At 39.2% G+C, this 72,089-nt stretch overlaps 2 protein-coding genes across 2 annotated transcripts; both read right to left on the bottom strand.

Moving 5' to 3' along the window:
* Positions 1–22,851: 22,851 nt before the first annotated feature.
* LOC109215049 (rab3 GTPase-activating protein catalytic subunit) lies at positions 22,852–31,622 on the bottom strand. The gene is made up of 14 exons (XM_019379061.1): positions 31,326–31,622; positions 31,152–31,216; positions 30,348–30,542; positions 29,518–29,615; positions 29,027–29,220; positions 28,713–28,894; positions 26,951–27,289; positions 26,798–26,862; positions 26,275–26,323; positions 26,005–26,161; positions 24,843–24,927; positions 24,687–24,756; positions 23,904–24,044; positions 22,852–23,304 (listed from the first exon to the last, which is right to left on the bottom strand). The coding sequence occupies exons 1-14, from the start codon at positions 31,432–31,434 to the stop codon at positions 23,008–23,010; spliced, it is 2,046 nt and encodes a 681-aa protein (XP_019234606.1). The 5' UTR covers positions 31,435–31,622; the 3' UTR covers positions 22,852–23,007.
* Positions 31,623–47,617: 15,995 nt separating this feature from the next.
* LOC109215045 (GDSL esterase/lipase At5g55050-like) lies at positions 47,618–50,747 on the bottom strand. Its single transcript, XM_019379058.1, has 5 exons — positions 50,486–50,747; positions 49,774–49,931; positions 49,077–49,307; positions 48,176–48,434; positions 47,618–47,876 (listed from the first exon to the last, which is right to left on the bottom strand). Exons 1-5 carry the CDS (start codon positions 50,745–50,747, stop codon positions 47,689–47,691), a joined length of 1,098 nt encoding a protein of 365 aa, XP_019234603.1. The 3' UTR covers positions 47,618–47,688.
* Between the last annotated feature and the right edge of the window lie 21,342 nt (positions 50,748–72,089).

Below are 72,089 nucleotides of genomic sequence, written 5' to 3' on the forward strand. Positions count from 1 at the left end.
AGGCTCCAAAACTAGCCAATAGTTATGCAAATCCATTAGTATATGCTCAATTACTCATTACAATCCAATTTATAATAATTCCTAACCTCGATCGGAAAGTTGACAAAACGCCCTCGGGCCCACGTGCCCGGATTTCCAAAAATTTTTGAAGAATAAGTTTACCCATAGCCTCACGAACTCAAATATATAATTTTCTCTTAATTCCATACCTAAAATGTGGTCAAATTCCAAGAATATAAATTTCTAGGTCTTTCTACCAAAATCCCAAATTTCTACCAATTTACATGCTAAAATCCATACATAATCAGTGTATTTAACTCAAGATAGGTGGGATTAACTTACCTTATCGTTGATGATGAAAATCCCCTCTTGAAACCCTCCAAGAATCGCCCAAGCCAAGAAAATATGAGAGAAAATGGCCAAATCCCGATTTTTAAAACACTCTCTCCCTCCAGCACTTTCCGCACCGCGGTCACTTGACCGCTTCTGCGGTTCCGCAGGTGCGAGACCAAGAGCCGCTTCTGAGGTCTTCCACCAGTTTCCCCAGCCAGCTTCTGCGCTTCTATTTCCGCAGATGCGGTCCCGCTTCTGCGGCAAAACGACCGCATCTGCGGTCCCAGCTCTCTTTTGCCAATTCCGCATCTGCGACTATTGGGCCGCTTCTGCTGCTCCGCACCTGCGGCCCAATTCTCGCAGGTGCGGTTATACCAGCAACTTCAGCCTTCCAAAAATTCTATTTTCGATCCGTTAACCACCCAGAATCCTCCCGAGGACCCCGGGACCCCAACCAGTCATACCAACCAGTCATACCAACCAGTACCAAAACACATTACGGACTTGCTCGAGGCCTCAAATCATATCAAACAACGCTAAAACCATGAATCGACCTCCAATCGAAGCTTTATGAACTCTAGAATTTCAAACTTCTACTTTCGATGTTTAAACCTATCAAATCACGTCCGATTGACCTCAAATTTTGCACACAAGTTATATTCGACATTACGGACCTACTCCAATTTTCGGAATCGGATTCTGACCCCGATATCAAAAAGTCCACCTCCGGTCAAACTTCTCAAAAAACTTCAAATTTCTATCTTCAACCAAATGACTCCAAAATGACCCACGGGCATCCAAATTCACCTCCGATCGCGCTCCCAACTCCAGAATCACCATACGGAGCTACTCCCAGACTCGGAATCCCAAACGGACATCAATAACACTGAAATGCACTTCAACCCAAACTTATGAAATTTCTTTCAAAATGCTAACTTCCAAATTAGGCGCCAAGACGCTCCCGGGTCATCCAAAACCCGATCCGGGCATACACCCAAGTCCGAAATTATCATACGAACCTGATGGAACCTTCAGATCCCGATTCTGATGTCGTTTACTCTGAAATCCAATCCTAGTCAATTTTCTCAACATAAAGCTTCCGAAATGAGAATTTCCTCTCCAAGTCAACTTCGAACTTCCCGAAATTTAATTCCGACCACGCGTACAAGTCGTAATACCTGAAATGGAGCTGCTCATGGCCTCAAACTGCTAAACGGCGCGCTAGAGCTCAAACCAACTTGTCGGGTCGTTACATCCTGTCACGACCCAAAATCCACTAAGGGTCGTGATGGCGCCGGACACCTCTGTCGGGCAAGCCAACTAAATTATCAATTAACTTCTATTTTAATACCTTTGAAGATATAGGATTTTTCCTTCCATATTTCATAATTAAAACAATCTCTACTTCAATTCAAATTAAGCAACAACTATTAGTACACATCTTTCGAAAACCATCCCAGAACCCGGTGTCACAAGTGCGTGAGCATCTATTGATAATGAAAATAAAATACAATATCTGTACGAAATAAAGTGGACAGGGAGTAAATATAAAAATGTTGAAAGGAACTACACTAGCTGCGGGCCGCCTCGAACAATGCAGCTCACCTAGTCCCCAAATCATCCGCGCTGCTACGCCTAGTAGGCTGCTAGAGGTATATATACATGTGCAACAAAAATGCACAGAAGTGTAGTATGAGTACGTAATCAACGGGTACTCAATGAGTATCCTGCCTAATCTCCAAGAAGTAGAGACGAGATGGTCAACTTCGACACTCACTAAGGTCAATTAACGATATTCTAGAAATGTGAGGAAAATCATGGATTTATATAGTAGTTTTACTTCGCGAAGCCAGAAAACAGGTAAACACCTTTAACAAATAATCAAGGGCTTTCAAGGTTTATTCTTTATTATCTTATCAGTTTATATCAAGCCACGAAGGGTAAATTTCACGTTTAAAAATCCTCAAGCGACAAATAACATGCGCAAATCACACCGAGGCGATAACCCGATCCAACAGGAATGTAAACTGTGCACTGCCGAGGGTCGAACGGCCCGAACCATAGATGCATCTATTTAATCTGCCGAGGCGTTCGGCCCGTTCCATAAATAAACACATACCTTGCTCGCGAATCATGCATGCGACGCAGGTACACATAAAATACATGCTCAAGTAGCCAATTAAGAGTTTATCGGGGAATAATTATCCAAATAATACAAATTCTCCTTTAACAACTTTTAACAAATGAAGTTTAGTCCTTTTAGAAATTTACTTACTAATTCAATGTGCTTTAAGCAATTCAGGCTATCCATGGGTTCACAATTAATCCAAGTATAACATGTTTTTGGGTCCTATCTACCCGGACAATAGCATAATAGTAGCTACGCACGGACTCTCGTCACCTCGTGCGTACGTAGCCCCCGTAAATAGGAGCACATAATCAATTATTTTACCTATGGGGACAATTCCCTCTTACAAGGTTAGAAAGGAGACTCACCTCGCTCCGAAGACTCATACCCGGCATTCTACATTCCTCCGAAGACTTGCACCAACGCACAACGCTCCAAAACTAGCCAATGATTATACAAATCCATTAATATATGCTCAATTAAACTTTATAACCCCATTTGTAACAATTCCTAACCCCGAACGAAAAGTGGTCCAAAACGCCCTCGGGCCCACGTGCCCAAAATCCGAAAGTTTTCGAAGATATACTCTACCCATAGCTTCACTAGCTCAAATATATAATTTACTCCTAATTTCATGCTCAAATTCGTGGTAAAATCCAATTTATCAAGTTTCTAGGTTTTCTTCCAAAAATCCCAATTTTACCATAATTTTTATGTCTAATTTCATGATATAATCTTGTATTTAACTTGGAAATGAGTGGGAATAACTTACCTTAACATAGGTGACGAAATCCTTCTTTGAAGCTCTCCAAAAATCGCCCCAAGCCATGAAAATTATGAGAGAAATGGCCAAATCCCGATTTAAAATAACCTTCTGCCTCCTGGGATTTCTGCTTCTGCGGAATTATTTCCGCCTATGCGGTTCCGCTTTTGCGGTCAAAGATGCCGCTTCTGCGGTCCTGGGCTCCAACCCAATCTCCGCTTCTGCGGACGGCCCACCGCTTATGCGGTTCCGCTTTTGCGGATCTTGGGCCGCTTCTGCGGTCCTGGGCTGCTCCACCTCCAGCCGCTTCTGCGGCTTCTTCTTCGCTTTTGCGGGGCCGCTTCTGCAGTCCCAAATCCGCAGAAGCGGAAATACCAGAAGCAGCAGCCCCAACCCCTTCTTCAAACTCCGGACTCGATCCGTTAACCATCCGGAATCCACCCGAGCCCCCGGGACCTCAACCAAACCTACCAACCAATCCCAAAACACGTTATGGACTTACTCGAGGCCTCAAATCACATCAAACAACGCTAAAATCATGAATTACACCCCGATTCAAGCTTTGTGAACTTTAGAACTCCAAACTCCTATTTCCAACGTTTAGATCTATCAAATCATGTCCGATTGACTCAAATTTTGCACACAAGTCATATTCGACATTACGGACCTACTCCAACTTTCGGAATCGGATTCCGACCCCAACATCAAAAAGTCCACTTCCGGTCAAACTTCTCAAAAACCTTCAAATTTCTATGTTTAGCCAAATGGCTCCAAAATAACCTACGGACCTCCGAATTCACTTCCGATTACGCTCCCAACTCCAGAATCACCATACGGAGCTATTCACAGACTCGGAATCCCAAACGGACATCGATAACAATGAAATGCACTTCAAGCCAAACTTATGAAATTTCTTCAAAAATGCTAACTTCCACAATAGGCGCCAAAACGCTCCCGGGTTATCCAAAATCCGATCCGGGCATACGCCCAAGTCCGAAATTATCATACGAACCTGCTGGAACCTTTAGATCCCGATTCCGAGGTCGTTTACTTAAAATTCCAATCCTAGTTCATTATTTCAACTTTAAGCTTCCAAAATAAGAATTCTCCTTCTAAATTAACTCTGGACTTCCCGAAATTCGATTCCGACCACACGTACAAGTCACAATACCTGATATGAAGCTGCTCATGGCCTCAGACTGCTGAATGGCGCGCTAGGGCTCAAAACGACAGATCGGGTCGTTACATTCTCTCCCACTTAAACATACGTTCGTCCTCGAACGTGTTGAGAACTACACTGAAGTAGTCTGAAATCACTGTTTAGCACCTCACGCACCTTCCCGTGCTACCACAACTTAGTTGAGCACATTAGCTCGAGAATTTCAGAAGATATTCCCTTTTATTCAAGCAGATACGCCTTAAAGCCCAATTCCAACATCCGGAATTCTATGCCAGGCCTGTTTCCAACATACGATCACCGTATCAATCACTACGCGCTGTACTCAAACATGACTGCATAACTTTGCTGGATTCTTACTTTGCAACACTTAATCAACAGGACCACAATAATATTTTCTGATCCACTTAGCCAAAATTTTACGAATCAGATGCTCCCATTGCACCTCATGACACACGCAAGTCTTACTCTAACTCTTACAATACCGCCACGACAGATGAGATGTGCCAAAATTCATAATCAACTGCCGAGTCAACCAATCATTGAGTCTATACTTCTGACAAGAAACATTACCACATTCTGAACTAAATAATGATCTTTGCTCTTTAATATACTTCATATAATCGGATTGCACTGATCCTAAGTCCCATAATCTCGTCTCACAAAATACGAACTGCTCAGGAAATAAGCCACTCCGAATGCGATCAAAAGTCTCATATGACGCCACAGTGTGCCAATGGGCCACCATTTAGAATGCGACACAAAAAGGAAAATGAACTCTGAAGGGAATTTTTAATTACCCCGCTCGCGAATCATACATGCGACGCGGGTGCACAACTAATATGAGCTTCCTTCAGAAAATAGGAAACAGAACACAATAAACAAATATGGGGAACTGTACTGAACATCACGTTGTTGCGGCACGCAACTCGATCCGAACAACATAACCATGGCGGCGTGCCACCCGATCCAAATAACATACCCATGGCGGCGTGCCAACCGATCCACACATAGAACTCGCATAAGGTGATATATATCGAGCTAAATTGCCCATTACAACAAGATATCGAATTCGGTCACAAGCACGCTAAGTGCATAATACCATCCCTAGGGGGACATATAGCGCCATAAGCTACGAAACTCAAGCACAACTGAGGTGCGATATATAATCTTAATCTCAAGAGCCATTTTGCTCATAATACGACATTTCCACGCGGATCCTCAACACATACACAATTTCTCAGGCCGTCTCACAACTCACACGGCGCAATGCATCACTACATGAAATATCTGACAACGAGATAACACCCTGGCTACTCCATAAGGAGCGCGTTACTGAAATAAACACAACTGGCCTGACATAGAGCCCATATTCACATTTAAACCCATCCACCGACCTCAAGTTGATCCTGATCACATCAACTAAGCCAATAACCTTTCAAAGGTCCATACTAATTTCCCTCTTCTCATAACATACAAGAACAACCATCATAACCGGAGCAAACCTCCTCAGTTCATAACCCAATAAACAAAGTGCCCTCCAGGCATAAATTCTCAAAGTAATGATATTACCCCAATTCCTCATACTTGGTTTAAATCTTTAGTCACACAAGTGACTACATGTCACACTGGTACAATCTTCCCGTAGGACACGTTCCCATAATCTTCCTAAATAAATAACGGGTCCTCACATCTAACCCATCGGCCGCAATAATGCTAAAAAGCGATCAAGAATCCTTAACCAGGATGCAAAGCCTCTTTCACAACACATCGATCTCAGGTGACGCTGAATACAATACCAATTTACTTTAGACATTCCACCCTTTTCTTGCTCATCCGAGCTCGTGACATCCTTACCAACAGCAAACTGCAACCTCGATCCACACTGCGAATTTCCATGCTACTCACTGCACCCAACGTGCCAACATACGATAGAAAACGGTTTTCATCGTAACTCCGAAATCGTTAATATTTTAACACTTCATCATATAAGAACTTTTCACCTAACTCACTTCAGGAGAATCATAGCAACACACAGGTAAATTCCCATAACCGTAGGATATGCAAACTCTAAGTAGTGGTCCAAGCCACCATAGCCCTTCCGGAATCCGCTTCCACTTAATAACCCATAATGGAAGGATGCTTCTGAATAACATCAATTACGGCGGCTGACAAGCCTCACACGTACCGCCACAAATCATACGCATAACTTGATCATGCTGAATGAACTGACCACTGACCCCAATATGCCAATTCAACTATGGCTAATCAATCTGCCTCCTTCCAGTTTATCCTTGATTGCCCTGGAAATACTACTAACTCCATTCAACCCATGACATACTCCCTCTACACTCACCCTGAGTGGCCTTGAGTCACGAGACCATGCTGTCTCAAATCCCACGAACTATCTCATATCTCTCAAATGCTACATCACAAGTTAAAATATCATAGAACATTCTGGGCACCTTCCCATATGCTGTTACAAATCTTGATCCTTAACTGTACCCATAGGCTTGAAATCATTGGGCACCACACTTTATCCCTTGGGATCTACTAGGACCGTTGCTGAGAGCCACCCGCTCTGACTTGGTCCCGAATGTAATCAACTTCGTAAATCTTATAACGCGTGAACACCCTCTCGACGAGGTACCCGGCGGAATCACTTCCCTTGAAACCCGCATTTATACAAGGCATACTCCTGAATCTTTCCCCAAGTCTGAGCATGAGCCAATAAGGCCAACCATAGCATGCATTTCGACAATTCAATAGCTCGAATTACCCCATATGTTCCTTTCCCGTAGCTGAAATAACCCATCAATATGCTAATCACCGGAAACCTCACGAGCAGTTAACTCTGCAACCCCATCATAAGCGGTGGGACTCTCCCACTTAGCTTGAAGCCATCATACCACAAATCTGGAATTCACCCGTCCTCTTTATTTCTTATTGACATATCCTCGCGCAATCAACCGCCAAAGCTCTCGAAATCTTTCTGTAAAACCCCTTCTTATATTCTAACTCATCAACATATTTGCACAACCGATCTCTTCGCTGTATAACCAATAGAATTCTTTGCAGAAGCCTAGCCAAACACGCGACCGCTACCCTGCTCACAGGAAATAACCCACCTGTGGAAATCACTCCACGCCATTTTCCAATGCTGCTGCACGGGATACAAGCACTATGACATCAATAACCCATCCTGAGTCCAAGCCCGCTCTCTAGCTGTACCAGTCCATTTACCCCTTGTGGACCTCAATTAAATGTGCGGCAACACCTTTCCAATTCCGAGTTATGCTGCATCCTTCTTCATTTCAAGCAGCTCCTTTCCGTCATACCAAATCTCCTACCACATAGCACCCATGCTTCGAATTAAACCTACAGACTTTAATTGCCCGTCGCTAAAATCCCAGATCATTCCAAACTATCCTTAGGCGCGTAGTCATCCTACTACTAAGCCCTATACAGCTCCGCCACTCTCCCACTTTGGGCAAACTCGCTCCTTTAATCAACTGCTCGACCTACGCTTCTTATACCTGGCCCTATAGAAGTTCAAAACTCCGCCTGACACTTCCCACATGTTTTCTCATCTTTTGCTGCTCAGTTGTTGCCTTAATAAAATGTATCTTCCTGGAACTTGAATCCACCATTTGTTACTAACTTTTAAACCTTTGCGACGGTCATCTTTATCGAACCGCCAATACTAGAAATTATGATTCGACCCTAAACCACCGCACCACGCGATATCTGACAGTTGTATCTCCAATAGTATTTCACAATATCCTGCCATAAAGGCGAATCGTAGCAGATTACAACATCGACGAACTTAGTACGTTCCATTAGGGCCACGACACCCCATCATAGAAGAAAGCTCCCCCACGCTTGCAATTACCAAGTCTCATTACTTCCACCAGCCCACATCTGACCATCCTTAGTCCGACTGCCTTTCCCTTGCCGGGAATAAAATACTGAATCCCTTGATTACACACTGAGTAAACCTCCCTTCGAGTCATTCACTGCCCCAACACGTGGGCAATCATTCTACCATCACACCAATACAGCGGAACAATCGCTCATAAGCATCGCGGCAACCTGTGCCTAGCCTCACGGCCCTTAGAAGTTCTGTTACTGAGCTGAACACTAGAATATCCTTCCATAAGGCGACTATAATAGTCCAATCAACTGCACTGGGAAAACCATCCCGCACCATATTTGTAGTGCCATTACAATCCTTCAATTTTCGATTTATAACAAGCACTCGCGTAAGAGTGAGTGGAAAGAACTCAAAGTCATAAGCCCCAAGGAATTTAACCGCACGATAAGGAAATCAAGAAGGGAAGTACTCCTAACAGCCCTGTAGCCTCCCGAGGATAAGTACAGACGTCTCCGTACCGATCCGCGAGACTCTACTAGACTTGCTCATGACTCGTGAGACCGACGGGAACCTAGTTCTCTGATACCATGTTGTCACGACCCAAAATCCACTAAGGGTCGTGGTGGCGCCGGACACCTCTGTCGGGCAAGCCAACTAAATTATCAATTAACTTCTTTTTAATACCTTTGAAAATCTAGGATTTTTCCTTCCATTTTTCATAATTAAAACAATCTCTACTTCAATTCAAATTAAGCAATAACTATTAGTACACATCTTTCGAAAACCATCCCAGAACCCGGTGTCACAAGTGCATGAGCGTCTATTGATAATAAAAATAAAATACAATATCTGTCCGAAATACAGTGGACAGGGAGTAACTATAAAAATGCTGAAAGGAACTACACTAGCTGCGCGTCGTCTCGAACAATGCAGATCACCTAGTCCCAAAATCATCCGCGCTGCTACGCCCAGTAGGCCGCTAGAGGTATATATACCTGTGCAAGAAAAATGCACAGAAGTGTAGTATGAGTACGTAATCAACGTGTACTCAATGAGTATCCCGCCTAATCTCGAAGAAGTAGAGACGAGAAGGCCAACTTCGACACTCACTAGAGGTCAATTAACAATATTCTAAAAATGTGAGGAAAATCATGGATTTATATAGTAGTTTTAATTCGCGAAGCCAGAAAACAGGTAAACACCTTTAACAAATAATCAAGGGCTTTCAAGGTTTATTCTTTATTATCTTATCAGTTTATATCAAGCCACGAAGGGTAAATTTCACGTTTAAAAATCCTCAAGCGACAAATAACATGCGCAAATCACACCGAGGCGATGACCCGATCCAACAGGAAAGTAAACTGTGCACTGCCGAGGGTCGAACGGCCCGAACCATAGATGCATCTATTTAATCTGCCGAGGCGTTCGGCCCGTTCCATAAATAAACACATACCCTGCTCGCGAATCATGCATGCGACGCAGGTACACATAAAATACATGCTCAAGTAGCCAATTAGGAATTTATCGGGGAATAATTATCCAAATAATATCAATTCTCCTTTAACAACCTTTAAGAAATGAAGTTTAGTCCTTTTAGAAATTTACTTACTAATTCAATGTGATTTAAGCAATTCAGGCTATCCATGGGTTCACAATCAATCCAAGTATAACATGCTTTTGGGTCCTATCTACCCGGACAATAGCATAATAGTAGCTACGCACGGACTCCCGTCACCTCGTGCGTACGTAGCCCCCACATATAGGAGCACATAATCAATTATTTTACCTAGGGGGACAATTCCCTCTTACAAGGCTAGAAAGGAGACTCACCTCGCTCCGAAGACTCATAACCGGCATTCTACATCCTTCCGACGGCTTGAACCGACGCACAATGCACCAAAACTAGCCAATTGCCGACAAACTAATGAGAACATACTCAAATACTTGTTAACAATTCAAATTATACAAATTCCCAACTCCGCTTAGTGAAATGACCAAAATGCCCTCGGGCCCACGTGCCCGGATTTCGAATTTTCTCGAAGATATACGGAACCCATAACTTCAATATCTCAAATATATAATTTACTCCTAATTCCATGCTCAAATTCGTGGTGAAAATCCAATTTATCAAGTTTTATAGGTTTTCTTTCAAAACCACAATTTTCCCACAGTTTTTCATGTTTAATTCCATGGTATAATCTTGTATTAACTTGGAAATGAGTAGGAGTAACTTACCTTAACGTTGATGATGAAAATCCCCTCTTGAAGCTCTCCAAAATCGCCCACACCAAGTGGAAAATGGGAGAGAAATTACCATCTCCCGATTTAAAAGATCACACTGCCAGCGATTTCCGCTTCTGCAGAATTATTTCCGCCTATGCGGTTGTCAAAAATGCCGCTTCTGCGGTCCTGGGCTCCAGCCCAATTTCCGCTTCTGCGGATGGCCCACCGCATATGCGGTTCCGCTTTTGCGGATCTTGGGCCGCTTCTGCGGTCCTGGGCTGCTCCACCACCAGCCGCTTCTGCGGCTTCTTCTTCGCTTTTGCGGGGCCGCTTCTGCCGTCCTAAATCGCAGAAGCGGAAATACCAGAAGCAGCAGCCCCAGCCCCTTCTTCAAACTCCGGACTCGATCAGTTAACCATCCGGAATCCACCCGAGCCCCCGGGACCTCAACCAATCCTACCAACCAATCCCAAAACACGTTACGGACTTGCTCGAGGCCTCAAATCACATCAAACAACGCTAAAATCATGAATTACACCCCGATTCAAGCTTTGTGAACTTTAGAACTCCAAACTCCTATTTCTGGCGTTTAGACCTATCAAATCATGCTCGATTGACCTCAAATTTTGCACACAAGTCATATTCGACATTACGGACCTACTCCAACTTTCAGAATCGGATTCCGACCCCGATATCAAAAAGTCCACTTCCGGTCAAACTTCTCAAAAACCTCCAAATTCCTATCTTTAGCCAAATTGCTCCAAAATAACCTACGGACCTCCGAATTCACTTCCGATCACGCTCCCAACTCCAGAATCACCATACGGAGCTATTCATAGACTCGGAATCCCAAACGGACATCGATAACACTGAAATGCACTTCAAGCCAAACTTATGAAATTTCTTCAAAAATGCTAACTTCCACAATAGGCGCCAAAACGCTCCCGGGTTATCCAAAACCCGATCCGGGCATACGCCCAAGTTCGAAATCATCATACGAACCTGCTGGAACCTTCAGATCCTGATTCCGAGGTCGTTTACTGAAAATTCCAATCCTAGTTCATTATTTCAACTTTAAGCTTCCAAAATAAGAATTCTCCTTCTAAATTAACTCTGGACTTCCTGAAATTCGATTCCGACCACACGTACAAGTCACAATACCTGAAATGAAGCTACTCATGGCCTCAGACTGCTGAATGGCGCGCTAGGGCTCAAAACGACCGGTCGGGTCGTTACATATCCTCTCCCACTTAAACATACGTTCGTCCTCGAACGTGCTAGGAACGATGCTGGGGTTGTCCGGAATCACTATTTAACACCTCGAGCACCTACCCGTGCTGCCACAACTCAACTGGGCGCCCTAGCTCGGTCAATCTAAAGATATCTTTTTTCACTTAAGCAAAATAAGCCTTAGAGCCCAATTCCATCATCCGGAATTCTCTGCCAGGCCTGTTCTAACATACGCTCACCGTATCAATAACTATACGCAGCACAAAACATGACTGCATATCTTAGCTGAATTCACACCTTGCACCACTTTACTCACAGGACCACAATAGCATTCTCTGATCGAATAAATTGAAATTCCACGAATCTGATGCTCCCATTGCACCTCATGACCTACATAGGTCTTGCTTTAACTCTTATAGTACCGCTACGACAGAAGAGATGCGTAGAAGTTCATAACCAATTGCCGAACCAACAAATCATTGGGGCTATACTCCTGTCGAGAACCGTCACCTCATCTTGAACCAAATAATGGCCTTGGCTCGTTAATGTACTTCATATAATCCGATCGCACTGATCCTAGATCCAGTAACCTTATCTTACTCTGTACGAACTGCTCAGGCAGCAAGTCACCCCTGACATGACCAAAAGTCTCATATGATGCCACAACGTGCCAATAGGCTACCAACTCAAACACGATACATAAGGAAAATGAACTCCTGAAGGGACTACTCAAATCACGCGACTAATATGAACCTTCCCCAGAAATGGAGAAACAAAACGCATAGAATAGAATATAAGGGACTGTAATTACCATCACACTGTTGCGGTGTGCAATCCGATCCGCACATAAAACTCACATAAGGAGATACACGTCGAGCTGAATTGCTTATTACGACAAGATACTGAATATCGGTCACAGGCACGCTAAATGCATAATACCATCCCTGAGGGGACATATGGCGCCATAAGCCAACAAACTCAAGCACAACTGAGGTGCGATATATGTTCTAAAACTAAAGAGCCGTACTGCTCACCTAACACCATCGCTACGCGGAACCTCAACGCATAAGAAATTACCAAGCCGTTTCGCAACTCACACGGCACAATATAGCATTACATGAAATAGCCGACAATGAATATAACACCCTGACCGCCCTTCCATAAGGGGCGCATTACTGAAATGGACACATCTGGCCTGATATAGAGTCCATATTCACATTTAAACCCCTCCGCGGACCTCAAGCTGGTTCTGATCGCATTGAACTAGGCTAATGACCTTTCAAAGGTCCATAAATACTCCTCGTTTTCCTCATAGCACACAAGAACAACCATCATAACCGGAGTAATCCTCCACAGTCCACAACCCAATAAACCGAGTGCCCTCCAGGTATCCATTCTCAAATTAGCGATATTACCACAATCTTCCTACTTGGTTTAACTCTTCAACCCATCAAGTGACTACATGCCACACTTATACAACCTTCCCGCGACAGATAACAGGTCTGTACATCCAGACCACCAACCGCACTAACGCTAAGGAGCGACCAAGAATCCTTAACCAGGATGCAAAGCCTTTTTCACAAAACACCGATCTCAGGTGACGCGGAAGACAATACCAGCTTACTTTAAACATCGAAACTACTTCCCTGCTCATCCGAGCTCGTGACATCTCTGTCAACACCGAACTGCAACCTTGATCCTTTCTTCGAATTCCATACCCCTCGCTGCACCCAACATGCCATCACACGATAGAACACGAGCTTTCATCATAGATCCGTAACCACAAATGGATTAACACTTCATCAAATAAAACTCCACACTTATCTCACTTCAGGAGAACCATAGCAACACACAGGTGAATTCTCATAACCGTAGAATATGCAGATCTCTGAGTAGTGCTCTAAGCTACCACAGCCCTTCCCGAGTCCCCCTACGCATAGCAGGCCATGGCAGTGGAATACTTCTGAATAACATCAATTACGGCGGCCGACAAGCCTAACACGTGCCGCCACAATTCACTTGCATACTCAATCGCGCTAAAGGAACTGATCACTACCACCAATATGCCAATTCAACTATGGATAATCAATATATCTTCTTCCAATTTATCCTTGATTGCCTTAGAAATAATAATACTCCATCCAACACATAGCATGCTCCATCCGCACTCATCCCGAGTGACCCTGAATCACGAGACCATGCCATCTCAAACCCCACGAACCATTTCATACCTCCCAAAGGCTACACTGCAAGTCAAAACATCATAGAACATTCTGTGGCCCTTCTCATAAGCTGCTACCAAGCTTGATTCTTAACCGTACGTACAGGCTCGAAATCACTAGGCACTACGCTTCGCCCTTTTGAACCCACTAGGACCGTTGCTGAAAGCCACCCGCTCTGACTTGGCCTCGAACGTAATCAATTCCATAAAACTCCTAGCACATGAATACCTCCTCGACGAAGCACCCGGCAGAATCACCTCCCTGGAAATCCGCATCCATACACGGCATAAATCCTAAATTCTTCCCCAAGTCTGAACATGAGCCAATAAGGCCAACCATAGAACACCTTTAACAATTCCTTTGCTAAATATACCACTTATGTTCCTTTTTTGTAGCTGAAATAACCCCTCAATATGCTACTAATCAGAAATCTCGCAAGAAGTTAACCAGGCAATCCTTAATCATAGGCGGTGGGACTCTCCCACTTAGCCTGAAGCCATTTGTAACACAAATTCTGGAATTCACCGGGATCCCTTATCTCTTGTTGACATAACCTTGTGCAATCAACCGCCAAAAATTCTCGGAATCTTTCTGTAAAACCCCTTGTTATACTCTGAATCATCAATCACATTCACACAACCGATCTCTTTGCTGTATAGCCAATAGAACCCTTTGCAGAAGCCTCGCCAACCATGCGACTGCCGTCCTGCTCACTGGAGATATCCCGCCTGTGGAATCTACGTGCCGACGTCTTCCAATGCTGCTACATGGGGTGCAATCACCATGACATCAATGGCCCCTCCTGAGCCCAAGCTCACTCTCCAGATGTACAAGTCCATTCACCCTTCGTGAACATCAACTAGTTGCGCGGCAACATCCCTTCAACTCAAAGTTAGGTTGTATCCTCCTTCATGACAAGCAGCTCCTTTCCGTTATATCAAATCTCCTGCCGCATAATAGCCCATACTTCAAATTAATCTGTAGGCCCAAATCACCAATCGCAAAAATTCCCAAATCATCCCAAACTCTCCCACTTTGGCGAAACCCATCTCTTTAGTCGACTACTCGACCTTTGCTTCTTATGCCTGGCCTTCTAGAAATTTTAACCACCGCCTAACACTCCCCACATGTCCTTCATCATCCTTTGCTGCTCAGTTGTTGCCTAAAATAAAATCTATCTTCATGGCACTTGAACCCACAATTGCTGCTAACTTTAAACATTTCCGAAGATCATCTTCCTCGAAACGTCGACATTAGAAACACTAATTCAATCCGGAACTACCGCACCCCATGATATCTGACAGCCGCATCCTCAATACTATTTCACAATATCTACCCCAAAGGCGAATTGTAGAAGATCATAACACCGGCAAACTTAGTACCTTCAAAAGGGACAAATACACCTCATCATAGAAGAAAACTCTACCACGCTCGCAAATACCAAATCTCATTACTCCATCAACCCAAATCGGCACATTCTTAGTCCAATTGTCTTTCCTCTGCCAGAAGTACAATACCGAATCTCTGAATTATGCCTTCAAGTCATTCTCGGCCCCGACACGTAGGCAAACATCCTACCATCATATCAATACTACGAAATAATCGTTCATAGCATCATGGCAACTTGTGCCTAGCCTCAGAGCTCTTAGAAGCACCGCTATTGAGCCGAAATGACAGAATATCCTTCCACAAGGTGACGATAATAGCTCAGGCAACTATGCGGGGAGAAACACCCCGCACTGCATCGGTGGTACCATTACAATTCTTCAATCCTCGATTCATAACAAGCGGTTCGCGCCGCAGAAGATTGAATAGGAAGGAATTAAAGGCGTAGCCTCCAGGGATCAAATCGCACGATGGGAAATCAAGAAGGGAAGTACTCCTAAGAGTCCTACAGCCTCCCGAGGATAAGCACAGACGTCTCCGTACCGATCCGCGAGACTCTACTAGACTTGCTCATGACTCGTGAGACCCTAGGAACCTAGTGCTCTGATACCATGTTGTCACGACCTAAATTCCACTAAAGGTCGTGATAGCGTCGGACACCACTGTCAGACAAGCCAACCCAAAATACTTAATTAAATTCTCATTTTTATACTCTTGAAAACTATGACTTTTCTTCAATTTTACCAATTTAAGAAGATAATTGCTTCAAGTCAAATTAAATAATAAGCAATTAATACAAAATGCTTCATAACCATCCCAGAACTCGGTGTCACAAGTGCATGAGCAATTTCTAAGAAAGATCGAATAGAGTACAACAGCTGTCCGGAGTGCAATTGGACGGAAAATAAATAGAATCCTGAGAGAGACTATACTAGCTGCGGGCCGCCTCGAGGAAATACAGCTCACCTAGTCTCCGTGTCTAACCATTCTGCTACTCCCACTAGGCCACTAGAGGTGCTTGTGCCTGTGCAACAAAAATGCACAGAAGTGTAGTATGAGTACAAAAACAACGTGTACTCAGTAAGTATCCCGCCTAATCTCGAAGAAGTAGAGACAAGATGGCAACTTCGACACTTACTAAAGGTCCAGTAATAATATCATTAATGCGATGACTCACGGATTTATTAAGAACAACAGTAGATTCAAGTAAATTACTAAACAGGAAGAAGTTCCTCTTTATTAAAAGTCTCTGGATTCATAATCCATTAATTAACAATTATCTCAAGTCGGGAGAGCAGATATTAGTATCAACAAATATCAAAGCAAGCAATACAAGCATGCGCAACTCATGCCGAGGTCGTACGGCCCGATCCAACATAAATGTAAAATGTGCACTACCGAGGGTCGAACGGCGCGAACCATAGATGCATCTATTACCCCGCTCGTGAATCATACATGCGACGCGGTCAAATTTAAATAAACAACCACCCTGCTCGCGAATCATACATGCGATGCAGGTACACATAGAAATACATGCTCAAACAGCAAATTAAGGATTTATCGGGGAATATTTATCCAAATAAAAGCCGATTCTCTTTTAATGATTTAAGAAAAATGAAGTTTAATCCTCTTAGAAATTCATTTACCAACTCGATAAGATTTAAGAAATTCAACTGTCAATAAGATTATAGATATTCCAAGTATAGCATGCTTTTGGGTCCTAGACTGCCCGGACTTACACAAATTAGTAGCTACGCACGGACTCTCGTCACCTCGTGCATACGTAGCCCCCACAAATAGGAGCACATAACCAATTATTTCACCTATGGGGACAATTCCCTCTTACAAGGTTAGAAAGGAGACTTATCTCACTCCGAAGATCCATAACCGGCCTTCCACGCCCTTCCGAAAACTCAAATTGATGCACAACGCTCCAAAACTAGCCAATAGTTATGCAAATCCATTAATATATGCTCAATTACTCATTATAATCCAATTTATAAGAATTCCTAACCCCGATCGAAAAGTTGACAAAAACGCCCTCGGGCCCACGTGCCCGGATTTCCAAAAAAATTTGAAGAATAAGTTTACCCATAGCCTCACGAACTCAAATATATAATTTTCTCTTAATTCCATACCCAAAATCGTGGTCAAATTCCAAGAATATAAATTTCTAGGTCTTTCCACCAAAATCCCAAATTTCTACCAATTTACATGCTAAGATCCATACATAATCAATGTATTTAACTCAAGATAGGTGGGATTAACTTACCTTATCGTTGATGATAAAAATCCCCTCTTGAAACCCTCCAAGAATCGCCAAGCCAAGAAAATATGAGAGAAAATGGCCAAATCCCGATTTTTAAAACACTCTCTGCCTCCAGCACTTTTCGCACCTGCGGTCACTTAACCGCTTCTGCGGTTCCGCAGGTGCGAGATCAAGAGTCGCTTCTGCGGTCTTTCTCCAGTTGCCCCAGCCCGCTTCTGCGCTTCTATTTCCGCAGATGCGGTCCCGCTTCTGCGGCAAAACGACCGCATCTGCGGTCCCAGCTCTCTTTTGCCAATTCTGCATCTGCAACTATTGGGCCGCTTCTGCGGCTCCGCACCTGCGGCCCAATTCTCGCAGGTGCGGTTATACCAGCAACCAGCAACTTCAGCCTTCCAAAAATTCCATTTTCGATCTGTTAACCACCCGGAATCCACCCGAGGCCCCCGGGACCCCAACCAATCATACTAACCAGTCCCAAAACACATTACGGACTTGTTCGAGGCCTTAAATCATATCAAACAACGCTAAAACCACGAATCGACCTCCAATCCAAGCTTTATGAACTTTAGAATTTCAAACTTCTACTTTCGATGTTTAAACCTATCAAATCACGTCCGATTAACCTCAAATTTTGCACACAAGTCATTCGATATTATGGACCTACTCCAACTTTCGGAATCGGATTCCGACCCCGATATCAAAAAGTCCACCTCCGATCAAACTTCTCAAAAACCTTCAAATTTCTATCTTCAGCCAAATGACTCCAAAATGACCCACGGGCATCCGAATTTACCTCCAATCGCGCTCCCAACTCTAGAATCACCATACGGAGCTACTCCCAGACTCGGAATCCCAAACGGGCATCAATAACACTGAAATGCACTTCAACCCAAACTTATGAAATTTCTTTCAGAATGCTAACTTCCAAATTAGGCGCCAAAACGCTCCCGGATCATCCAAAACCCGATCCGGGCATACGCCCAAGTCCGAAATCATCATACGAACCTGCTGGAACCTTTAGATCCCGATTCCGATGTCGTTTACTCTGAAATCCAATCCTAGTCAATTTTCTCAACTTAAAGCTTCCGAAATGAGAATTTCCTCTCCAAGTCAACTCCGAACTTCCCGAAATTTAATTCCGACCACGCGTACAAGTCGTAATACCTGAAATGGAGCTGTTCATGGCCTCAAACTGTTGAACGGCGCACTAGAGCTCAAAACGACCGGTCGGGTCGTTACATTAGGTTGGAAATTTTGAGCAAATATCAATAAAGATGAAGAACAATGCTGGTTTTCCAGATTTTTAAGTTATGTCTCTCTTTTTGCCTTTAGGTTACGGGTCTTAACTTGGGCGGGTCAGTACTGGGTGGATTTTTTTAAATTGGTGGTGGGTCGTTTAATGAGGAGATGACACGTGGCACCTCCGTCTAACTAAGGGCAGATTTGTTAGGATAGTAAGACGGCAGGGACTTTTATGGTCCAATAGTATAACGGCGGATAATTTTAAATAATTTATCATAGTAGAGGGACATATCAGACCCTTTTCCGTTCATTTAATAATAAAAAACATTGAGTGGTTGAGTCATTGACTTGGTTACGACAAAAAATACGTGGACAGATTCAAAATTACCTTTAAATATTGTTGATTCCTTTACCTACTCACGAATAATTGGTCGTCTGAGACTGAGCTGGCCGAGGAAGGTGCTGACCAGAAAGGCGCAGCCAGCAAGATCAGCAGTCAGCACCTTTACGTAAAATAAGTACTGCAAATCAACCCTATAACCCGTTAATTATAAGGGTGGGGCGGGTTTTTAAAATAAATGGGTCAAAAATTACCTAGTTGACAAATTATTTTTGGGGGTCCCATGCCACATAGGATATTTGTTAGAGTTAGGGACAAATTTATATGCTTTACTAATGGTGGGTATGATTTTGGACGGAAAGTAAAAACGAGTAGTAAGGTGACTAATTTTCAATAGTATAGATACAATTTTGGCCTTTTCCCCTTAGAAAAATAATGAGAAGTAATTGTAGACACCATTACCATCCGAGCTCCATCGTCACTGCCGAAAAAGAGCCGTCCGAATATCATCCGAAGAAAGGCCATTCACCAGAAAAACAGAGGCGGCAGTGATCCCCTCACAAAATTCTCCTATCTTCACGTCCATTCAACCAACAATTCTCCATTGCCACCATACACGTATTCCCCCATTTTCGATGAAGAAATACCACTAAAATCACCAATGATACACCCAAAAATATCCCACTGATCCATGAATGAGTCATGAATTATTTCATCTGACCATCTTCAAAATCATCCCAATTTTTTGATTAATAGAGTACCCTAAGAAAAGAAATGGGGATATATTATCCCAGCAAATGTTTGGATATATCAAATCAAATTGGTCTAAGCTCCGTAATTTTAAATCTCCAAGACCCATCTTCTGTGATGTATGTAAAATTTTGGAATTAATTTTTTGTATGATTGTGTGGGTTTTCAGCTATTAATTAGATCTATTGGTGCTTTAAGAATTGACAAAAAAATTAAAATAACGTGACAAAATAAGAAGAAACGAGGAAAGAAAAGAAAAAAGGGAACAGAGAGGAGGGGAATTGGGGGACGAAGAATAGTAGAAGGTGAGAAAGGGGGAAGGAAAGGAGAGGCGAGCAGTTTCTGGGGTATTGTTCGGTTTTAGGGGCTGGATCGGGTGCAATGGGGGATGAACGGGTAAGGGATCCAAATGGGTAAATGGTTAGGTTGTGTAAGATTATGTCACGTGTCTTTCTAAAAGGGTCCGTTAGTGATATGGGCAAAAATATTAAAATGGGTAACGGTAGGGATTAATAGTGAAGGAAAGTATAATGGAGGGTACTAATAACTAATTATCGATAGTAGAGGGACAGAAATGACCCTTTTCCGTATATTATAACATTGATGCATAAACTAATAGATTTTCCTAAATGTTCAGTCCTTATTATGAGGTAATTTTTTTTACTTATTATGAGCTCAAGTCTATATTCAAAAAAAAATTTATTCAATATTCTATGCACTTTTATTGATAGACGCAAAATTCACGTGCAACGCACGTATACTAAACTAGTAAATACTAAACAAATTAACAAAACTAATATAAATCTTAGAAAAATAGTATCAACGTTAACGCCAATAAGTTTTATCTATTTTTCATTGCATTAATGAATTTTAACAAGAAAACGTTAAGAAAGTGGCTGCCGTTAACATACAACTGACTGAAGCTAAAGTTAGGGCAAGTCAAATTTAAAGAAAATCCCTGAAATTGTGACGACACTGCAGTAATGCTTTTTTATGTACTAGATTGCCAACTTTGTGGTGCAAGGGATCATCTTAAAGGATCTTCAAAACAATAGTATCGCCAAAGATTAGAACGCTGATGAAAAAAAGAAAATCTATGAAGGTAAGCGAGAGAAAAGGACTTACAGATTAAAGAGTTTTTTTATGATTGACAAGTTTTTCTGTTAAATACACTGGAATTTTTACCTTTCTTGAATGTAAAAGCTATTTAATCTTAATGATACCAATTGGGATCTTAATAGCTCAGTTGGTTGCTAAGCTATGCGCGGATCGGTTTGGATCAGATTTGGGAACTTTCGTATATACTTAGGCTTTAGGATATTGCAAAATATAATCCAAATCTCATTCCAATAAGCTTGGATTAGATCAGATTTTTTGAGTTTGATTTCGAATTAATCGATTTGGATAATTTGAATTTTCGGTTTTGAACCCGTAAGTTGAGTTGCTTTTTTTTTTTTGTTTACAAAATGAATATTTAAATTGCCTTAATAGTTTCTCATTCCCATCGTAATCATCCAAACAAAGTGTTCATGAAAGCAATGAAATCATTACTAAGGAATTGCAACAGAAGCATTAATAAGACCCTAAAATTAATATGTCCAACATAGTAAAACCATGCCAAACAGAAAATATGCTAGCAGTGACATCAATTTTTTTTTTATTAAATAGTCGTCATCTTGAAAATTAATAAGTCCAAGCATATTGGACGCAGTAATTAAGTATTGGATATATGGGCTAATATCTAATGGGTAACCGGGTAGGGCTATATAAGATATAAGAGTTTCGGATTTCGGATGTTCAAAAATTTGAAGTTCCAAAACTGAAATCCAATTCGAAATTCGAAAATTTTAAAAGTTAAATCCGACATCCAATCCACATTTGAAAATTGAAACTAAATATAAACTCGGTTTGAATTTCGATTCGGATTCGGGTTTATCCAAACTATGCACACCCCTAGTTGATTGTCTATCTGAACTTTTCCTTTGTTGGTGAAGATTCGATTCCCCACAGCATCCCTATATAACAGTCATTCACTATAAAAGCCAAATTTTCTCAGAACCGATTTTTTAAGTTATATTTTACTTCTCTATAATAGCTTTTTACCTATAACAACAACAACCAAATTTATAGCAGAACGCTCTTTGTAAAATTACCTCTCTATAACAGCCACATAGAATCATTAAGATTCCTAATAATAATTTTAAAAATACGCACACAATCTTTTCCATTAAACAAAGTTTCTATCTTGCATAAGACATAAGATTTGCAGATTCGCACATGATATCTTTTATTGATTCCAAAAAATATTAAGATAGAAATTTTAACTGTTAATCGCTTAGATTGTCTTCAAGGGAAAGTTACTAGATACCTCTTTGCTGAAAATTTGGACACGAATCTTTGCCAATTGAAGCATTATATTGCTAGTAAGAGAATGAAATCTACAAAACAAGCTACAATTACAAAAGTTCTTCCATCAATCTTGAAAAAATTTATTTTCCTAGTTAGCTTTAAAATGTCTGTATTAGAGTTTAAATCTTTATGCGTTTAGTTATGAATTTATTAATAATGTATTAGCTTTCTTCAATATTTAACTAGTGAAATATGCATATCTTTTGAGATTTTAAATTTGAATAATATTTTTATTTTTTATATGTAACATTAAAAAAGAAAAATAATTGATTTCGGGGTAAGTTTTATCTATAACAGCCAAAAAAATTTAAATGTCAAATGCTGGTATAGGTGTATAACAACCACTCACTATAAAAGCCAAAAAATATCGAAACAAATGACGCTGTTATAGAGAGGGTTGACTGTAATTTCCTTTCCAATTACCCTTTCCTTTACCCCCTATATATATATAAATTGAAAAAAAAAACTTAATGATACAAAGGGAGTTGTTTCAAACACTTGTTAGTCACAGAAAATACCTCCAACAGAATCTTAGATAAATTTTTCCATTAACCGTTTCGTCACAAGAGTCAGCTGAAACTCACAATGTTGGATATCATCGGGTTTGTATGCCTAAACTAGTAACATGAATTTACAGTTGGAGAATGAACAAAAACATTTCTTATACAATTGTCCAGTCATTTTCAACGGGAGTAACAGGTTTATCAGCTGGAGATGAACTGCCGGGCTTCGGAGGTTTCTTTGAAAATATCGATGAGAATGGTTGCCGTAATGGACTCTCCTCCTGGTTCTTCTGGCCTTGGGGTGATAGTTTATCCTTGTTACCAAAAATGAGACTAAGCCTTTTAAATCGACTTTTTAGTTCATTGGCAGGTGCAGCTGTAGGTTCTTCAGGTTGAAATGTGATCCTTATGACTTCATCTGGACCAAGTACCATTGACTCTACAGTTTCGTAGACCTAGTAAAAAAAAATGTAATTCTTCATGGCATAACTTATTAATGTAACAATCAGACATTAATCCGTGATTATATAATCTATGTAACAGCATCCTGAATTATAAAGCCAATAAAATTGCAGAAAGAAATGTCTAACAAGCAACAGAACCCTGCTTCCCCTCCCCCGGAGTGGGACCGGCAACCAGGATTATAGGAAATCAATAGGTTTAAAAGGATTCCTAAAAAACTTTGCATCCCTCAAAAGTTGCTTGTCCTTTTTTGGTTAATAACTGAGGAATTCCAAGGGCCATTTGGTGCATGGTTCGAGACCTGATCAAATTCTTTTTAAGATGTGATATGCTCTACTGTTCTCCACTTAAAACACCAAGTTCTCATCCGCGATAGTGTTCATGACGTGTGCCGAATCCACACATCATGCACTGTGCTCTTATCATAGAACCAAACCCCTAGGGGCGTAGTTACTAATCTTCTACAAGACAATCCATGAGAGGATGTCAAATACACAAGCGCATCTCAGCAGCAAGAGTTGTGCTTGTATCCAACACCATGGGACACAGTCAGCAAGCTTATTCACCTCCATCAAGTCAGATTAAGACGTACCTGGCATAACTCATCAACTTTCTCAACCCAGCTGCTGCTTTGACAGGTGACAATGACGTACTCTTTACAATCACAGAACAGCTTTGATAAATTTGAGTTGTTGGAAAGGGTGGCCTCAGCAGTTACAAATCCTGATCCCAACTGAAATTTAAATAGAAAATAACATAAGACTATCAAGCCTTTGTGATTTGGAAGCTGAAAATATCATAGCCAAGCCAGAATAACACTTTATTTGCTATGTAAAGGAAATATGAGAGGGAGGGGGACATGATGACAGGAAATTTTTGACTTGGAAGGTTCCAAAGCATCACTAAATGAACTGCAATTTATAACTATATAATCGTTCTGGCTACTAAAAGTAGATGGAATATAGGAAAAGAAAGTGTGTCTCGCACAAATTACATCAACTTTTTCCTCTTGATGGAAAATGGATGCACAAAATGGAAAATTCTGAACAGTATATTTGAGTTTCTAAGATGAAATTTCCACGAGACAGACTGATATAAATTCAAATCTATGTTCAAAACAAAAGATACCAAGTCTTGAAACAATAATAGAAAATCCGTGCTCAACATGGACTGAAATACTACACAAGAGAGTGTCTGCTAGTCCCCAAAAAAATGATATTGGCATCCATTTGATTCTGGGGTTATTCATTCTGATTTCTGTTACCAATGACAGGCTGAACTCCTTCCTCTTGAGAGTTTGAGGAATGAGAGTAACAGAAGAAGACAGATAAATATTAAGACCAGACACATTTCATACATGCATAAGAGGACTTACAAGAGATATAAATAGCTGCTTGAAAAGCTCATGGGGTGAAATGTCCTCTAAATTATCCAGAATACTTTCCCTACAGAAAGCATCATAGAGTTCCTTTCAGAAAATCAAAACAAATTGTTTAGATCTTCTACGCTAACCTGGAACTTAAAAACTTACACAGCCAAATCCTCATCAAAGAGAGGAGTTTGTCTAACAGCTGGCACTGGCTTTGCAGTTTCCCATAGTTCGCGCCACAAGTTGCCTAAAAACATCAATCCATAGAACTTGTCAGACAGAGTTTTGCACACTTCCTGTTCTGCTTGGAGTATGCTCAAAGACGGTTTGTACATTATCAACAATCATAATGCAAACAATGAGAAGTCATAAAAGGACATCTAAACTTAGTGCAGGTACCACTTTCACCAACAAGTTTAAATGATTCTTCTATAACTTGCTTAGCATTATTAGTAAGTGAATAGACCCCTCTTCACACCTAGAACTGCTGGACATACACAAGAATCTTTCAACCAGGACCTACCTGACTTGCTAGTCTACTTGAATGGACAAGGGGAGAATACTATCATTTTGGAAGGTTTTGGCCTGCCTCCCGGAAACCGACAAAAGTCACAAATCCCGATCACCCATTTCAAACGAGTCAAAATATACAAGTTTCATCCAAATCCGACTTCAAATTGGGGTTCAAATCCTCATTTATGCTAAATAATGTGAGATTGTTCCTTTGTATCCACAACAGGTGCACTAGTATTTTAGCAGCTTCCTTAATTAATAATAGCCTATGCCCTACTGCAGATACAACTAAAAGCAAATAATAACCTTGTTTCAGTTTCTACTTTCTCCATTCATCTATTTCCATGAATCAATCAATCATTGGACTCCAGTAGAAAATAACATCAAATTTATCATAAAGCTTTAAGCAAAACCAATAAGTGGCATTTCAAGGATAAGATATCCACCATCAAACCTCGAAATAACTGTCATGATCCTGTTGCTTGTGCTAGCAAAATCTCTAAATAAAGCAATCCATTGAGGGAGCACTGTTATTCGAAAACAAGTAAGCTCACCTCCTAATACACTGAGCATATGAAACCTGAAGACTGATTAACAATGGCTGCTACCAGATAGAGATAGATGACCACTTTTTCTTCAGCAGCTCAAATAGAGGGTAAATTTACATCCTACTGGCTAAAGCAGACACTAAAACCAGCAAGTCTCATGAATGACAAAGAAAAGTATTTGAAGTACGACAATTGAAATGTGATTTCAGAAAACAAGAGAAGGGGGGATTGTGGTATGAAATTTGAGTTAATTAGAGTAGAACCTTCTTTCTGCATTCGAGTACTCAGTTGGCCTCTTCCAGACAATGAGTCATTAGCATCAAGGGTTTCATTGATTTCATCATTTGTATCACATTCCATCCAATCAGGAGGAGAATGCCATCTTATGAAATCTTCTAATATACACCCAGGATTTGCTGCCTAACAGAGTTCAGGAAATTTGCATGTTAATTTCAATCAGACACTGCCAAATTGCCAGCTTGAGAAGGTACTTGAGAAAAATCTAATTACAGCTTGTGTTACAGAAACTTCACCTTGAAAGCCTGCATATCAGACAGGAGTTGAGAGCACCCGGCTCCAAGACTGATAATAGAAGAAACAAGCAATTCAGATGAAAAGATCAAGATCATCCTACTTGTGCTAAAAGTTGGAGTTTTAGAGGAATTTGGGCAAGCATTGAACAATAAAAGGTATGAAAGAAAGAAAATGATAAGGAACAAAAAAATCACACAATCATACTTTTTAGATATAGAGAAAACTCGAAAGTTCCTCAATGTATTTGTAATAGCTAGCAAATAAGAAAATACAAGACAGTTTGAACTAAGTTCATGATTAGTGACATTCTTTTTGTTTCGATAAATTGATGATTAGTGACCACTTATCCAACAAAAGAAGACCTGCAACTACTGAGTCATTCCTAAGCAAGTTTTAATGCAAGCAACATACAGATAAAGTAAACATTTTTGAAGAACAAGTGCTAAACTGCTAATATTAATGATTGGCCTCCATTCATTAACACATGCCGGTTTATCTTAAAACAGCCTTAAGGCATATTACCTCCCTGTTCGGAGCACCAGCTCCTCTGTTTCTTTGATTAGATCTTCTGTTAGCAAAGGTTCTTCCTACATATATAGTCATGGTCATAAGCAATTAATAATTGAAGAGGAAACTATCCAATTATTATCTTAAGATCTGCTCCTGTCCACAAACCTGCATCACTGGCGTATATATAGGTTCACCCGTTTCCAACATTGTCAAATCAGATCGCGTGTCCACTCCTAACCGAAGAATTAATTCTCCCGTGCTAACTTTAGCGTACAAGACGGGAGTTGCAGGAAGAGTGCCCTCAGAAACAAGAACATCAGCATTTGAACCTGCTAGCCTCAAAACCGAATCCAATGATTCAGTGGCTGCAATGCGTCGATTTTTTCTGGAAATGCAACGGTTAATAACCTGGAACTGTTGATATAGAAGACACGAATTTAGGTTCGGAATTTGATCTGGAGGAATGCCAGGGATATATTGTCCTTCAGACCACAGCCTCCTCAACTACATGCAAAAAGGATTGAAGATACCGTACTCAGTTAGACCGTTTACAGAAGATTCATAACACATCAACTAAACTAGGAAAATGATCTAAAGAATAACTTGAGGTCTAAATAGTAAAGAAGATGATATTCTGTTAAAATCTCCACTATCTTACAATAAACTGAATGTGAGATTATTATCTACCCGTGTAGATATAACACATTAGTGCAGCTTAAACGAATGTGGACAGTGAGCTAATGCACTAGTGGACACTGCAAAATCTGGAAAAGGTTTTCCATAGACTCCATAAAATGGTAATGAGAGTAAGTGAGCTCTTTCACTCTTAACAAACAAAAAAAACGGAAAAGAAGAGGGGAAAATAGAGAAATGGGAAGAGAAGAGAAGAGTATGAAGAGATTCAATTTGCAAAAACTTTCAAACAAGGATATAGACTTGTCACTTATGTCAGTGTATAACTATATGAGAATGCAAATGAAATTCACATTGATTTGTACTCTTAACTATTAAAGCTATATCAGCTTCGGGTGGAATATTTTGCAAATTTTCTAGCAACCAAGTCAAAGACCATTAAATAAGGATAAAAAGCAGAATCTGAATTGACTATTTTTTATTGTTCTAAAACAATTCTGCTTCAAGAAATATGACTCCTAATTTTGTGTCTTCTCACAAGTCTTATCCAAATGCACTTAGTTTTTTTCCTGGAGTAAATGAATAAAAGCATTTGAAAGAGGTCGAAGGCCTTTCTGGTGGGTTTGGACCCTACCATTCTACAGATTGCCGTCTTAGCATTTTAAAACTGGAGTGGACCAGAGAGGTCAACCGGTTGGGATTTCAAATAAGCCTTTGTGCAATCCTAGTTATAAGTAGGGAACTGCTAGGTAAAAAATGGTTATCAGTTACTAAAACAAACGACCTCCACCACCATCCTCACCATTAAGAAAATAAAATAAGCATAAAGTGAAATTAATTCAAGACACACTACTTCTAACCATGGTAAACATGCTTAAATATACATACAGAAAAGAGAGAGAGATATATGATGCATTACAGTACCCAATTGAAGCATTAGAACGTGAACATCTAGTCCCTACTAGCCTTGCTGGTTCAAGGATCATTGCAGATGAATAAACTTTGACTTTTGGCAAGTTTACTACACTCAAGAGAACCAACTAGTATAGCATTAAGATATAGCTGCAGTTATCTATCAGGGGTGTAAAGTGACACTTCTATATTATTCTTCAGAAACTCCTTAACAGCAGGGCAGATAGCTCAATGCATATTCATATAAGAAAAAGCTGATGTGCGATGTAATCAATGACAACAAGCAGAGGTAAGTGATAGAGAAATCTGCTATGACAACATGAATCCCTAACATAGCTGCTTAGAAAACTGAATGTGAACTATTTTCATAGAGTCTACTTACTTCAGCAACAATTTTGCACCATAATAATGCCATTTTCCGCAGTGATTTCATACGTCCAATTACTTCAGCAAGCTTAACAATAAAACTTTCAGGAGGAGCTCCATGAATATCCTTGGGCAAAGATGAAGCATTTGCGGATGTTTCAGTATCAGAATAAACCTTGCTTCCAGGAAAATGTCCTTCTACAAGCATCTTGCAGATATTGCAGTTGAAGTGAAAATCACAGAGGGTAATCCAAATGGCTAGAGATAGAAATTACTAATATATTTACTACAAAGATATTCCACCACATAATTGAGGAAACTGGCATCTACCTGCGTCTAGCAATGAATTGATACGAGACAAGACTTTGTCATCAGCACCAAATTCGCCGGAAAACTTGTCTTCTTTTTCACGTAGCACTAAAGACTTCACTGCAGACAAGCTTAAGCTAGCCCTCTCCATGATGGGTGAAGAACCTCTGGACGAAGCTAGGAAGTCTTTCATTGTAATACACCTCTTTCCAGCCCTAGGGAAGAAGACAATAGGGGAAAATAGGAAAAAAAAAAAGGAAATTATTGCATCATCAATTTTAAGAAAAAAGCAACCATATACATAAGCGATTAACATTCTTTTTTAGTTCACAGACTAGGAGTTTATTAAATACTTCAAGGATATGCAAGAGAATTCACTTGCATGATGGAACTGAAAAATGTAAAATCAAACATTTCACATAAGTGCCAATTAGATGTGAAAATTCAGAGAGAACCCCAACTAAAATTGAAGTGATAGAAATTTCCAGATTTAAAGATAGACAATATCTTACTCCACAGCTACAGCTAGTTGCTTCATGACAGCTGCTGGAGGAATAACGTCACTGTCCCCAAGGTTTGACTCTTCCATCGTCGAACCTGATTCAGAGTCCTTAAGAAAATAAAGGAACACATAATATTAGAAAAAAAACAAAATTAAAAAGTCCATATTTCAGCTAAAGGAGACATAACAATGACATATCCCGTTATTCTATTGAAAAAGGAATCTTAATGATTCACTCGTCGGGATGGCGGGTCAGTGTAGAATAATAGAATCTCTTATTAGCTTATGAAGGAAGGAAGGAAGTGTAGCTTTGAAAGCAGCAAGGAGGCATTAGGGGAAACCTAGATTCTTTCCTTTGATAGAACTTCAAAAGTTGCAGATGAAGCTTTGCTCTCCAACTAAGCATTTCCTATAGGAGAGAACTATATGCACATTTACATAATTCATCAACTCTAATAATGAAGAAAATTTGATTCGAACATACAAAAGAAACATCTAGTCTATGTTTAAAGTTTTAAAAAGGCCCAGTAAGTAGATGATACCCAAGTATAGTATAGGTTTGACAACAGCATCAACTTTTGACTTACAAAAAGAATAAGCTTTAGCCTTAAAATAGCACCAATAAGGTTTCTGCAAGTATATGTCACCAATAAATAAGCACATTTCTGAAACAATGACAAACGCGGATAGAGTCGCTAACAAACAACTACCATGGCATGTCAAAAGGTAGAATTTATATGAGAAATAACCAGCGTAAAAGAAAAGCAGCTCAAGGAATAACGAAGACAAAACCTGTGTACATTAAGAACCTTGCGCTGTAGAACAAGTGAGATAGCTCACCTTTGAATTAGGTAATTCCCTCTCACTCATGAAGCAAATATTTTCATCAAAAATTGCATACGCCATTCGTGGACTTTCAGCTTTGTCAGTAGTACCCTCAGTTCCTTTTTTGCCTATTCTTATGTTCTTAAACCTCTCATGCCAGTCCTGCTTTGCCTTTATTGGTGGCGGTCTCCGCCATGAAGTCTTCCCTTCCTGGAAATTAGGCATCCTTAAGATTACTTATAACAGCTCAATATATTCTTAGATGTATCCAATGAAACAAACAGCTAAAATTCCAGTTAAAGAAATATAGAACATAACAGTATGAGCTGCATTAAGAAATTAAAGATATCGACACCAAGTTGTGCTACTATATTCCTTGTGGAAAAGAGAAACAGTGAAAATTGAAGCATTTGAAATTAGCCAGTTAAATCCGCCTATATTAGCTTCTAGGGGCAGCTTAAAAATAGGTTAAATATAATAGATCTTTTAATATGGAACTGAAGCGAGCAGTATTGAGGAATCATATAGCCGCCTCCAACTAATTGCATATCAAGGCATAGTTGATTGATTAACATTGAAATTAGCCAGTTGACCTGTAATTTTTTTGAACTTCTAATTGATAAAGTGAGTAATGAATTAAAAACAAGGTTAAAATCGACATTTGAACATTCTCTTTTTTCTCTCCTTATCATGTTCTTCATCAAGCAAAACATGAATCATACAATTTGAGGGAAAAAACCTCCCGATCATATGAATTCAACAGAAAAATATTGAAAAATCAGAATGATGATAATTAGAATAATCGAAGATAAAATTTACCTTCGACACGTCCTTATCCTCTGGAATCTCACTTGTTGACGTCGCCGGCGATTGGTTGTCGGAATCTGTTCAAATTTGAATATCGGACAGAGCAACAAAAAAAATTAAAACAGTAATGAAAAAGCATTTGTCATAGTAATTGAAAAAAGAAAAGGAGAAATGAGATGGATGAACCTGGATCGTTGATGAGATCAGATTTTTTAATGTCAGTGAAAACTTTCTCCGCTTTAGCCGCGGCAGAATGGAAGGCAGTTTTTGCTCTGGATACGAACGACGCATCCATTTCCTACGCCGAGTTTGTAGCAGCGGATTGGGAGAGAAATTGGATGGACTTATGGAGCAAAACAAATTCAACCAATGGATGGACTAGACTCTAGACAGACGGCCTTCGTCAAATTTCCAGCATTTGTTTACATGTAGATTTGATGCTCATCATTTTGAGCTAAAATAATATAAATAACTAATTATGCTACTATCATGTCTCCTATTGATAATTACACGGGCGTACCGCTCTACATTAAATTATATTCGATAAGGTAAGTATTAACTTTTACGTAGTTAATAAAATTCCAAGGAACCTAGTCAAACCTCCTTCCTTTCGTCCAACTACGAAAAGTAATTCTTTTGATTAATGACGGATGATAATACAAAAAATTATCTTTGACTATTAATTAATTAGTAGATAAATTTTATGAGCAACATTGGACATCAGAAAATACAATTTAGTGTGATAGAGTAGTTCTCTATAAGAAATGTCTAGGTTTAATATTTGGAGCGAAGACACACATGACTTCAGATCAAAAATTTCAATGTGTTATTATACTAATAACCTTAGGGTGTGGGTGTGAGGCCACCTAGCAAGGACTCCCGCCTCATCTTTATAACATCATCAACGTTTATTAACCACATCACTCAAAGGAATTATACTACAGTTGATCTAACTCTAAACACACATGAAAGTTAGTTTCTTCACATATATAAAAATGGAATTTAAAAAAAAGGAAAACAACAAAGTAAAAGAGATGAGGCTGAAAACAAAAGACCAAATAAAGAGAAGACAAAGGGAATTAACAACAATAGAAAGACAGTAGCAGCAAGGGTAGTGGTCGAAGAATAATATGGGAAGGCAGCTCAGCTACCCTTTCCTCTTAGCAAATCGGTGATCGCTAAGTCAACCAACGCACACTATGTACTCTTTGTGATCTTTTTTTTGGCTAACGTGTTCGTGTCGTTTTCGCCCTTTTGCAGTTTAACGTATTTTCTATTATGGGTATTACACTAACTTAAGCCTTGGAGTAGGCTCCGATTCGTTGGAGCCCATCCTTAGTGTCGTGTTCTATTTTACAAGGGAAAGGGATGCATTGGAGATCCTGGTGCCATATTACCAATTTTTTATACCCGTGCTACCGGTCTAAACATCCCTTTTAGTTGTGTTTGGTCCCACGTCACTAAAAGGGGAGTACTATATTGTATACGGATCAAATCGGGGCAACATACACCCCAATTTCTTGGTGGGACAAGCGAAGCAAGGATACGATTACACGGGGTCAGAATCAAAGTTGAGAATTTCTTGCACCAAGGCCCGAATAAAATGCTCACAATCGGACTTGATTAAACGACGTACCCCGGGGCCAGGACGGGTTCTGAGACTTCGAGAAACGCAGGAACGATTGTATACGACTAACAAAGGGCTGTGATATCCGCATACAATCGGATATCACGGCGTGAATCTCGCCCGATGTCGGTAATGGATCAGTAATTAATGAAAAAAGAAGATTTTTACCTTTTTTTAGACTTGTACTAGGGGTAAAACTCTCCTACTATATAAAGGGGAAGCTCTTGTTTGAGTGGATATATGTAACACGCATACCAAGACAATACAAAATTATTTCTATGCTTTCTAGCTACTAAAAAGTCTTTACTTTATTTTTGTTCTTTGTTCTTGATTGGCTTCGAACTCAAGACCCAACCGGGGGCAGTAACTATTGCCCAATCCAAGTTCACGTTAGACCATAACATTACGACTGTTTTGATTATTGATCGTATCTTTAACTCGTTTATCTAACGTTCTTGATTATTTGTGTTGAATCAATCCACATATCTTTAAAATCGCGTATAGTCAATTGTTATCCATTTTTAAGGGTAAATAGTTTGGCACCCACCGTGGGGCTAAGGATAATAGTGGTGGTTTGATAAAAAATTTCATAACACACTTCCTTTTTACACTTGTTCTTTAAGATTTCAATTTCAGGTCAGCTTAAAAATGTTAAATACTCAGTCTGCTCATTTGAATGTTGAGGCTAAGTCCGGCCATCACGGGCGAAAACAACCTGGTGCCTAGCAATGAGGTGCCCCATGCTGATCCCACGAGTCCCAGCTGCCGATCCAATCGACGCCAATTCACAGGTTGCTATCGACGCCCACCTGCCAACTGACCCCGAAAACAACGTTCATGGAGGCCCTCGACCAACAGTTCAAGAAACGCCCGAAGGCGAAGGTGACAGTTTAAGCCTATAATCTTCGAAATATTGCAGGCTCAACAAGCGACGGTACTAGAGCTACAGAACCAAGGCCATCCTCCCGGTAGGGTCGAGCCCGAACGGTCCCGGGAAAACACCCAAAGAAACAAGCAGACCACCGAAAGGTCGGTGAAGCTCCGGGGCCAACCCCGAGATAATGAAAATGCTTGAAGCATTGACAAAGTGAAATCAGGTGAGAAGAAAATTGAGGCCAACGACAAAAAGATGGAGACATATAATTCTAGGGTCGATCAAATCTCGGGAGCACCCCCGATATTAAAAGGATTTAGATTCCAAGATATTTATCCAAAAGCATTTCCCTCTGAGTGCTGCACCGAAGCCGATCCCGAAGAGGTTTCGTATGTTCGATATTCCAAAGTACAACGGAACCACAGATCCGAACGAGCATGTGACCTCATATACATGCGCCATCAAGGGGAACGACTTGGAAGATGATGAAATCGGGTCGGTGTATCTAAAGAAGTTCGGGGAAACTCTATCAAAATGAGCAATGATATAGTACCACAACTTACTCCTAAAATCTATTGATTCATTTGCTATGCTTGCAGATGCCTTTGTAAAGGCTCTACTGGGGCCATCAAGGTAGAGACCAGAAAATCGGACCTTTTAAAGGTTAACAAAGAGACAACGAGATGCTCAGGGAGTTCGTGTCAAGGTTTCAAATGAAACGGATGGATCTGTCTCCGGTTGCAGAGGATTGGGCTGTTCAGGCATTCATTCAAGGACTTAACCTCGAAGTTCCTTGGCTTTGCAGCAGCTAAAACAAAATTTAGTAGAATACCCGGTGGTAACTTGGTCAGACGTCCACAGCAAGTACCAGTCAAAAATTAGATCCCAGGACGACCAACTCGAAACCCCTTCTGGGTTTGTGTATCCTTCTAGGACCGACGACAGATCTAAGAGATTCGTCGATCACGAACCAAGATCGATTAGAGACCGGTACCAACCATACAACGGAGATCGAAGGGGAAACGAGTTCGGGCGTCACTCTACGAGGAATGAAAAGAGAAGCGATCGAGGGCCCAATTGCCGAGGTATGATGAGAAAACATGGTTTCGACAAGCAATTCGGGGCCAGGGAAGTGCCAAGATGGTCGGAATATAACTTCAACATCGATGCTACCAGCATCGTATCATCCATCGGGCGCATAAAGGACACCAAGTGGCCTCGACCATTGCAGTCCAACCCTACCCAGAGAGATCCTAACTTGATGTGTAAGTATCATGGCACTCATGGCCACAAGACCGAGGATTGCCGGAAATTGAGGGAAGAAGTTGCCCGGTTGTTTGATAATGGGCACCTACGAGAATTTCTAAGTGATCGAGCCAAAAATCACTTCAGGAACAGGGACACTAACAAACAGACCGAACAAAGAGAAACCTCAACATATCATCAACATGATCATTGGAGGGGTCGATTCCCCTCAAGGGCCAATTATAAAACACTCTAAAGTATCAATCACGAGGGAAAAATGCACCCGAGATTCGTTCGGCAATGAAGATGCCGAAGGCATCGTACAGCCTCATAATGATGCACAGGTAATATCCGTATTTACTAATAAATCTCGTGTTAAACGTTTGTTGATTGATCCAGGTAGCTAGGCCAACATCATCAAATCGAGGGACGTAGAGCAATTGGGTTACAAGATCAAATAGTGCCAACAGTCCGGGTGCTGAACGGATTTAACACGGCATGCGAAACCACCAAAAGGGAGATAACCCTACCAGTGAACACTGTTGGGATCATCCAAGAAACAAAGTTATATGTGATCGAAGGGGACATGAGATATAACGCTTTATTCGAAAGACCATGGGTTCAAAATATGAGGGGGGTACCTTCGACCTTACACCAGGCATTGAAGTTCCCTACACCAGGAGGAATCAAGACAGTATACAGAGAATAGCCGGCTGCAAAGGAGATATTCGCAGTCGACGAAGTACTCCCGATGCTCACCATCTCGACTTTAAGGAACATGGAGCCAACCAAAAAGGTTGAAGTTAAATAGCAACCACCAATGTCGGTCCCGGTCGGACCGGAGGAACGAAGAGCTGACGAGGAGGATAATTATGAAATTCCGAGATCATTGGACGAAGAATTGGAGCAAGTCACACTGATCAAACACCTGACAGATCAAAAGGTATACCCGGGCACGGGGTTAACCCCCGAGCTCAGGAAAGAACTCATTAATTTTCTTAAAGCTAACATAGTTCATTTCGCTTAGTCCCATCTTGACATGATACAGATCCCCCCGGAGGTAACCACTCATAAGCTGAGTTTGGACCCGAAGTTCCACCCGGTTAAATAGAAAAGGAGACCTCAGTCCGAGGTCAAGCATACATTCATCAAGGACGAGGTATCTAAACTTCTTAAAATAGGGCCTATTCGGGAAATTAAGTACCCGAAGCTAAGAATGTGTGTAGAGTACAAAGAATTGAACAAGGCATGCCCTAAGGATTCTTTTCCTTTACCTAACATTGATCGGATGATCAACACAACGGCTGGGCACGGGACACTCAGCTTTCTAGATGTCTATTCCGGGTACAACCAAATTTCGGACGGACCCGGGCGACCAAGAAAGACTTCTTTTATCACTAAATTAGGCACCTATTGTTATAATGTAATTCCATTCGGATTAAAGAACGTCGGTGCCACTTATCAACGCCTAGTAAATCGGATGTTCGAAGAACATATAGGAAAATCATGGAAGTTTATATTGACGACATGTTAGTTAAGTTCCTGCGAGCAGAGGACCATTTGAAACATTTGCACGAAACCTTCGACATATTGAAGAAATACAATATGCATCTGAACCCAGAGAAGTGCACATTCCGGGTCGGATCGGGACAATTCCTCGGGTTCATGGTATCCAATCGAGGAATCGAGATCAATCCCGACAAAATTAAAGCAATAGAAGACATCACTGTGGTGGACAATATCAAGGCCGTTCAGAGGACGACCGGGTGTATAGACGCTCTGGGCCGGTTCATATCGAGGTCCTCGGACGAAAGCCATCATTTCTTCTCACTGTTGAAAAAGAAGAATAATTTTTTCTGGACCCTGAAATGCCAACAAGCTTTGGAAGAGCTCAAACGGTACCTATCAAGTCCGCCTTAATGCACATTCCGAAGGCAGACGAACACGTGTACCTTTACTTGGCTGTTTCCGAGGTGGCGGTAAGTGGAGTATTAGTTCGAGAAGAGGAAGGCACGCAATTTCCTATTTACTATGTCAGTAGAACTCTAGGCGACGTCGAAACAAGGCATCCTCACCTGGAAAAATTGGCGCTCGCTTTGCTAAGCGCCTCCAGAAAGTTAAAACCATACTTTCAATGCCACACCATATGTGTTACCTACTGAGGAACAACATGCACAAACCCGAGCTCTCAGGCCGGTTGGCCAAATAGGCCATCGAAATTAGCGGATACGATAACGAGTATCGACCCCAAACCGCCATAAAATCTCAATTTTTGGTAGACTTCGTGGCCGACTTTACGCTGGCCTTAATACCCAAAGTCAAAAGGGAATTACTATTGACCTCAGTGACTATGGGAATTTGGACCCTTCTATGGACGGTGCCTCAAATGCAAAGGGGTCCAGGCTCAGCATCGTGCTAAAACCACCTACAGGGAATGTAGTTAGGCAGTCTATTAGAATTGTGAAATTGACCAACAATGAGGCAGAGTATGAGGCCATAATTGCAGGTCTAGAATTGTCTAAAAGCCTTGGGGACAAGGTGATCGAAACTAAGTGCGAGTCGCTCCTCGTGGTAAATCAAGTCAGTGGAACGTTCGAAGTGAAAGAGGAATGGATGCGAAGGTACCTAGACAAATTACAGGTAATGCTGCATAAATTCAGGGAAGGGACCTTGCAGCACATGCCCCAAGATCAGAATAGTGAGGCCGATGCTCTGGTTAACTTGGGGACATCGGTCGATGTCGGTGAGTTCAGCTCGGGAGCAGTAGTATTACTCATGAAATCGATAATAGAAGAAGGCCACGCTAAAGTAAACTCAACGAGTTTAACTTGGGATTGGAGGAACAAGTACATAGATTACTTGAAGAGTGGAAAATTGCCCTCGGATCCCAAATAATCGAGAGCTCTGCGTACCAAGGCTGCCAAATTTAGCTTGGTCGAAGGGACATTGTTCGGGAGAACGTTCGACGGTCCACTATCCAAGTGCTTGGGACCGGGAGATACCGAATATGCCTTGGAGAAGTTCACGAAGGCACTTGCGGGAATCACTCAAGGGCAGAATATTTGGTCCGAAAATTAATTAGGGTCGGCTATTACTGGACCGAAATGGAGTAGGATGCGAATGACTTCGTACGAAAATGCGATGAATGCCAGAGACACGCACCAATGATCCATCAACTAGAAGAGCTACTCCACTCAGTCTTGTCCCCGTGGCCTTTTATGAAATGGGGAATGGACATCGTTTATCCCCTGTCTTAGGCACCCGGTAAGGCTCAATTCATACTATTCATGACCGATTTTTTTTAAATGGGTCGAAGCTCAAGCATTCGAGAAAGTCCGGGGAAAAGAAGTCATTGACTTCATTTGGGACCACATAATATGTCACTTCGGGATACCGGCCGAGATCATTTGCGATAATGGAAAATAATTCATCGGCAACAAGGTAAATAAATTCTTCGAAGATCACAAGATAAAGATTATACTATCAACACCTTACCACCCTAGTGGGAATGGACAGGCGTAATCAACAAACAAGACCATACTTCCAAACTTGAAAAAGAGGTTGACTGATGCCAAAGGAAAATGGAAGGAAATCCTGCCCAAAGTCCTGTGGGCATACCGTACGACCTCGAAGTCTAGTACTGGGCCATCCCGTTGTCATTGGTCTACGGGGACAAAGCCTTAATACTAGTCAAAGTGGGAGAACCGAGCCTAAGGTTCCAATATGCGATAGAAGGGTCAAACAACGAGACCATGATCACGAGTCTAGAACTATTAGATGAAGAGCGAAAGGCTACCCTAGCCCGGTTGGTCGCCCAGAAACAACGAATAGAAAGATACTACAACCGAAGAGCTAACCTCCGACACTTTAAGATCGGGGACTTGGTGTTGAGAAAAGTAACATTAAACACGCGGAACCCAAAGTTGGGACCGAATTGGGAAGGACCGTATCGAGTCGTCGGAATTACCAACAAAGGTTCCTACAAACTCGAAGCAGGAAATGGTATGCAACTACCGAACAACTAGAACGTGACGCACTTGAAGCGGTACTACTGCTAAGGTACGAACTCAATTATTTTTTAATCATGTTATGAATCGGACTAACATTTGCAGGTAAACGACCAAGAATGGATATGGGTGTTAGGTTTGAAAGCACGTATTGCACTCTTTTTCCCTTGAACTATTTTTGTCCCAAAATGGGTTTTTCAGCAAGGTTTATAATGAGGAAACAATAAAACGCGCTAACTTAGATTCAAAGGTCGGTCTCAAACCGGAGTCAATGGGCGTTCACTTCACATCAACAATATCTGAGCCCTCTCAAGCTCGACCTTAAATGCTGAGGGCCATTAACCAGGGATTAAGGTTTTTAGCAAGGAAAAACATAGCAAGGAAAATAAACCTTGTATATAAGAAGCTAAGGTTTGGTGGTTAAGATTCATTATAAGGTCCAAACGATCGTATGAATCGTGCCCATATAGTCCACTTTAGTCATGATATAAGCTTTTACGCACTTTCGATTATATACTTTACACACTGAAATGAAAGGAAGTTCAGCCTTGCTATTACACATTTTCTTACCTCTTAAATTCAGGATCCTAAGAGCCCGCGGGCTACCCCTACTCGGGGACTATCGAGCCTAAGGGCTACCCATACTCGGAGATTGCCACTCAAAGAAAGTACGGACAACCTGGGCTAATGAATCTTGGAGGCACCAAACCTATTAGGCGGTGCCTAAACACAAAAGGCTATGGCTACCCTAAAAATAGCTCGGAGACGTCCGAAGCTCGTAAGAAGAAAATAAGGCCTTTACAAAAACTCGAAACCTGCAAAAAGGTTACCCTCGGTAAAAGTATTATCTAAAATCGTTTGAGCATCTTGAAAGCTTCTGGTCATATCGAGGTCTCAAAACTTCGAGCAAAGCTCCTTCGCTTCGGCTTCGAGTTTCTTCGCTTCCTCGATCTCGGCCAATAAGTCGAATCCTCGGGCATGTATCTCCTCGAGGGTCTCCCTTCGGAACAGCCGCTTCATGTATTCAGCTTTTATCTTTAAGCGGATCTCGGCTGCCTCCATATCGGCCTTGTACTGGACCACCATTTCTTCATCATCAATAGAGGTTATGTCCAACTTGGATTTCAGTGCCTCATATTCTCTACCAAGGACATCCCGCTCTACGACAGCTGAGCTCAGTTGTGCTCGAAGACCGTTATTCAGCTGAGACCATTTTCCAGCTTTGTCTTTCGCCACTCGGAGTTGGTTCTCCACCGATGCCAGCTCCACCTTCGCAACTTCCTTCTCTGAGGCCAGTCGGGCCATCCTGCCCTTCCACACATTGGTCTGGGCCTTGACCTCGTCCATCTCGACCTGCAGTTGGTCGATTAGATCCATCTTCTGTTGAATCTGCAAAGTCGTATTGTTAGTCATCACGACTAGCTGCTCGTTCTTATCTTCAAAGACCTTTACCTATTCAACCAGGTCGGCATGAACTTGTTTCAGGGTCGAGGTTTCCTTCTAAGTTTTTTCCAGCTCAGCCTGGAGAATCGGGAGGTCAAACTTACGGACCTGCTCTTTGAGCTCAAACTCGAGCTGGTTGGTTTCCAAGCAATACCTTCGTGGTAAAGCACTAAAGCCTGTAAAGCAATGGAACTAAGTAAGAGACATCAAAGGAAAACTTAAATGATTCAAGGAGAGTTTGAAGGTGTTAGATCCTTACCTGGTTCAGCGCCTGTTGTGCTTCATTGAAGAGACTTAACGTGGCCATCTCATTCACCTTTGTTTGGTCCTCCTCGGTCACCAAGCATCGGAGGTAGCTGGCTACGCCTACCGGAGTGGACATGACTCGGACATCTTTCTGAACTGTAAGAACAACCGTCCTCTTGCGCTCGGGGTCCATACTCTGTGCGGGAAATTGCTTCACCAATTTCAGGCTCGAACTCGGCGCGCCAACTCCTGAGGGAACGTCTTCTTCGGGACCTCCAGGTGACCCAGCCCGCATAAATCTTCCAACATGGACATATCCATACCATCGAAGAAGGAATAGAGAGGGTCTTCTGCACCTTGTGCTCTTTCACTTGATTTTTCTTTTCCTGCTTGGGCCTCTTCGAGCATGGATTCGGTATAGGAGGATGTCTCGACAGTATCGATCACACCGGTCACCTCCTTCAGGACAGGAATAGTTTCTTAAGAGGTCGCAGCCTCCATCTCCACTTCGACCTCTCGAACCGGAAGGGGGTCGGCCTCATGGCCCCTCTCCCCAATCGTCGCCTGCTCCACGGCAAGGGTCAATCCGTGAGCGACAAAGATGTCATCTTCTTCGGACTCATCTTTGAGCTGATAAAGGAAGTCAGGGTCCGATACCCTTGACTTGGTATTCTTCTTGGGCTTGCAAGCCCGGGTGGCCGCCCTTTTTTTTATCTTCACCTTGGGATTCGAGGAACTCGAGGACTTTCTCTTCTTCTTCTCCTTTGCGGCAGCCCCGGGCTGTCCCGAGATGGAGGGCTTAGCATGCAACGACAGATCTTCGTCCTTATCAAGCGGCCTAAGTTCAGTGGCCTTAGGCAGACCTACCAAAAAAAAAGTTAACACCATGTAAGTTAAAAGTTAGAGGATAACAATTTTGGGAAGGAAACTCACCATGAGAACGGGCCTCCCATCTGCCTTTTAAGAGCTTGTGCCATGCGCGCTCGGAATAAGGCATCTGCTTACAAATCTCCTCGATCCACTCTTTGAATTGAGGGATTGCATGTGGAACTCGAGCAACGCTGCACGACCACAAGCGCAAGCTATGAAAAAAAGGAAATAGAAGGGGAGGAATACCCAAGAGAGACAATACATACGGGATGTGTTCCACTCCTCGGGGAACGGAAGAAACTCGGGGGGAATTAGGTCTTCGATCTTTACCCAGACAAACCGCCCTTGCCAACCTCAGTCTCGATCCTTGTCAATGCTCGAGAAAAGAGCCTTGCTTGCTTGGCGGGTGAGCTTTATTAGTCTCCCTCGAAAGATTCCGGGGATGTATAAATGGAGTAGGTGATCGAGGGTGAACCAGCGAGACTCGGTGTTGTTCACAAAGTAACGCAACAGGATCAGGATCCTCCAAAAAGATAGGTGAATTTGCCCGAGACACACCTCGTATCTCTTGTAGAAAGAAAGAATTATCGGATCCATGGGGGCGAGCGTAAAGGGGTAAGTGTAAGCAGTCAGATACTCCTTCACGTGAGTGGTTATATCATCGTCAGGCCCCGGGATGACCACGTCTTTACCCTCCCACTTACAGTCTGCTCGGACTACGGTAAAGTTTCTTCGATGACAGAGAATATGTATCTCGATGCTACCTCACCTCGGTCTTGTTGGCTAGAGGCCTTATCAACCTTGAAGTCGTCCCTGATCAAACAACCCTCGAGTATAAAACTTTTCATTAGGAGCTCTGGGGCCACTTTGGGGGCAACCACTTCGGCACCCACGGCCGGGTGGGAAGATGAAGGGATCGTTTGCTGTGGTACTGACTTGGAAGTTTGGCTATCATAAATGTATGAAGATTTGAAGAAAATATATGAAGATTTGAAGAAGACATACGAAGATTTGAAGGTTGGAAGTGAAAATATGAAGTTCTGGGTCAAAAATCTAAGAAAATATATAAAGGTTTGGATGTTGAAGATGAAGATGTGAGGATTCAAGAAGCGAGGTATGAATATTTGAGAGAGTTGAAAACCTTTGCAAAGTTCGAAGGTAAGGGCTAGGATCAGAAAGTAAAAGAAGTGAAGGGGAGCAAAGCTTTTATAGAGGGGAATGTAACTAATACGCGATGCTTCATATCCAAAGGCAACCAGTCAATGATCGACATGTGTCCGAAGTCAGAACGATGCGATTGATGGGACATTTCAGCATATCCGTCATCTCGGTTATAACGTGCGAAGGAAGGAATCAGGGCTCATCTATCATTTCCCATCTTTTCGACAAACCTACTCTCTGAGAAACGAGGGGACTATCTATATACGGGTCAAATCGGGGCCAACGTACACCTTGATTTCTCGATGGGACAAGCGAAGCAAGGATACAATTACACGGGGTCAGATTCAATGCTGAGAACTTCTTGCACCAAGGCCCGAATAAAATGCTCACTATCGAACTTGATTAAATGACGTACCCCGAGGCCGGGATGGATTCTGAGACTTCGAGAAACGCAGGAACGATTGCACGCAACTAATAGAGGACCGTGATATCTGCGTCCAACCGGATATCACGGGATGAATCTTTCCTGGTGTCGGTAACAGATCAGTAATTAACGAGAAAAGAAGATTTTTACCTTTTTTCGACTTGTACCAGGGGTGAAGCCCTCCTACTATATAAAGGGGAAGCTTTTGTTTGAATGGATACATGTAACATGCATACCAAGACAATACAAAATTATTTCTCTGCTTTTTAGCTACTGAAAAAGCCTTTACTTTACATTTGTTCTTTATCCTTGATTGGATTCGAACCCAAGACCCAACCGGGGGTAGAAACTATTGCCCAATCCAAATTCAAGCTAGGCCATAACGTTATGACTGGTTTGATTATTCATCGTGTCTTTAACTCATTTATCTAACGTTTTTAATTATTTGTGTTGAATCGATCAATATATCTTTAAAACCGCGTATAAATTCAATTGTTATCCATTTTAAGGGTAAACATATACTACTATAATTAAGAACATAAAAGAAAAGGGGGTCAGAGCTAGGGGTGGAAATTTAGAGGATGCTAAACAACTTAGATATGAAAACTACATGTGAGGCCACTATGCCCCATTTTTACCACATTACTAGTTTCATCATTTATCAAATTGACAACTCATCTTAGACATAGAATGAGTGTATTTTACTTGTTTTTTCTAGACCATAAGCGGATTCATAATTTGAAGTTTATAGGTTCCTATGATCACCTCGAATATGCATACAATAGTAACTACTTTCACAATAAATATTTAGTAAATTTCTTAATACGAATACATGATTGGAGCAAAAGCCGTTAGGTTCATATTACCTGTAGTCTTAAGGCTAGATACCCCTTGTTCTAAATAGATGTTATTGTCAATCCATATAAAGTTAGAGAGGACCGCCTAGAGTAACTAATCCAATGGAGCCATGGTCATAGTCCATATCGATCGTGTACAAAAGGAGACATCCTTTGGGCAAAACCTAACAAATAGGCAACAAAAGGAATGGCATCAGGAAAAAGACAAAAGAAAAAATATCAAGTGATGACGCCAAACTCTGCCTCCTAAAAGGACTAGCGGTCGTTGCAAATATAATCCGGTTTACAAGTCCGGAGTCGAATCCCATAAAGAACTAAGGCTTAGCTACAGTTGTTCAATATCACAAAGAAACACAAGTTCAAACAAATTTCTAGTTATAAAGATTTGATTTTTTATTTCTACTAATTAACTAACAAATATTGTAAAGCAGTAAAATTATCAACTAACAAGACTAAGGGTTGGAGACAAGATTAAGGAGGTCTAGAGTTATGATTTCCCAAATTATCAAAATTATTCCCGCTATGCCTTCTGTAATTTCACCTAAGTATTCTCTAGCGATCGTGAGTACTTAGGGTGTCGTAATTCTCTTCCGATCAACAACCACAATTTACTAGATATATTCTTCCAAACTACGCTAGCTGGCACTAATTCACCGCTCACTAAGATCGCACCAAGGTTTCGTTATTCCTAATATCACCTTTAAACCCTTCGTATTGATTCTTCACATACGTTAGGAGTGATGTTGTTCAACAACTACCTAAATATGTACCCTTTTTTCCAAGCAATACATACTAAATACACAGTCAATTGATGGTCATTCAATCAATAACAATAAACACGTAGTTGAACAAATGGAGAAATCCAATGGCTCAATTATATAAAAACGTAATAAGAATTCATCCTACAAAAGGTTCCATCAAAACCCTAGATAACAAATTAGTTATTCATAATAATATGCAAAGCTACAATACTGGAATTCATAACCAATAGTGAAAATTAGGGGTGTGCATTCGAATCGGTTTATCGATAAATCAAATCGATTATTTGTTATCGGTTTATCGATTTATCGACTTCGATTTCGATTTCGATTTCGAAATTTTTCTTATTGAGTTTTTATCGATAAACCGATAAGAAATACTAAAAAAAAATTATTTTTTAAAATTTTTTTTAAAATCTTTTTTTTATCCTTATTCTATAATACCCTTTCCTTTACCCTAAGTCCCTAACCCTATTATTTCATCTACCACATTTAAGGAATGATCATATTTAAAGCTCAAGGGAATGAAGTTCAAATTAATGAAAAATAGAATTAGCCGTGATGATGTATTTTTTTTATACCGTTGGAGTGTTGGTGGCATACATTTGATCCCTTACTTTAGTTTCGTTGCATGTGCTTGTTGACACAATTTTTATGTTATAAACGGTGTTCGTCTTATTTTAGCTTCTTTTGGTCCATATTAGTTAGACATGTTTATAGCGATATACTTTCCGTGGAATCCCGCAAATTTTCTTATTGGTGTAATCGATAACCGAATCGATAAGCCCCAAAAATCGATAAATCGAAATGGAAAAAATCGAAACCTTATTGAAACGATAACGATAAGCATATGTACAAATCGATAATCGATAAGTAATTATCGATAAGGGTCAAAATCGAATCGATAAATCGAATGCACACCCCTAGTGAAAATAGGAAGAATGAAGTGAAAAACTCGTCGAAGAATTCTCCGTCTTGCTCCTAGTGTGTTCTTGCCTCCTTACGTTAAATCCCCTCTAAAAGACATTCCCCTTTTTGGTCGAATCTGCTCTAAAAATGCTCCCCCCTCTTAGCCATGTTTAGGGAGTATTTATAGGCTAGGGTTGAAGTCTTTGAGTCCAAATCCGAGTCTGAATCTTTTAATTCACGCACTTTTGATTACCGGGCTATAGACCTCGCGAGGCCAGGCTTATAGCACGGTCATCCTGGCTACAGAGCTGGCTACGCCTGGCCTGTAGCGCGGTCAAGATGGCTATAGAGCTGGCTTTACTTGGTTTGTAACACAGTAAGGCATGCTATAGAGCTAGCTTTACTTGGTCTGTAGCACGGTTTGGGTACTTGATGCTTTTGTGCTCTTTTCTTGTATTTTTGTCCTCTTTTTGTGTAACTTTTATTCGTCTTTGTCTTCCGATGCTCCTACACATAAAATAATTTAATTAGCTCAAACGTCGCACAATTAACCACTAAACTGACAAAATATAGGGCCAGTAATGTACTAAAAGTATAGCATTTTGGCTGAACATCAACAAATCCATAGTTTGAAGTTTATAGGCTCCTATAACCACCTCGATATTCATACAATAGTAATTGCTTTCACAATCAAATATTTATAAATATTTGGTAAATTTCTTAATACGAATACATGATTGTGGCAAAAGCCATTAGGTTCACAGAACCTGTAGTCTTAAGGCTAGATACCCCTGTTCTAAATAGATGTTATTGTCAATCCTTATAAAGTTAGAGAGGACCGCCTAGAATAACTGATCCAATGGATCCATGGTCATAGTCCACATCGATCGTGTATAAAAGGCGAGTTCCTTTGGGCAAAACCTAACAACTAGGCAATAAAAGGAATGGCATCAAGAAAAAGAGAAAAAAAAAACATCTAGCATGACGAAAAAGGGAAGAGGGAAAGCAACAAGATTGATCTTTGACAAGCTACAATGGATGATCACGCAGAGCACCTTATCTTGATAGCGCCCAAGATTTTGACATGTCCTGCCCTTGCTCGTTTAGCTATTTGTCGGGACCACCTATCGATCGGGCTTAATCTTGGCCATCTAATTTGAGTGTTTCAGGCCCCATTCCGTTCGCAAACAAGTTCGATTAGAGGTTTTAGAAGATTAGGCATTTTCTTCGATCAAACTTTAATGTTATGACTAACTAAAACCGATTAAAATGTCTTCTTAGAGGGTGTTTGGCTAAGCTTATAAGCTGGTCAAACTGGCTTATAAGCACTTTTTGGCTTATCTACGCGTTTGGTAAAATTAAAAATGCTTATAAGTTAAATGCTTATAAGCCAAAAATAAGCCAAAAGCCAAAAGCTGGTCTCCCCCAACTTATCAAATTTCAGTTTATAAGCACTTTAGGTTTGACCAAAATATTTACTATTCAATCCCTAAAATACTTTTTTTGAAAACAAAACTCTTCGTATACCCAGTTCTTCAGCTGCTTATTATCAATTTCAGCACTTTTATCCAAACACGTAATTGCTTATTTTTTAAATCAGCTTCAGCACCTAAAAATGCTTTTCAGCACCTAATGCTTATCAGCTACTCTAAATCAGCTAAGTCAAACGGGCTCTTAGTTTAGATTTTTTATTATATGAAACAACATAGAAATATGAATTTTCACAGTCACGTTTGTTATGAAAATCGTATAGGAGTCCACATATTTGTCGCCTGGACCTTTTAAGTGATATATCAGTACTTCCAATAATTAATTAATTAATTAATTCTTTTACTTCCCACAGTTAATTACATCTAATACGACTATGTACGAGAATCTATAGTAGAGTAAGCTTATTGTTGCGATTGAGATTGCATTATCCCTTTCCTCGTTGTAATCGAAAGTACTTGAAGCGGTTTCTTCATAGTTCATATCATGTATCCATTTCCACGAATAATTCTTATTTATGTTATTAATATGTTTTTCTGGATAAGCTACACCAAGCAAGTACCATGTTGTATAACTATGTAAATTGACCTATTCTAGTCCTACTTTCACAAAGCAAGTAATTTGGGTAAATCCATTGAGGTTACATATACTGTTTTGTATTATTGAATAGAGTATTAATAAGAATCTTTGCTACTGCCTCTGTAGGATGAACTCTATCCCAGAAAACGTGATCATTCCTGTTGGGACAATATGTTGAAATAGGAAGGCAAGGAACATCAGCATTTAATCTTCCTGTCCCGCAACAAGCTGCTTTAACCTCACGAAAACCTGAAAAATAAATCATATTTGTAATTGCATGATATAAAAAATTGGAAATCTTGCATTTTTTCAGATTAAAAGAGTTTAATTTTATACCAAAACAATATATTAGAGTAGGTGCATTATCAAATCAACACAAGATAACAATAATTAGTAATTATTCATAATCTTCAATCATAAGTGAGGTTAGATATATTGAAAATAAATAACATAATATCCTAATAACATGCTAAATATACTGATTAACAATAATTCTATCAATTTATATTAGAAAAATGGCTGAATAAATAATGAACTTGTGATTATACCGTATTTTGTTGGATTTTGGACGAGGTTGACCAAGAAATCATAGGTGTTCAAGTAGGAGTAGTTGAAATGCTCCTGCAGCTGTGACTTCAATTTTCTCAACATCGACTGTAGACCTTGATTATAAACCCTTGCCCAATAATTGGCCTCGTCATTGCATTTATAACCCTCACTAATGTTCACAAGTCTTTGCGCTGGAGTGCACCCTATGGGTGCTAACCCAAAAATCAGAAATTTACGTGCACCTAGACCTTGTAATTGCTGCAATCAAACCAATTAATATTACTTCGAAAGGTTAATTGTATTACATATATAATTAACCTGTACCCAAAAAGTAGAAGAAAAAGGGGTTATGTCACACCATTTTTTTTTTTTTTGTTGTTTAATTAAGAGCCCGTTTGGACATAAGAATTTTTTCACTTTTTTTTTCAAAATTAGTGTCTGGCCATAAAATTTTCAATTTTCACTTGAAGATGAATTTTTAAAAATTTTGAAAATTTGAAAATCTTCAAAAAGCTGTTTTTCAAAATTTTCACTCACAAAAATTCAAAAACAACCCAAAATTAAATTTCTGTCCAAACACAACTCTAATTTTCAAATACCATTTTCACTTGAAAAAAAAAAACTCACTTTTTTTGGAATTTTACAATTCTTATGTCCAAACGCCCACTAAATATCTTCAAGATACCATCAAGACTTGTGGTAGGAATTAGGATGGATGGGATTTTTTTTACCAAGGTTTAAGCCATGTGAATGACAAAAGTCATGATACGGAGTATTTTCCCCTTTAATTTAATCGGTCTTAGGTGATGCAAGTTAATATTAGTTGAGAGCTTACGGCATCGGATGATTAAAAAAAAAAGGTTGGACATAAACAAAAAAGCTAGAGATGCTAGAACTTACCCTTAGCTGGGTGGAAAAGGTGGATAGCATTAAATCGATGTACTGTTGTGGTGGCTTGGTCATAGGGAGTTTGAATGTGAAGTAGTTCAATAGGTCATTGCTTCCAATAACAATTGGAAATAGACAAGTTGACAAGTGTATTTGTGCTGCATCGTATCCTATCTTTTGGATCAACCTTTGTTGCAACTCGGAGAAGTACTCTATCTGTTTTGAGAGTTGAATCGTTCCATTCTATGACAAAGGAAAAGTACAGAATAAAAAACTCATTAGAAAAGGCAAACATGGTACTACTATATATTAAATAATAATTTGAGTATAAAACTGAATTTGTAAAATAAAATTTATATATTAAATAATAATCTTAGAAGAACTTTGAAAATCGTAGTTGAAGCAAAAATATTTAACTTTCAAATAATAATAAATAATGTCACATTAGTAAAAAGTATTTCTTCCCGAATATTTGTTACTTTAAAAACCAAGAATGTATTATAAACTTTTTGTCAATTTTAACTTTACTACTCCAAGAAGTGAAGTTATATAGTCATTAATTACTCTAACAAACAAAATAAGAAATAGCTTAATCAACTACTAGTATATAATCATTAGTTTTATTATTAAATAATTTTCTAAATAAGTTTATCAAAAACATAAACGACACGTATAGCAGAGGAAGAAATAAAGATTGATATGCTCTTACAAAAGGAGTTCCATTGGTGGTGTTTAAAATTCCAGCTCCTCCCGAGGCAAAGTTTACACCTTCCATAAAGAGGCCATCCTTGTTCGAAAGATACGGTGGAGGTGTTGGTAAACCAACGTTTTCAGCTGTTACATAAAAATCCAACAAGTTCATGAAAGCTGGAGTATATTTTTGGAAGAGATGTTGTGAAGATCGTCGATCACTTCACATTTCGCTCCATCACACTTACCTTTCTCGTAGTTATAAAAAGGAGAATCTTTTATATCAATGATAAATAGGTCAAAAGAGACAAGCGAGATTTGCTTAGTTGGTAAAACCACCTCCACCCACGTACCGTTAGGTCCTGGGTTCGACTCTACCCCAAAGGGCAAGTGTGGAAACATTATAAAAAATTAGGTCAAAAGAATTATTACACCAAAATTAAAATAAGAGAATAATCAGACATAAATCACGAGTGAAATCGGTATGATAAAGGAAAACATGAGGAGAGGTCTTTGAAACTATCCCTGCTTAATTTCAATTTATATTATTGAATAGTTTAATCATAAGAACTCTTTATATCTCTAACGTTTAAATAACTTGTATTAATTAGAGCAGTAAGGATAAAATTGAAAAAAAGGTAATAAATGCTTTTTGTTTTTTGACGTCAAAATATTTTTGGAACAAATTCATATCACCAAATTAATTAAGGCCTAAAGATAGAATTATTTACCAAGAAAATCAGCAGCATTTTTCCCATTACTGAATCTTCCTGTTGGTTTGCCACCAGGGTAATCAATGCCATTGAAAGGAAAATTAGCCCTAAATATGGTCTGAAAATAATCGTTGTTCCCCACATCTACTTGAGAGTCACCAAACACATACATGGCTGTGACCTTTTGTGATCTTGACATATTCAATTGCAAAAGCAAGACAAATGCAATTAAACCACATGAATGTAGCAGTTTAGTCTTGTCAGAAGAGAAGGCAGCCATTCTTGTTTAACTCCAAATGATGTGGACAATAAGATGTTTATGTTTATTTAAGGAGCTAAAGCTGTAGATATATCTGGAAGGTGTTTAATGCCATTATTATTAGAAATGGTAAATATTCATAAATAAGTCAAAAGAATAATTAAATCTCCATTAGTGGCAACGCAATCCTGTGTGTCAAAACAAGAAACAAATTTAAGATGAAATCATGAGAATATCGAAATATTAGTAAGTATTAATTTTCTGAAAAAGCAAGGCTCTCGAAAATGGCCAAATACATCACTCTACTTTCCGATATTGTTTACATTTAACCTCCGTTATACTATCCGGCCAAATTTATCCCTACCTATCACGACCCAAAACTCAACATATTGTGATGGCGCCTATCACAGAACTAGGCAAGCCGACAATCACAAATAACTATGCCTTTCTGAATTAAAAACATAATAAAATAAGGTTAACAGTGAAAAATCTCATACACAACCGATAAGAAGTACCGTGACTAAATACAAAATTCTCCAAGATCCGGGTGCCACCGAGCACGTGAGCAACCAAATGAAAACACAGTCAAAACTTCTAAAATAACTGTCCGAAGAGATAGAACAGTGCTACATAAACTGAAAAGAAGGAGAGTCGAGGTGTGCGGACGCCAAAGCAGCTACCTCAAAGGTCTCCAAGCAGATGAAACTCCAAATCAAGTAACCGACGTGCCCAGAAGTACCTGGATCACTACAAAAAAGTATAGAATTTGCAACAACGTTTTTGCAACAACTGAAATATTGTTGGCTAAAATAGATAAATGGCAACAACTTAATAAAATTGTTTCTATAGCATAGATTTTTGGGCAACAAAATTATCTTGTTGGCAAACATGTTAACTTTGTTGCCATATTCTATGATTTAGATAATAAACTTTAAAATTTAAAGATGGCAACAATGTTCTAGCAACAACTATAGTGTTGTTGCCGAATTTTAATAAATGGCAATAACTAATTTTAGTTGTTACAAAAAATAGAATTTTTAACGTAATAAAATTAAAGTATAAAGAGAATTGGCAACAAGAAAGTTTTTTTGTTGGAAATATACATGAAATTGCCAATGAGATGCGTGGGTTGTTGTGGCCTAAAAATTTTCAATGATCCGCCAAAATTAAAAGCGCCAAAATGTTTCGCGTAAAATAAATTTTCCCGGACTTTTAGCCCAATCTCTAGTAACCATTCTTGCTAGGGTTTTTCTTATCAGTTCTACTTGAAAGAGCCATTCTTCTGCTGCCTCCTTGTTGTGTCCTGTTGCTGAACCGGTAAGAACTCTATCTTCAATTTCTTTACCGATTGCTTCTCCACTAAATTATTGAATTATCAATTTCTGTGGTTGTAAGTACTTAATTGGATATGGGTATCTTAATTTCTTCTATGCTAGATTAGGATTTGAACTATTTCTTCTCTAATTTCTTATGCTTCAAAAAGCAATTATGCATAAATTTTTCTTTTATTATTGTTCAATTTCTTGTTCTTTTTTTAATCATCGTAAACGGAGCTCTTCTGGCGGTGGTGGGGGCTGTGGTATGTAGGGGTAGTTCAAGTTGGGGTGGGGGGAGTGTGACTACGACATCCTACCAAGTTCCACCTTTAGCAATTGTTGATCCCTCTAGATTTGCGGTTGAATTAGTCTATTCCCCTGTTGTTTCAATGGCTACTACAATTGTTACTGCTACTGGTGGCAGTGGTGGTTGTATGACAGGCAGTGATGGTTGTACAGTTTGTAGTGGTGGTGGTGTGTATGTACATCAAGATTTGATGTTGTTAGCTGGTAAAGAGGATTTAGGTGCTTTAGCTATGTTAGAAGATAGTGTGAAAAAGCTAAAGAGTCCTAAAGCATCACCTCGCCAAACATTAAGCAAATCCCAAAATTTTTTTCCTATCATAATAGCTGTATTTGCGTACACATAAGATTCAGAAATAGCTAGGTTATAAATATCCTTAAGCTAATGAAGTCAAGCAGAGAAGGAAACTAGAAAGGTGTTAGTAACAAATTGGCCTTCTCAAATAATAGTCAACCTATGTTTCTCACGTTAAATTTCAAAAGAATGACTAATATAGATATTACAAGACCCAACGATATTGCCTTTAACTTTAGCTTTTGCTTTGCTTTTCTCTGTGGTTTAGAGCCTAGCAAGTGCAAACGCACTTGTAATACCCATCCATTTTTATGAACCACAGCAAGCTGATTTTTGGGTAGCTTGACTATCTCCAGCTCCTACATCTGGTTGATTAATCTTGAGTGTCGAAGGCTGCAACATCAACTAATGAGTTCAGTATTTGGCAAGAAAAATATAAAGGATATCTGGTTCTCGTCTTTGTTCGTCTCCCTATCTTCTCTAAATAACTCTTAAGAATTTACCAAACTAGTTAAGTTACCTCAGCCTTGGATATCTGTGTTTTCTAGCCTTTCCTTTATATCTCTTGCTATTGAGAAGAAAACTTGTTCCACGTTAAGATTTGTCTTTGCACTCTGCAATGAAACAGTAAGACTTAGTACAGCAAAACCTACCAGCATTTCTTTATAGGTTGTTGAACATTCTTACAGTTTCAAAAAACTTAATCTCGTACTCATCTACAAGTGCTTGGCCCTTTGGAGTAGGAACAGTCTACAAAAGGGTTCGTTTTGACCAATAATTAGATCTTCACTGAAACACAAACCATCAAACTACTTCTATTTCTATCCACTTCTCTCTTCTTCTTTCCTACTTTAGGGATATTGTGTCTTGCCACCCCTAAGGGTGGGGAGGAAAGGAGCAGGAAAATTTTTAGAAAAGGGATCAACCCAAACGAGAACCTACCCTCTTGCTTTCGTCCATGTTAGCCTTGTTCCCTACAAGTATTTTGTTGACATTGTCTGAGGCATGCTGGTCAATGTTACGAATCCAGTTCCTAATGTCTGCAGATAGGATCGAACAGTTACTACCCGTACCCAAGGGAGGGAAAAGAAAGAGAAAAGTAAAGAAAGGGGAAAAAGGGACATTTAGTCAGGGTGAACGGAACAATGAAGAAAACAGATAAAGCCCGTTAGCTCCTCTCAAATAATCAAGTCTTTTATCAAATTTCTACTGCCTTGATCTCGTTTGTTACTGCTGGAAATTGGAATTGAATGTTGCTGCTGTTTTTCAGTGGCTTTAGATTTCCTCGATTTTATATTTGACTCATGCTGACCTTGCTGCCCGTCCTTCCAAACATCTTCCAGAACTTGTTTAGTCATCAAAGCCTCATACGAGTTAGAAACAGTAACATTTTTTGCTGTAGTGGATTGAGTTTTGTGAACTGAAACATTGTTCTTGCTAGGTGAGGACTGTGTAGGATTTACTACTGCCCAATCTATTATTTTTGACTGATCCAATATTTGAAGATCTGCTATTGGACTTGATGCATTTTCAATTAAATCAGCATGTGCAACAGTAGGTTTCACAACCTCAGCAGCATCTCGATCTGTCTTCAATGTAACTGCAACCCATTAATTTGAACATACAGTAGATCCCCGATCTCCTTTAACAAGATCTCCGTTGTCAATTTCCTGTCATTCCCTGTTAGCATCAGTAGCTTTAGAAGATAATTTAGTAACCTGTTGATCCTTAGCTTTTCCTTGGTCATTAGAAGTTTGCCTAACACCTGGAACATCTGATCCAATATCAATAGCAGCATCTAGACGATCTGCTTGTACAACTAATTCAACTTTGGCAGATGTATGAAGCTCTTTGTTATCACCTGTACCAGTCACATTGTGTAAAGTATCAAATCCTTCAATTTGTTGCATATCAGCATGCTTAACAGTATCCTTCCCAGCTGCTGCATTATGCATTGCTGGACCATCAGCATTTATAAGAGCTCTAAGTGCAGAAAATAGATCAAGATATGGAATAATGCACCAGATTCACCAAAGTTGTAAAAGAGGTTAAAGTTGACATATGAACTGCATCTCAGATTATAGGAGTATCAGGGCCAAGAGATAGAGGTCACACGGAAATGTAGGGAAGAAACAAAAGGGGTAGAAAAACATCATAAGATCGAATCCGCAGAAGGTTCAATTAAGTAAACAAAAATGGAGAGAATGTATTATTTAATTTTTGGAACTTCAGTTTCATAAGATCGAATCTACAGTTCCGTTACTTTTAGTAGTAGAAGATGCATTGTTTAATTTTTGGAACTTCAGTTTCTTTTCTTTTTTTCACTTGCTATCTTTTTTGTTGTTACTTTTCAAGATGCTATTCATCTTCCTTTGCTTCAGTGGCTATTAGTTCAAATTATATGTTTTTATTTTAACTATTTTCTAATATAGAGACTTTATCTAACTTCTATTTTAGATAATTAAGTCAAAACTCGTAATACTAAAGCTGATGAAAGTGTGACTATCTGATACTTGGAGGAAAACCCGATTCTGGAGTTAATAGAATGCACCTACTTATTGGTCCTTAGAACTAATTAGTACTGACGAGTATATGTTGCATATCACATACTGAAATTCTTGGTATTATCTGTCTATCAACATAATCCGTCACTCCTTTTAAGTTCCAGTTATATTGTTATATTGAATATTTAACTGCATCCAAAGTCGATCATTAGCCTGTGAATTTTCGGCTTTATGTAGTTGTGAACTTATGAGAAAAAGTTAATTATAATGTTTTACAATTTTAATTATATAGTTTTACAGTTATTGTTTTATATTTTATTGTAGGTAAGTATATGATGGATAAGAATTGGCTACTTATTAAGAATAGGACATTACCAGAATACTTGAATGGTGTGGAATATTTTTTGAACTTTGCATTTTCTAATCCTGAGGTTGGTGTAAGAATCCAATGTCCGTGCATTAAATGTAATAATGTGCTTAGAAAATCACGCGATGAGGTTAAGACAGATTTACTTAGGTGGGGAATAGATCCGACCTATGATAGGTGGATTTATCATGGTGAGTCGGATTCATCTTCAGATGATGAAACAAATTCCGATACAGATTTAAATTTAGGAAATGATGATGCTCGCACTTTTGAAATGTTGCATGACATGTATCGTGGTATTCCCTCTAATAGTCATGAGTTTGATGAGACCGCTGAGCCTAGGTACGAAGAGCCAAATACAGAAGCTAAAAGTTTCTATAGGTTATTAAAGGATGCAGAGCAAAAGTTATATTCGGATTGTGAAAAGTTCTCCAAACTATCGTTTGTAATGGGTCTTTTTCAGATGAAGCGGCTACATGGTTGGAGTAATACTTCTTTTGACTCTTTGTTAAAATTATTGAGTGATGCTCTTCCCAAAGGAAATGTGCTCCCTAATTCTATCTATGAAGTTCAAAAAATTATAAAAGATTTGGGTCTAGATTATGTGAAGATAGACGCATGTATTAATAATTGCATTTTATATAGAAAGGAATATGCTGATCTTGAGCAATGCCCTAGATGTAGTGAAAAAAGATGGATAGTAAGAAAAGGAGAAGATATTGATGATGAAGTTGCTTTAAGAAATTGAATAAGAGAAATAAAGAATCCAGAAGATTCTAGATACTTCTTGATATCACGATTAAACGATTATTATGACAAACGAAACCGCGGTAAGANAGGCATCCAGCTGACGCATTGGCATGGAAAACTTTTGATGAAAAACATTCAAGTTTTGCTTCAGATCCACGTAATGTAAGATTTGGGCTTGCTTCGGATGGTTTTAATCCTTTTGGTTCGATGAGTAATGCCTATAGCATGTGGCCAGTAGTTTTAATTCCATATAATCTCCCCCCATGGATATGCATGAAACAATCTAATATTTAGTTATCCTTACTTATTCCTGGACCAAAAAGTCCTGGTATGAATATTGACGTATACCTCCAACCCTTGATTGATGATTTAAAAACCTTATGGGAGAGTGGAATTGAGACTTATGATGCTTTTAAGAAATAAATTTTCACTTGCGTGCTGCTTTGTTGTGGACGATTAATGACTTTCCAGCTTATGGTATGTTATCTGGTTGGAGCACCAAAGGTAAATTAGCTTGTCCAGATTGCCATGTACATACTTGTTCCCTATACTTGAAACATGGTCGAAAACATTGCTATATGGGTCATCGTAGGTTCTTAGAGATAAATCATCCTTATCGCCGGAATAAAAGTTCCTTTGATAATACAAAGTAAGAAAGACTTGCACCACAAGCTTTGAGTGGAGATGATGTTCTTGCACAACTTAATACATCTTCACAAGGGTTAGTTGGTGGCAACACAAGAAAAAGAAAAAGAAATGTTGAAAGATGTGACAATTGGAAGAAGAAAAGTATATTCTTTGAACTCCCATATTGGAGGACTTTATTGTTGAGACATAATTTGGATGCGATGCATATTGAAAAGAACATTAGTGAAAGTGTGATAGGAACTCTGTTGGATATTGAAGGGAAAACAAAGGACACATTGAAATCTCGATTGGACATACAAGAGATGAAAATCAAAAAGCCCCTTCATCCAATAAAAGGTGGGGATAAGACATACTACCTCCAGCAAGCTATACAATGTCTAAAGATGAGAAGATTTAATTTTGTCAACTCGTCAAAGAAGTCAAGTTTCCTGATGCTTATGCTTCTAACATTGGTCGTTGTGTCAATGTTAATGAAGCTAGAATATTTGGACTTAAAAGTCATGACCACCATGTCCTTTTTCAGCGTATTGTTCCACTTATCATCAAAGGAATTTTGCCAAAGGATGCATATGATCCCTTAATTGAATTGTCATTATTCTTCAGTGATTTGTGCGCTAAAGAGTTGCATGTGGAAAGGTTAGAGAAACTAGATAAAAGTATACGGATGACAATTTGTAAATTAGAACGTGTGTTCCTACCAACGTTCTTTGATGTTATGATTCATTTGGCAAATGAGGCAAAAGTGGGTGGTCCTGTTCAATATCGATGGATGTATTACATTGAAAGGTTAGATTTTTACTTATTTGAATTATTCTTTCAGAAGAAATTTGTTACAAAACTAATTTGTCTTTACTTAATAGATATTTGCGCACGTTAAAAGGTTATGTACGCAACCAAGCTCGCCCTGAAGGATCAATTGCTGAGGGCTATCTTGCGGAGGCATGCATGGTATTTTGTTCTAAAAATTTGACTGATATGGAGACAAAGCAAAATCGCCCGGATAGAAATTTTGATTCTTTCAACATAAATCCCAATGGCTTATCCATATTTAACTGTCATGGTAAGTCATTAGCAGGGGTGATTGGAAAAGCTTGAGTAATCTTGAAATTAACCAAGCTCATTTTTATGTCCTCCAAAATTGTGAGGAGGTCAGGCCTTGGATTGAGTAAGATAACTTTTCATTTAGTTACATCCTTTTCTTTTTATGAATACCTTTAACGAATATGATGTAATATTCTTTATTTTTTTCTAAATCTTCCAATCCATAGAGAACATTTAGAAATATTGGCAAAGAAAAATAATAGAAATGTAGCCAAGAGACACAAAGAAGAATTTCCTTTGTGGTTTGAAGAAAAGGTAAACTATATCATTTGAGGCTAGTTTATCTTTACTAATGATTATTTTTTAATTTTACTTTCATAAGGAGTATTAAAGTTTTTGACTTTGCACACAAAATAGTATAAGTGGTCTAGTTAAGAGAGAATGGCGATGGTCGAGTTACCGATGAATTGTTAGCTTTGGCAAGACTTCCTGATAATCGTGTTTATTGCCATAAAGGATATATCTTAAATGGCTTTAGGTTTCGAACAATGGAATCCGAGTTATATTTGAAGACCCAAAATAGTGGTGTAGTTGTAAAGAGTGATGAGCATACAGAAAATATTGATTATTATGGAAAGATAAGAGAGATTTTAGAGATCCAATATATGGGTTATTCAGTTATATTATTCAAGTGTGACTGGTTTGAAGTTCCTCCCCAAGGTCGAAGTCAAAGTAGAGGTTACGAAAGGGATGAATATGGATTCATACGTGTAGATGTGACATGACTCCGTTACACAAATGATACATACATTTTAGGCTCACAGGCTCAATCTGTGTTAAACATGATCAAAGTGAGAAATGGCATGCTGTGGTAAGGGTAAGACCACAAAAGTTGTATGATATTCCCGAACAAGAAGATGAAGCGGAGCCATATCAATTAATTGACTTGGTTGAAAGGGAAGAAGCAAGCCTTCAAGCAGAATCGAACAATGATGTCATAATAATACAAAGAGAAGATATCGATAGAGTGAGTGTTGAAGCACCTTCTATTAATAATGAAGAAGAAGTAGATTTAGAAGTTGGGGAAGAATCTAATCATGAAAATGGGGATGACTTTAATAATTCTGCAACAGATGAATAATACCTTTTTGAGGAAGAATATCTTTCCGAGGAAGAATATAATGAACACGAGGATGATGATTGGTTGTGATCTTCAACTAGTCTTCAAAACTACTTTGCTTATTTCAATCGCTTTTTCACATGACTTCTGTTTATCCATCACCGTGCCAAAATAGTTAATTTCTACTTTGTACTACTTTTATTTTTTAATTTTTTGTGATTTTTTCTTTGTAACTTTATTTGTTTCTCATTACTTCTGAACATATTTTGTTTTTTTCTTATCATTTTGCTGCCTTTACTTCTATATTCGACTAATGTCCGATACTATTCTTTTTAACATATTACAGCCTATCATGACAATACATGTTCATGTTTCTAATAATACGGAACCTGTTACCGATGTAGTTTCAAGTTTCACAGCCAGGTAAGTTATTTCATTCGTTAAAATTTTAGCCCTTTAAAATATCTTGCTTGTATAGGTTTGATTTGCTATAATCAAAGGAGGAAAGCTTGCATAACATGCCAACAGTGGTTAATGAAGCTGAATGGAATTTCTTAGTGGACTATTTTAGTTCTGATGCTTTTAAGGTAATTAGGAGTATATCAAAATTAAATGGATTTAATTTTATAATATTGCTTAGTTTTTTTATACTTTCTTACCTAAATTATAACATATTCATGCAGCAAATGAGTGCACGAAATAAAACTAATAAGGAAAAATAAGAAATGAATCATATTTGTGGCGGAAAGTCCTTCCAGGCAGTATCTTATGATGCGGTAAGATATGTCTTTGTTTTGACTAATTTTGATCATTTTTCTTTAATAACATAATATAATTTGTTTTTTTGCTAGAGAGATTCAAGAACTGGCAAAGAGCCAAATCTTCAAAAACTTTGGAAAATGACTCACCTGAAGTCAGGACATTGGGTTAATGATGCCTCTGCTGAATTTAATGTATATACGGAGATCTTATCTTTATCTTAGAATATGAGCCGATTGAAACAAATATTGCAAGTTTAAGCTTGTACAATATTTTGTAGGATAAGCTGGCAGAAATTGTGGATGAACAAATTCAAGAAGTGGAAGAGGGTACTGATGTGGACCCAATTGTTAATGCTGCTTTTGTGAAATTTGTTAGAGAAAAGTCAGGATATTGCCGCGGTCAAGGATCGGGAGTCAAGCCAGCTAGTAGAAGATCTATGCATGTAACTCAAGAGCAACTACAAGCACAACAAAAAGAGGTGGAAGAAGAACGTCATAAACGAGAGAGTGTAGAGTGCAAACTAATAGAAGTGAAAAATCAACTTGAGGAGGAGCGGAAAAAATGAGAAGTCATGGAAGCTCGTCTAGTGAGTGATCAAAAAATATTAAAACAGGGCATGATGGCACTAGTACCCATATTCAAAGTTCTGAGGTATTTAGTTTGTTTAAGGCGTGAAAGTTTATTACTTGCTTTTGATCCTAAGAACAATTTTATTAAAATAGTTAAGAATAAATGAGATAGCATCACTTTTCATGTTAGTCATTATCACACACATATATTACTTTCTTCGACTATGACATGCCACAATTTTACATTTGAAATGCAATAGGACAGAACACTAAGCACTAAATGCTCTTGAAGTACATGAAAGTGAATTTTGTATTTTCAGCTCTAATAGAAACTGAAGGAGCAGTAAGTTAGATGTACTATTTTATATACACAGTATAACTCTCTGCTTCTCCATGTCTTCACTCCTCTAACTGCTCAAAATTTCATTTCTGCTTCCACTATTTCAAGGTATCACCTTTATTTGGGTGAGTTTCTAAATTCGCATATGCTCCCTTTTATCTTTTCTTTCTCTGTTGTTTCATGATTTTGCTTTCTTTCTGGTTTTACATTATGGTTGCTACTAATTTTTAAGCCTCATAGCTAGAAAATATGTCTAAGCAGGGCCAGTAATCTTGACTTCTGCTCCAGGCTTCAAGTCACCTAAAATATGAAATATTTGAAGTTACACAAATAAGCAGGGCCAAACCTTATACTCTTACCGTACATTAGGAACAGTCACTCTTAATCAAATCTCTACTGGATAGCTAAATAAAACAGATAAACATTGACATCGTCTAAGAAATTAGGGAGTCGTTGATTCTTACATAAGAAGTTTGAGGAAACTCCTTTAACTTCTTCCCCTTTGTCATTGATGTAGATAAGCCTTTTGACACACAGAGAAACATGTATGAAACCTCAAGTTCAGACACTTACATTTGTGTAATGTATGACCTATAGTTGTTGGTAGAAATGATGTTGCTATCTGTTTCTCTTTTGGATTTTTCTTTTCACAAGTTTCTGCATATTGATTCCAGTTTTTCACTAATCTTTGTTATATTTCTGAGCTTTGGTGAATCTTTTTTCTTATTTTCTTCTTAGTTTGTTCTACCTGTTTGTTGCTGATGGAAAATTGGCGAATCTTCGTAGTTTTACCATTGTTTGGATATGTTCTTGCTGGATTTTGTACATCTATGTTATCAATTGTAGCTGAAATATTGAAATTGCACGTATGATTAGGAAATTCATGTTCTATAATTTTGAGTGGATAAGTATGATAAAGATACTTCAAAGTCTAATACATGATGTTCTGTTTTATATCCTATGGTACTAGCTTCGAAAAATGGACGTTCTCATACACTGATCTGTTTGTCATTTCTACATTATATATTAGATATTCAAGGTATAAAATGCTCTATGTGGATGTTTTCTATTTATTTGAATCTCTAGAAACTATTGTGTTCTACTGAAAGGAAACTTGTTCTAGTATTTTTTATGTTATAAATTTGCTTCGTCGAGGTTCTATCATGTTTAAGTTTAGTTGTACAATGTTTAACAGACTGGACTTCCTGCTGCAATTTTTGACATGATTGCTAATTTAAATGATTCGGATGAGACAAGTCCTACAAGTCTTATGGATGATACCATGGTAAGTAAACTTATTTTAGTTCATGAAAGGAAGTTTCTTGGTTGTATATGCAAATGAGTTTGTTTGAATAAATCAATCTTGTCTAGTATTTTGTTTTGATTATAGTATTGTATCTCTAGGAGTATTAATAGGTTCTGATGCAACTTTATTTTGGGGACTTCTTTATTCAAGCTTGCACTGCTAGCTTACATATCTATTTTTCACTACAATTGCTATAGCCCACATCTCTTCCAGTAAGTCCACATCTAGAATTAGAGATGGATCGACAATTTTGGCCACTAGTTCTTTCTCCCGTATAGTGATGAAAGGAAGAAATTTGTCCCGCCACTCCTTGGTTGAGGCATCATCTGACTGGCTTATGCCAACCTTGCCAGTTACAAGCTTAAGTAAAACCTTCCCGAAACAGTAGACATCAAAAGCACAACTTGTAAATGAAGATCCTCTTCATGTATAAGGCCAGCATAAGAAATTGGAATAATAACCCTAAAGTCCAACGATGTGTTTTCACGAAAAGAATGATAGCTATATACTAGCAGGATCTCCCTCAGCACCTGTATATTGTAAAGAAGAGATGCCTTATGTATCTGTGGCTAGATACATAAACTAACTGTTGTCAAATGCGTTAATTAAAATTTAAGGCTATTACGTATCTGACAAGTCGGGAATTAGAATTATTAAACATTTATTAGGAGTAGTACTAGAACTTGTTTTCCTCAGTATTAATACAGCTTGCAGGCTATATTACGAAGGTTAATCAAAATGGTTCAACAGACAAGCAGGAGCATCACAACGCTAGTCAGCAACTTAGAAACTACATTACCATCCCCGGATCTCATTTATGGGATTATACTAGATTGTTGTTGTTGTTTAAGTTATTTCTCATTAAAATATGTTATTGGTTTTTCTTAAGTCTTTGGTTTCAAGAAGACTTTGAGACGTTTTGGTCTGAATGCCCATGGGAGATCCAGGAGGATGACTTGAAATATGCATGGATGTTTGTGACCAGGATTATATAATTTCTTGCCTGGCTGTGGAAAAAGAAAAAAAGGAAAAATGATAACCATACCAAATAGTTTGAAATAAGCATCAAATCAAGAGTGCTTTCAGGCATGATGCACTTTACCTTTGCACATAATCCAGATTGTGGATGATTGTTTCTTTCTCCTAGTCGTGCATTAGTAATCTGATATTTCCAACCATGTTTTTCTGCGAGTGCTTTTGAGCTTGATGTTGTATTTCCACAAGCTCTTTTTAGGTTGATGGTTCCTGTTAAATAAGCTTCCACTAGTTTCATTTTGCGCTTTTATACTTTATTGCTTCTTTTTATCAAAATTTAATTATATTTATTTTCTTTTTAGGATGAGCATGCGTAATTGAACAATCCTCACATCCGGTTCATGAAGTGCACAAGCTGTTGGAAAAAGATTTATTTTTTTGGTTACTATTAGAATAGAACTTAAGGACCTTGGAAGATTTATTTTTTGGGTTACTATTAGAATAGAACTTAAGGACCTTGGATATATGATGCTTTTACTCGTTTTGTAAGTAAAAATATACTTTTTAGGATTATTTAGTTTTTGGAAGTTAGTATATCCACTTCATAAATTTTCAGTGTAGAAACTTTATTTATATCTATTTAAAATACAATTTATAATTCCTACTTGTATTTGTGAAAATTTAAAGAATATATGAATTGTATATTTAGTAACAACATATAAATTGTTGCCAAAGTAGTACTAGAGAATCTGTTGGCAAAAAGGTATTATTGCCACAATAACAGTTGTTGCTAAAAGTATTGATAACAGATTATTAACTTTACCGCCAACTTTTTTTAGCAACAACTGATATTGTTGGCAAAAAACTAATATTGTCGCAACAATAATTTTTTATTGCTACATGTCTTCATAATCCACGACTTCATTGACCTTTTACCAACAAAAAATAACTTATGGCAACGATAGATATTGTTGCAATAAGTTACTTTTGGCAACAATATTCTCTGTTGTTGCATATAGTTTTCCCATCGGTGTTTACTGCAACGGAGTGCAACGACTTCTTTGTCGTTGCCAAAAACATTTTTGCCAACAACGTTGAATATATGGCAACAAAAAATGTTGTTGCGGAAGGCCTTCATTCTTGTAGTCTACACACGAAGTGCAGAGCGTAGTATGAGTACTACCGACCCAGTGTACTCAATAAGTAATAGGACTAACCTTGGGCTGAAAGCAGTGACGACCTTAGAAAGGTACATTCCAAATCTAGATAATAACAGTAATAACTCAAAAGAAATCCAATAATCAGTTTGTAAGCAGTATAGAAATGTGGGCATGTTTTTCTAGTTTTTAACAATTTGAGTACAACACAAATAAAATATGACAAGCATGACTAATATGAGGTATGTCACATCTTGATATCGACATGTCTAGTCTGCATGTCAACTGTAATGCAACACAGTGATAAAGTCATATACTCATGCTCTCGGAGTATTCATCCTCACTCAGCACACTCAATCATTAGACACTCCCAATCATTCAACACTCTCAGTCACTTAGTACTCTCAATCACCCAGTACTCTCAATCACTCGGCATTCGCACTCATCGATACCTGCGCTCACTGCTAGTATGTCAGATTCCGGAAGGGCGGATCCAGCCTAAGCGCTAATATAAGCCAATCATGGCATGAATCAATAAAGCCTGATGCGGCGTGCAGCTCGATCCCATAAATACCACTCACAATCAGGCCCTCGGCCTCACTTAGTTATCAATCTCTCCAGTCTCTCGGGCTCACAAAACTCATGCCAATCAGTCCAAAACAATGATACATGATGTAACAATAAATGATAACAGGGATTGAGATATGATATGCAATGATGAATGCTACTGAGTACATAACTGCAATTTAAGCAAATAAAAACAATCTCTGTGGGTCCAAACAACACCAGCATATAGCCTAAACATGATTTCTAACATGAATCACGGCTCAATTTTCTCTATCACGTGGAGAATACATGAATAATAACAAGATTAGATAACAACACAGTTTCACGGAATCAATCGAGTCACAACTACTACGGTGCATGTGGGACCCACACGCCCGTCACATAGTATGTGCGTCACCTCAACACCAACCACATAACACGTAGTTTGGGGATTTATATCCTCATAGCCAAGTTTAGAAGTGTTACTTACCTCAAACAGCGCAAATCCCTACTCCAATAAGCCCTTGCCTCGCGAATAGGCATCCGGACGACTCGAATCTAGCCACAAACAACTTAATACAATCAACATATGCTATAGGAATAAATTCCATATGATAAAGCTAGGTTCTTTAACAAAAGTCGAAAAGTCAACCCCGGGCCCACGTCTCGGAAGCTGACAAATTTAAGAAATTCTAACATCCATTCAATAACGAATCCAACAATACCAAAATCACCCAATTCCGATCACAAATGATACTTAAATCCCTAAATCTTACTCTCCAATCCCTAGTCCAAAATTTCCCAAATTCCACCTTAAAATACATAATCTAGGTGGAAAATTCAATGGGTATTCAATATTAATAAATAAAAATGATCAAAAGTAGCTTACCTCTTGAAATTTAGTGAAACCCCTCTCAAAAATCGCCATTACCCGAGCTTGCAAAGTCCGAAAATGAGAAAATTACTCAAACCCTCGATTTTTATCCTCGGCACAGGCACCTTCGCACCCGCGGACTCACCAGCCACACCTGCGGCTCCGCTTCTACGGAAGAGGTCCGCTCCTAAGGAAGTCACTTAAGAACCCGACCAGCCGCACCTGCGGCCCAAACACGCACCTGTGAGGCCGTAAATTTTAAAAGTTTGCTGATGGTAGGTAAATTTGATCGAATAGTATAAAGGTAGGATAAATTTGGCCGGATAATATAACGAAGATTAAATGTAGACAATATTCAAAAGTAAAGGAGTATATTTGGCCCTTTTCCCTAAAATATATATACTTTTATTTCTTTATAGTTTAACTAAAGTGAACGTAATTGGCAAATCCAATTGCATAAGATGTACCCAAAATAATTACTTCCTCTGTTTCAATTTAGATGATGCAGTTTGACTTGGCACAAAACGTAAGGAAGAAAAGTATTCTTTTGAAACATGTGGTCCTAAAAGTTTACGAGGCAAAAAATTTATGGGGTCATGACATTTGTGTGGCTATAAAAGCTTCTCATTAAGGGTAAAGTGGGTAAAATAAAAAGTTTAATGTTGAATTATTTCTAAATATGTGTCATTTTTAATCAGAGTGAGTTTATTTCTAAAGTTTAATATTGAATTATTTTTAAACGGAGTAATAAGAAAAATGTATCATTTAAATTGAAAGAGAGGGAGTAAGTATTTTCGCTAAGACACTAGCTAAATTAAAGTTTACTGTAGCACCCTATTTTAAAGGGATTCCATGATTCCTATCACTCCATGAGCTGTCTCCGTAACACTGATTAAGATAAGAACAAAAATGTTCAGTTAATTAATGATACTAGTCTTAGGATACGCGCTTTGCGCGTGTACTTTATATCAATAGGTATATTTTTTAAAAAAATTGTACAAATATTATTAAATAATATATTGTAGTTATTAAATATAAATTCAAACATACAGTATAAGTTTCTAAAAAAATGTGTGTCAATTCTATTTAGCTAACTCAATAAAAGAAAAAATTAATTTCTATTTTAGTCATTGAAAGCCTTATGTGTGAAGTATTTGCTGAAGAAACATTTAGAGAGAAGCACAAGGTGTTGACTTATATCCAAATTGCTCACAATGATATTTCAATCCTTCTATGACCTTTACGTTTCTCTATGGAAACAATTTGAAAATGCAAGCTTGAATATTGCAAGTCTAGAAGTGAAATTATTGAGTTTGTGTTATAAATAGAATTTTATTTATGGTGAATGTCTATATTTAGAGAGATTCTAGGGTTTATTACTTAGTGGCTAAGTCAATCTCTCCCTATAAATAGAGGGTTCTACTCCATTATAATTCATCCCAAAATTCAATAAGAATTTCCTCTCTCTCTCTCTCTCTCTTTTTCTGCAATATTGCTCTTGTTCTTTTATTATTTTCATAACTCGTTATCAGCACGAGACTCTACCGTCTCAAGAAGCTTTTGAGAAGATCAAGCAAATATGGATACCTCATAAAGCAAACTTGGATCAAAGTTTAATTGTAGGAACATTTGTTTAATTGATTCATGTACGACACATACAATATTCAAAGAGAAGAAATATTTCTCTCATTTAAATATGTATAAGGCAGATGTTACTACAATTTTTGGTAGTAGTAATCTAATTGAAGGCTTTGGAAGAGCTACTATAACTCTGCCTAAGGGAACAATACTTATCATAGAGAATGCAATGTTCTCCTCCAAGTCCAAGAGGAACTTGTTGAGTTTTAAAGATATCCGCCTAAATGGATATCATATTGAGACAATAGATGAGAATAATCTTGAATATCTCATCATTACCAAAAATGTCTCTGGCCAGAAAAGGGCTATTGAGAAGTTCCCATCTTTGTCTTGTGGCCTGTAATGGACAAGAATTAGTGCAATTGAGGCACATTTTATTGTAAACCAAAAGGTTACTGATTCAAATACTTTTGTACTTGGGCATGATCGATTAGGACATCCTGGATCAATTATGATGAGACGAATTATAGAAAACTCAAATGGACATCCATTAAAGAATTTTAAGATTCTTTTAAATAAAGAATTTTCTTGCACTTCTTGTTATCAAGGCAAGTTAATTAAAAGACCATCACCAACAAAGGTTGGGATTGAGTCCCCTGCGTTTTTAGAACGTATACAAGGGGACATTTGTGGACCTATTCACCCACCTAGTGGGTCGTTTAGATATTTTATGGTCTTAATAGACACATCTTCTAGATGGTCTCATGTGTGCCTATTGTCATCTCGCAACCTCGCGTTTGCAAAATTAATGGCAAAAATAATTCGATTACGGGCGCAATTTCACGATAATCCAATTAAGTTTATTACACTTGATAATGATGCTGAGTTTTCATGCCAAGCATTTAATGATTATTACTTATCAATTGGGATAAAAGTGGAACATCCTGTAGCTCATGTTCACACTCAAAATGGTCTTGCAGAGTCTTCAATAAAACGTCTGCAATTGCTAGCAAGACCGTTACTCATGAAATCGAGGCTGCCCACTTCTATTTGGGGTCACGCCATTTTGCATGCAGCAATGCTAGTTCGTCTCAGACCGATAAATTATCATAAATATTCCTCGTTGTAATTAGTTTTGGGTCATGAACCTAATATATCCCATTTAAGAATTTTTGGATGCGCAGTATATATGCCTGTAGCACCGCCATATCGCACCAAAATGGGTCCCCAAAGAAGGTTAGGAATATATGTTGGGTTTGAATCGCCCTTCATTATTCGCTACCTCGAAACATTATCGGGAGATTTATTCACTGCACGATTTGCAGACTGTCGATTCGATGAGACACTTTTCCCAAAATTAGGGGGAGAAAATGGTGAAACCAAACGATAAATTTTATGGAAAAATCCATCATTATCTTATCTTGATCCACGTGCCTCTATGTCACGACCCTAGTTCACCAACCGTGAACATGTCATGACGGCACCCAGATCCCCATGACCAGGTAAGCCTAACATTTGCGGAAATATAATAATTGCGGAAAAATAGAGAAAATCAAATCAAATATCTAAAGGAAACTGTACTGAATGCCGCTTGGCAAGTACAACTCAATATCATAAGTCTAAAACAATTCTCAAAACCCGGAAACTCACGGGTAACACAGGCTACAGAAGTATATATTAAAGGTTCCAAACTCCAGAATTTCTAACAACCGAAAGAAGGAAAACTAAGTACTAAAGATAGAGTAAGAGGGAGACTCGTCGGTCTGCGGACGCAGCAGATCTACCTCGAAGTCTCTGTAGTCCTCCTGCCTTACTGATAGTGCGCCTGAGTGGAGGTACCTGGATGATCTGCACATGAAAAACATGCGCAGGAAGGGCATGAGTACACCACAGCGGTACTCAGTAAGTGCCAAGCCTAACCTCGGTTGGGTAGTGACGAGGAAGGTCAGGGCCCTACTGAGACAAAATATAATAATAATAATAATAATTTAACAATATAAAAATCTGACAGATATAATAAGTACAGCAGTGAGATAAGACAAGTCAACGAGGTAATAACAACTACAAAAGACAGAGTAAACACAGAGTAAATACAGCTCAATGTCAATGATACCAATGAGGGTCTCCCAGGATACCGTCCTGTAGCCCTTTTCTCAACTGTCCAGTGGATCTCCCGGGATACCGTCCCGTAGTCCATCATATGTGTATATCCGAAGGATCTCCCGGGATACCGTCCCGTNTGGATGATCTGCACATGAAAAACATGCGCAGGAAGGGCATGAGTACACCACAGCGGTACTCAGTAAGTGCCAAGCCTAACCTCGGTTGGGTAGTGACGAGGAAGGTCAGGGCCATACTGAGACAAAATATAGTAATAACAATAATTAACGGTATGATAAGCTGACAGAAATAATAAATACAGCAGTGAAATAAGGTAGGTCAACGAGACAATAACAACCATAAAAGGACAGAGCAAACACAGAGTAAATACAACTCAATAACAATGATAACAATGAGGGTCTCCCAGGATACCGTCCTGTAGCCCTTTCCTCAACTGTCCAGTGGATCTCCCGGGATACCGTCCCGTAGTCCAACTCGTATACCAAACCGAAGGATCTTTCGGGATACCGTCCCGTAGTCCAACCATCAAAATGCAGGGGGATCTATCGGGAATCTAACCCGCAGTCCCAAAGTAAAAGTGCAGGGGGATCTATCGGGAATCTAACCCGCAGTACCAAAGTAAAAGTGCAGGGAGATCTATCGGGAATCGAACCCGCAGTCCCAAAGTAAACAAACAAGGGGGGGAGCTACCGGAATCCCACATCCGTAGTCCCAATGTAAATGCGCAATCACAACCAGAAGGTACACGGAAACGAAGTACAAAAGACAAGCAACAGGTAGTACTGGCCTAGCATGCTTCACGTAGTACAGTTAAGGCAACTTAAGCAATTAGGCAAGTTAAATCAACTAAACATGCTTTCCTAATCTAGCACAGGTTATAATTGCAAGTAGAATAAAGCAAATATGAAAGGAACTCAATCTCAATATCTTAGGAAAACCGGATTTTCAACAATTGGCTCAAGTACGCGCCCGTCACCTCGCGAACAAGGCACTCAAATCAACAAATAACAAATCCTAAAGGGAAAGGTCCCCCACACAAGGTTAGACAAGCCACTTACCTCGAACCGGCTCAATATCACTAGAAACCGCGCCTTTGCCACGAGTATCCGACTCCAAATGGCCCAAATCTATTCAATTAAATTACATATCGTAAATAATATTGCAAACAACTGATTCCACTATTAAAGTTAAAGCTAGGGCGCGAAAATAGATAAAATGACCAAAATGCCCCTCAAGACAACGTCTCGGAATCGAATAATTTTTTACATTTTTAGAACCCTCGTACTCTCACGAGTCTAACCATATAAAAATATCCCAAATCGGAGGTCAAATGCCCACTCAAAACTCAATAGTATAGCCAATGAAGTTTTACCCCCAATTATCCAATTTTTGGTCCAAAATTCGAATTCCAATGATGTATTTAGCTATATAATGATGAAATATAATGAAAAGGGATCAAGGAAACGTTACCCAATGATTTTCTCTTCAAAACCCACTCAAAATCGCCTTAAACCGAGCTCTCAATTGATTTTGCAACTTATGAACTCAAACCCTCGACATCTCTATTTCTGTCCAGGGGTTTCCGCTTCTGCGGACAAGGGACCGCTTCTGCGGACCACGAGCCGCTTCTGCGATTCTTCATTAAAGTCAAGATTTCCGCTTCTGCGGCCCTTCACTGCACCTGCGGTTGCCGCTTATGTGGATTCATTACCGCTTCTGCGGTTTCAAACAAAATTCCAAGGACCGCATCTGCGACTACTATCTCGCAGGTGCGTAACCGCTTCTGCGGTCAAACTTTCGCACCTGCGGAAACTGAAGAAGCACTCGAATTTCGCTCCTGCGGCGGTCTAGCCGCTTCTGCGGCTCCGCTTCTGCGCTTCCCAAGCCGCAAAAGCGGAAATACCAGATGACAGAACCTTCAGCAATTCATTCAACTTCAAAATTTTCCGTCAACCACCCGAAATCATCCCGAGGCCCCCGGGACCTCAACCAAAAGCACCAATACCACCTAATACCTTATTCAAACTTGTACCAATCCTTAAAACACCTAAAATAATACCGGAAACCCGATTAAATCAAAGATTCAAGCCTAAGAACTTCAAGTTTCTTCCTAATACGCTTTCGATCAAAAACCTTACCATAACACGTCCGAATGACCTGAAATTTTGCACACACATCCCAAATGACATGACGGAGCTACTACAACTTTTGGAATTCCAATCCGACCCTCGGATAAAAAACTCACTATCGAACCGGAAACTTCAAAAATTCAAACTTCGGCATTTCAAGCCTAAATGAGCTACGAGCTCCCAAAATACATTCCGAACACGCTCCCAACCCCGAAATCACCTAACGAAGCTAACAGAACCATCAGATTTCCATTCCTAGATCGTCTTCATACTGTTCCAACTACGGACCACTTTTCAACACTTAAGCTCTCATTTAGGGACTAAGTGTCCCAAAACTTTCCAAAACTCAACACCGAACGTCCGGGCAAACCAAAATAGCAGAAATGAACTTAGGGGAAGCAGTTAATGGGGGATCGGGGCGTAAATTCCAAAAACGACCGGCCGGGTCGATACACTCTATTTGTGAAAAAGAGGTGCAAAAGATTATCCATTGATAGAGAATAGCAAATCAAATGCCAGACGCATTTACGGATTTGAAAAGGATAACAAAATCACATATCCCTGCAGAGAATGTTCTAATCCGTATTGATGTCCCTATTGGATAATCTTCTAGTGTCATAGCTAATGAGTCAAAAGCACGCCTAAAACATGGCAGACCATTA

Source organism: Nicotiana attenuata, unplaced genomic scaffold (genome assembly GCF_001879085.1).
Source record: "Nicotiana attenuata strain UT unplaced genomic scaffold, NIATTr2, whole genome shotgun sequence".
Classification (NCBI taxonomy): Eukaryota; Viridiplantae; Streptophyta; class Magnoliopsida; order Solanales; family Solanaceae; genus Nicotiana; species Nicotiana attenuata.

Excerpts from the sequence above, each read along its gene's own strand:
- LOC109215049 (XM_019379061.1), bottom strand. The coding sequence starts at position 31,434 with ATGGATGCGTCGTTCGTATCCAGAGCAAAAACTGCCTTCCATTCTGCC. Across the intron at positions 26,863-26,950 it reads TATATACGCCAGTGATGCAG|GAAGAACCTTTGCTAACAGA; the intron begins GTTTGTGGACAG and ends CTATATATGTAG. Across the intron at positions 23,305-23,903 it reads AAGTTGATGAGTTATGCCAG|GTCTACGAAACTGTAGAGTC; the intron begins GTACGTCTTAAT and ends TTTTTTTACTAG.
- LOC109215045 (XM_019379058.1), bottom strand. The coding sequence starts at position 50,747 with ATGGCTGCCTTCTCTTCTGACAAGACTAAACTGCTACATTCATGTGGT. Across the intron at positions 49,932-50,485 it reads AAATGCTGCTGATTTTCTTG|CTTTCATGAACTTGTTGGAT; the intron begins GTAAATAATTCT and ends AATATACTCCAG. Across the intron at positions 49,308-49,773 it reads CCACCAATGGAACTCCTTTT|AATGGAACGATTCAACTCTC; the intron begins GTAAGAGCATAT and ends CCTTTGTCATAG.